General features: G+C 39.8%; 1 pseudogene; it reads left to right on the top strand.

Annotated features, from left to right (window-relative positions):
- Positions 1–40,155: 40,155 nt before the first annotated feature.
- On the top strand, positions 40,156–45,149 carry LOC131912403 (zinc finger protein 431-like; annotated as a pseudogene).
- Positions 45,150–72,089: the final 26,940 nt, after the last annotated feature.

Raw genomic sequence — 72,089 nt, 5'->3', positions numbered from 1 at the left:
GGAGAGATATAGACGGGACCTCAGAGAACCAGGCAGAATTATGGTGGCAGGCAAATAAATGAGTTGGACGAAAGAACTCTGTGTATCTAGATTCATTTCCTCGCCACTAGTTGTGTCTCTTCTAGGCCCCTGGGAAGGAAATTAAGAGGCTGGACCTCAAAATTTTCATTATGCAAGATCTTGGGTGAAGGAGAAAACATGTTCAGTAGGCATACTAGCATAATGTTGGGGGAAGGAATCTAATGACAATCTATCCTGTAGCGAGCACATACCCCAGTTACGGGGGAGGAATAATCACTCTTGATTCAGACTTGGTATAACACTCATTTATTCACACAGTAAGATTACAAGCAATATTCATCCTGTCTTCCAAATGGAAGCAGGAGTACCTCTCTGGATATACAGGTCCGGACTCGCCACGTCTTTTCCTCTGGATCTTGGGTCAGCCTTCCTCAGGTCAGCCACGTCTGCACTGGGCACAGGATCTCATGTCTCTGGCAGAGGAGAGTCGTCTCACGCGAGGGCCTGACGAGCTCTGTTGGTCGGGTCTGAGGCTTCATCTTTTATATTCTTTCCTGGCTAGGTTTCTAGTCTTATCCCTACTTTCACACATAGTCTATAGCTTATCACTACTCCATTTGTGGTTTACTTACATCATTCTATTGCTTATCACTCCTGACCAGGGTTGTTCACCCTAGGCCTTACATGTGTTCCTTACATATCCCTAGACAAAGTATTACAGGAAACTATTGACTGTTGAGAGAATAAGGATTATTCTTTTCCAGGCATGAGCCTCCTACTTGGTTATCCAAAATAAAGTGGTCTGCCCTGAAATCATATAAGTACATGAAATACCAGATGGACTCAGCAGCTTATATTTAAATACTTATGTGCATAGATATATAAATATAAATGCAATAATATTAACAACAACAAAAAAAAAACAAGAGACAATCAATTTGAGATGGAGTAAGTGGGGGGCATGAAGTGATTGGAATGAGGAAGGAAAAGAGAGTTGTAATGGGTTTATCTTTTAAATATTAATCATGAGACATAGAGCTAAATAGTGAATTCTCAAAAACTAATATACAAATTGCTAACAAAAAATTAAGAATGTTTAACATACTTAGCTACTGAGGAAATGCTAATTACACCTTCTTTTTAATTTCATATCACCCCAGCAGAATGCCTAAGGTGAAAAAACAAAAAACAAAAAAATGACACATGCTGTCATTGATAAGAAGAAAAGGAACTCCATTTCAAGTCTTGAGGGAATGCAAACTGGTACAACAATTTTATAAATCAGTATGGAGGTTATTCAAAAAGGTCACTCTAGATATGCCATATGACCCAGCTGTAGCTGGATTTTCTCCAGTCCCGCCTGGCCCACGGTCAGGACAAATCTCTCTCACCTGCCAGTCCCACAGCAGCTTAGACCCAATCGAGTAAACACACAGAGACTTACATTGCTTACAAACGGTATGGCCACAGCAGGCTCCTTGTTATCTAGTTCTTACATCTTAAATTAACCTATATCTATTAGTCTATTAGTTGCCACGTGGCTCGTGGTTTACCGGTACCTTACATCTTGCTTTTCATGGTGGGGTCTGGTGGGGTCTCTCTGACACAGCCTTCCACTTTGCAGAATTCTCCTCTCTCCTTGTCACTCTTATACTTTCTACCTGGTACTGGCCAATCAGTGTTTTATTTACTAACCAATCAGAGCAACACATTTAACATAGAACATCCCACAGCACCAGCACTACCACTTCCATATATATACAAAAGGGAGTCCACATCCTATTCTAGAGACATCTGCTAGTCCATGTTGATTGTGATTATATTTACAATAGCCAGGAAATGGAAGCACCCTAGATTTGCATCAACTGATAAATGAATAATGAAACTTGTTAGTCATACAGGGTAATGTTATTCAGCTATGGAGAAAAGTGAAACTATGGAATTTACAACTAAACAGATGGAGCTGGAAACAATTATTTTGAGAAAAGTGACCCAGACCAAGGGAGATAAAACCTTTAAATAAAGCCAAGAAAATGGAAACAAACAGTTGAAGGAAATTGACAAAACTGTTCAAGGAAATGGACAAAACTGTTCAAGACCTGAAAATGAAAATAGAAACAATAAAGAAAATATGAACTGAGGGAATTCTGGAAATGAAAAGTTTAGGAATGCAAGCAGATATTACAGATGCAAACTTCACCAACAGAGGACAAGAGATAGAAATGAGAATCTCAGACACTGAAAATAAGACAGAAGAAATGGAAACATCAGCAAAGAAAGTGTTAAATCTGAAGGAAATTCCTGACACAAAACATCCAGGAAATCTAGGATATTACAAAAGACTAAATATAAGAATAATAAAGAATAGAGAAAAAAGAAACTCAGGTTAAAGACACAGAGAATATGTTCAACAAAATTATAGAAGAAAACATCCTATCCTAAAAAAGAGGCCTATCAACGTAAAAGAACCATACAGAACACCAGATAGATTGAACCAGAAAAGAAGTCTCCTCACCACAGGATAATCAAAACACTAAACATACAGAACAAAGAAAGAATATTAAAAACTTCAAGGGAAAACCACCAAGTAACAGATAAAGGCAGACCTATTAGAATTACACTTGATTTTTCAATGGAGACTCTAAAAGCCAGAAGGGCCTGGGCACAGACTCTAAGAGACCACAGATGCCAACCCAAACTACTATACCCAACAAAACTTTCAATTATCAGACATGGAGAAAATAAGGTATTCCATGATAAATCAAATTTAAATAGTATCTATCTGCAACTCCAGCCCTAAAGAAGGTGATTCTTATTCTTAGAAGGAACACTCCAACCCACAAAAGGTAACTACAACCATGAAAACACAGGAAATAGACAGTCTCATACCTGCAAAGCCAAAAGAAGGGATCTCTCTCTGTCTCTCTTTCTCTCTCTGTCTCTCTCTGTCTCTCTCTGTCTCTGTCTCTCTCTCTCTCTGTCTCTCTCTCTCTCTGTCTCTCTCCCTCTCTTATACACACACACACACACACACACACACACACACACACACACACAAGCAATAATAATAATAATAATATAACAGCAAAGAACAATCATTGGTCATTGATACTTCTCAGTATAAGTGGTCCCAATTACCAAATGAGAAGAAACAGACTAACAGAATGGATGTGAAAACAGGCATTCTTCTGCTCCATACAAGAATACATTTCAATACCAAGGATAGACATTCTCTCAGGGAAAAAGGTTGGAAAAAGTATTCCAAGCAAATGGACCTATGAAGCATGCTAGTATATCTATTTTAATATCTGTCAATATGCTATCATCCACTCAAGTCCCCTAAATAGCCCCAAAGTCAGACTAAAATCCAGAATTGTATTTTATTCTTAGTTCTGGGAGTCTGTTTTCACCATGATGGTCTAGGTATTTACCTTGATATAAATATATAAATAAAAGTACAAAGGTATATACTTTGATAAAAATGTCACTGCATTATCACTACCTTTTATAATTTGCTTACATTTTTGTCAAAAAATACAGAGTAACAATATGTACCTCTAAAAATAGTAGCTCAAAAGTCTTATAAAGTAAAAATAAAAAATGCTATTTTCGTATTATATGCACATGTTCTGTAATTGCTCTACAGATGCCTAGATGCCAGCATAAGAACAGGGTCCTATGGCCACACATGCATTGTCAGTATTCAGGCACATGCTTAGTCAGCTCTGGGTCCTGTGGCCATAAGTCACTATGCAATGTGTGGCTACATAAGTCTCTACAGGCATGAACTAAGCCTCCTTTAAAAGGTGGGCCCCTCCTGCCTCCAGTCTCTTCTTCCTCTTCATCTCTCCTCAGCCCCTGTCTGTTTTCTCTTTCTCTCTTACCACCAATTCTCTTCCTATGAAGCCATGTCTTCACTCCCTCTTCCCCCTTCCCATCTCTTCCTCTCTTATTCCTTGTACCTCCAGAGATGCACTCTGCAATGGTAGAATGAATCTCTTCACATCTATAAAAGGGTATTTATTAGAATGTCTCAGAGGCTGCGGTCCAGCCAGTCCAATAATGACTGTCTACCAAGGGGAAATTGAAGAACCCAGTAGATGTTCAGATCATGAGGCTATATGTCTCAACTGATCTTCAGTATACATCAGAATTCTGAGGAAGTAGGCCGTAATGCTAGTAAAGGAATGAATATGGTAGCCAGAGGTAGGGCAAGCAGGCAAAGAGAGGGAGCTTCCTTCTTCAATATCCTTTATATATGTAGGCTGCCACCTGAAGGTGCTATCCACATTAAAGGTGGATCTTAAATTCTTTCTTCCTCTTTTTTATTAATAAGAAATTTTCCATTCATTTCACACACCAACCACTCATCCTCCCTCCTCCCTCCTCGTGCCCCCAGCCTTCTCCCACAACCCATTCCCCCATTCCTATCTCCTCCAAGGCAAGGCCTTCCATGGGTAATCAGCAGAGCCTGGTACATTCAGCTGAGGCAGGTCCAAGCCCTTCCCCCTGCACTAAGGCTGTGCAATGTGTCTCAGCATAGGCCCTGGGCACCAAAAAGCCTTCTCATGCACCAATGAGGGATCCCAAACCCACTGCCAGAGGGACTCCTAAACAGTTCAAGCTAAACTTTCTTGCCTATGCAGAGGGTCTAGTCCAGTCTCATGGGGGCTCCACAGCTATTGACCCACAGTTCATGAGTTCCCACTAATTTGGCCTGGCTGATCTCAATGTCCCTTGCTAATAGAATCCCTCCTCTGTCTCATTGACTGGACCACTGGAACTCGGCTAGGCACCCAGCCATGGAACAGGGACAGAGTGGGAAAGCAAGGAAAGAGACACCATGATAGATAGGAATAGGGAAAGACAGGGTCCTAGGGAAGATCCCAGGATTCCACAGGTATGACCCTAACTTAGACTATTAGCAATAGTGAAGAGGGTGCCTGAACTGGCCTACTCTGGTAATCAGATTGGAGAATACCCTGTCATCATAGAGCCTTCATCCAGTAACTGATGAAAACAGATGCAGAGATCTTATTCTTTGTTTGATTGTTTTGTGGTATTTTCCAGACAGGGTTTATCTATGTAGGTTTGGAATTCATTGTCTAGACCAGGCTGGCCTCAAACTCAGAAATTCCAACTGCCTGTGTCTCCTGAGTGCTGGAGTTAAAGGTGTGCACTTGTACCAGGCTGCTGATCACCTCAAATGATCCAGATTAAATATGGGTCTTTAATTTCAAAACCTTTAATAAAAATCCCTCACAGGTGTACCCAACTCTCTGGGTTTTAGTTAATTCCAGAGGTAGTCAGTTTGACTACCAAGAATAGCCATCACAACAACCAAGACAGAAGAAATAAGAAATATTTATTACCTGCATAAGGCAAGGAGAGCATGGGAGTTATTTCCAAAGCAATGCTTTTCCTAAACAAGGGAAGCATGGGGATTTTATTTATGGAGTCTGGACATGTTCATGTAGAGTTCTCTCTATTCCTAAGCATGTTCAGTTAACAAATCTCCTTCTGAACATGATCACAATGTAAAAGCAGAGACATTTAGGGGCAATATTGCCTCAAAGTCATTTGGGATATATATAAATTATAAAAATGATGGAAAGAAATGCCTCTGGCATGTTCATCTTATACCACACGGTCTTAGCTGAAAAATCATGTAAATGACACTGTGAGAGTTGATTGCTTTGGAGCCTATGCTACCTGTCAATCTTGATGTTTAATCTAAAGGATAGATGTACCAATGACACAATTCTCACAAATCCAAAAGAGAGACAACACAAATACAGAAAACATCAAGGAGAAGTCACCTAACATCACCATATACTCTGCTCTTAGATGAATGGTTATGCTGAGCTCTATTAATCTCAGAAGAAAGCTGCTTTTGCCTTTGAGCAGGCTAGGGCAGTGGAAGGCCACAGCTGCTTCCGGGCAAGACTAGAAGAGTTCATTTTAACTACCCCTAGCTGCTGTCTTTCTCAGGGTTGTGACATCACTATAGAGAATTCCAGTTTTCTTTTTCCAGTAAGCAGCATTCTTCCATGGCTTCTGCTTCAGAGCCTGCCTCTAGGTTCCTGCCCTCCTTCAAATTGGCCCCTGACATTTCACAGTAACTGATTGCTTACTGGAAGTTTAACATGATGTGAATTCTTTCTTTTATAAGCTGCTTTTTCTCCACGTTTTTTTCATAACAATAGTCCAAACTAAGTCACTTGCTAAGTTGAAAACACTGCTAATATTTTTTTTTCTGAGATGGTCAGGGTTCTCAGAGGAACAGAAGGTATAGAATGAATCTCTTTCTCCCTGTCTCTTTCTGTCTCTTTGTCTCTGTCTCTCTCCCTCTCCCTCTCTTTCTCTCTCTATATATGCATGTGTGTGTACATATATATGTACACATATGTATGTATGTATGTATAGATAGAAAGATAGATAGATAATAGATAGATAGACAGATAAATAGATAAAAGATTTATTAGAATAGCTTACATAGTGAGTTGGTTGTGGTTCTCAAGATCCCTAGCCATCCTAGAATCCATTGAATGTAATTGTGGCATGTTAAAGGAAGGAACTGTGGAAATCTCATTAATGGTTTTTCTAACCTTTCCTAGCAAGTCATCTTTATGTTCATTATTCTATAGAGTTCATGAGTCAAAATCATGCCTCTCTCTGTTTGAGTGTTAGGCTGGAGAACTTGGACATGTTTACCTGTCCTGAGAAATGAGCTGTAACTCTAGTAGCATTAAATATAGCCAGACAACCAGGTTCTGCAGAATAAAAAGCAGAGTCTAAAGTATCCATGGTGATGTTATAGATGTCAACTGTGAGGTTCAAGGCCTTCATGGTGCATGCAATAAAGACTCCATTGCCAAGGTCTGTGAGTTGGTTTATAAATACATAAGGGGCCAGTTCTCACATTTGGAGCTCACTGGACACGAGTGGTGGCCACAAAGATGTTGGCCCCAAGTGAGATGGTATGTTCCTCTGTGTTGCACGAATCCTAATTGGTCTTATAATAAAAACCTGGAGCCATATATTGGGGTAAATGCAGAAAGATCAGAGAAACAAGCCATAGTCACTTCTCACCTCAACAACTCATCAGCTGAAAGGGGAAGCTCCTGTCTCCACGAATCCTCAGACTGAAGACCCTGAGTCCTCAGCCAAAAGGGGTTGAACTCTTGCCTCCTCCAGCCTTATATTTCTGTCTTCACCCAGCCATGTCACTTCCTGTCTCAAGCTTCCTAGTGCTGGGATTAATGGCGTGTGCAACTACTGCCTGGATGCTTCTCTTTCTTCAGACTGGATTACTCTCCTGTAGTCCTGGGTGGACTTGAATTCAGAGATCCATCTGCCTCTGCCTCCTGAGTACTAGGATTAAAGGTGACCTCTATGGCTAACTCTGGCTCTTCCCTCTGATCTTCATGCAAGCTTTATTTGTCAGAGTATACAGAAAATATTCTTGCATAGCACCTTCCAGCAGTCTGAAAGCAAGTCAGGAGGGATAAATCTGCTTCTTTACAGTGCTATATGACTCAAGCATATGGAGTCTTTAGCAGTAGGGTCTTATCATTAACTTCCTGAGAATAGTCAAGAACAATAGCAATACAATGTAATGTTTCAGTGGTCTTTGGAACCTAATTGGCATGAACTCCAAAAGCAGTAACTTTTACATGGCACAGAGTTTTTATATGTTATCCAATGTTGTCTAGTAACTGCATTTTAATTCTGTCTTTATCCTCTCTCATTTACTTTTGTGTATGTGTTTGTATCTGTCTGTGTGTGAGTGTATATTAGTGATATTGAAGTATAGTCAATTTCCATGTCTTTTTAAAAGTTCTTTGGTTTTATTTATCTCTTTCCCTTCTCCCTTTGGTTGCCCACCTCCACTCCCCCATCTCAGCTTAATTCCACTTGGTCCATGTTTCCTTTTTTATATGTGCATTCTATCTCTGCTCTATTCATAGCAGTTCCCATGGCACTTCATTAGTTTCATGAACATTATGAGTCTTACAATTGAAACACATATCTGAAGATTTAACACCAACTTCCACAGAGACAGAAAATGTGTGATGTTTATCTTTCTTGGTCTGGGTTTCTCAAAATAATTGTTTTCAGCTCTAACTGCTTAGTTGTGAATTCCATAGTTTCTCAGTGTCTGAATAATATTACACTGTATGACTCTAACAATTTTCATTATTCATTCATCAGTTGATATAAATCTAGAGTGCTTCCATTTCCTGGCTATTGTAAATATAATCACAATGAACATGAACTAGCAGATGTCTCTAGAATAGGATGTGGACTCCCTTTTATATATATACACGGAAGTGGTACTGCTGGGTCATATGGCATATCTCCAGTGACCATTCTTTTTTTTTTTTTTCAGTTTTAGTTTTTAGAGCTTTATTAGGAGGAAAAGGCAGGAGGAAGAAAGAGAGGAGCCAGGGTTGGTGGGGGAGGGAAGCGGGGGAGGGAGCAGAGCAGAGAGCAGAGAAAGAACACAGAGAGAGTAGAGTTACCTTTCTAAGTAAACCCCATACTGATTTTTAAAATGGTTGCACCAGTTTGTATTCCCTCAAGATTTGAAACTGAGTTTCTTTTACTCATATCAATGACAGCATGTGTCATTTTTTTTTCTTTTTTCATCATAGACATTCTGACTGGGGTGAGATGACATTAGAGAAAAGTTGTAATTTGCATTTCCTCAATAGCTAAGTATGTTAAACACTTGAATTGTTTGTCAGACATTTGTATTTTATTTTCTGATAATTCACTATTTAGCTCTATGTCCCATGATTAATATTTAAGATGTAAATACATTGAACTCCCTCCTCTTTCTTCTTTCTAATCATTTTATGTTCTTCACTTACTCCATCTCAAATTGGTTGTCTCTTTTTTATTATTATTTCATTTATATTTATATGTCTATGCACATAAATATTTAAATATAAGCTGAGTCCATTTGGTATTTCATAATTTATGATTATAGGGCAGAGCACTCTTTTGCATAACCAACTTGGAGGTTCATGCCTGGGAAGGAATAATACTTCTTCTCTCAACAGTCAATAGTTTCCTGTAGTACTTTGTCTAGAAATAGATTCTCATTAAGTTCCTTCCCCCCATCTTACATTAGTACATCTACTGACCATGTTTTCCCCATCACCTGAGATCTGGCAGATCTTGCAGGTCTCAGGGTCTGTCTACCCTGCCAGCTGTGGCTTTGGATTCCCAGCTCCTGTATGACACCTTCTCTGGAGGGCCAGGTCTTCTTTTCCAGCACTCTGTGGTTGCAGTTGATGGCTGTCCTGGTGTCTCCCCTGTGCCTTGGATCTAAGAGCAGCTCTCCAGTTTAGCAGACAGGCACTCCTCATTCTGCCTATTTCTGAAGGGCTGAGGTCACCACAGGATTCTCAGGTCCTCAGGTCCTCTGAGTCAGGCTAAAAGAATGTCTGGAAAGGCATTTTCTAGGTGGAGGGTGGTGTGTCTGTGAGCTTATTGTGTGGGTGTGTCTGTGAGAGACTTGCCTCTGGATGCACCTGAAGACTGCTGTGCTTGAGGGATGATTTTTCTGGATTTGCCTCAGGGAGAGAGGATGTTTAGTATGTGATTGGCAGGCTTGGTTCAGCAAGGTGGGAAGGTGGGGCTGCACAAGCTCACAGGCCCTGCTCACCAACCCAGCTCTTGTCTTGCCTATCTGTGAATATCTGTGGAGATGAAGAAAGTCTTCCAGGAGCATAATCCCTTGCATCCCTGGAACTAGTTCCTGGAGATCCCCAGGACCTGAGTCTTGCTGAGCAAGGAGTCAACCAAGTCTGATGGTGAAATCCAGAGAGGTGGAGGTCATACTTCTTCCACTGTAGCTGTCAGGAGTGGTGGGATGCTGGGAAGAGTCCAGGAACAGCTCACCCTGGGGATACAGTGAAAGGTTTTCTGCACCCGATAAGCCTCTCCACTGATGCAGCCATCTTAATGAGACCAAATTAGAAAAAGCACCAGTTTAATGGGTAAAGCATTCCTGAGTGATCCTCCAGCCATAAAACCATGTGTCTGTTTTCTGGGATGCAGTTTAAATAGCCTATGGCAGTGGTCTTGAGCATATCTGGGGGAGGAGCCATGTTTGGTGGGCTTTGAGAGGGCAGGTTTGGGGAAAGAGATGGTGGGAAGGAGTTGAGGTGGACCTTCCACCAGAACATACAAGTGAATCTCTGATGCAGAGAAAGTGAGGCTTTCCTTTTTAAGGACCTTCTCACCACAAGGTTGCCTTCTGATTCTTTAGCCTGTAAGCTACCCTCTATGTCCTTCTTTGAGCCCAAGTGCCTTCCAAAAACTTCCTGGTGCCCAGCTGCTTTACAAAGCTTTCCATGGGGCCACTATTGCCTTCTGAGCCCTTAGAAATTGCTAGTCAGGCCTGAGAGATGGTTCTGCCATTAAAGGCCAGGCTCACAACTGAAAGTATAAGAAGTTGCTAGAGTTTTAAGTGTTCCTGGGCAACCTGGCTAATCTTCATAGGTGAGCTCCTCAGTAAAATGGAAATTGTATGAGGCAGATAAACTCTTAACTGTTGTTTTGAGGCATTACCTATTTTGTATTTAAAAAGCTAGTTATATTGGCTATTATTAGAATTATGGAGGTTGTTGATACTATAAATTGTTCTTGTTTCTACTAGAAAGGTTTTGGTCTCTTGGTAAGAATTGTAATTGCAGTCAGAATGGTAAAGACCCACTAAACAACTGACAACAAATGCTGGAGAGGAAGTGGGGAAAAGAAAAATGTCATGAACAAGAAGGTGGATGTGCAAAGTTAGTATAACAAATGTTATACTTTATTGTGCTGATGGCCATCACACAATGTAGCTAGAGTTTTCCTGCCTGGCCCACAGTCAGGACAAATCTCTATCACCTGCCAGTCCCACAGCCATCAGACCCAACCAAGTAAACATAGAGACTTATATTGGTTACAAACTGTATGGCCGTGGCAGGCTTCTTGCTAACTGTTCTTACAGCTTAAATTAATCCATTTCCATTAATCTATACCTTGCCACATGGCTCATGGCTTACCGGCATCTTCACATGCTGTTTCTCATCATGGCGGCTGGCAGTGTCTCTCTGCCTCAGCCTTCCACTTCCCAGCTCTATTCTCCTTCTTGTTCCGCCTACACTTCCTGCCTAGGCAATGGCCAATCAGTGTTTTATTTATTGACTAATCAGCAACACATTTGCCATAGAGAACATCCCACAGCAACACAAGATTCACAGTCTGAATTCCTAACTATGGTCATTTCCCCAGGGCTGCTCACTTGTGCAATGTATCTTAGCTGAAGGTTAGGTCCAGTGACAGAAGTCTCTGATTGGAGGTCAGGATCCTGGGTGAGACTCTCCAGACACAGTGAAGATCAAGGTGGCATATCTCTAGATGTGGAGAGCAGAGCATTACTCTTGGTGTCTGCTTATAAACTGTCCAGTGGACGTCATGGGTTTCTAAGACTGTCCCGTTATCTTGAGTGAGTGAAGTCATTGAATTCTGGTTATCAGGTGCAGCCTTGGGTGTAGTGGGGTTCCTGACTAAGCTATTTTTACATGTCTAAAAGACATGTATGTTTTTACTATGCTCATTACAATAAGGCTTCTGATTCACAAATGTTTGGCCATGAATAACAAATAATACACCAGGATGCCTTGGAATTAATAATGGTATGGCTTTTTCTTGGGCAATGAAAAAATGGGAACAATAACAGTTTACCCTGTACAAGTTATTGGAAGCAGAGGTATTAAAACAGGCATCTCAGCATAACCAGTACTAAAGAAGTGCTTTATTTCCTCCATGTGCAGTTGGAGGACAAGGAGCAACCTCGTCATTATTCCTACATTGGGTTACATGTAAGCCGAATACTTCATATAATTTATCAAGGGGCCTTGGGTGACCCCACTGAAAATTTCATGGTCTTATAAGTTATGGTATAGAAACAAACATTCTTTTAGTCTTTCTCAATAGTATGTTTTCATTGTTTCCTCACACATGAGAACCTATCACACTTCCTTGTGAACATTAATACTTAGTACCTGTGGTAGTCTGAATGTAATTGGCCCTCATAAGCTCAAAGGGGGTGGCACTATTAGGAAATGTGTCTTTGTTGCTGTAGGTATGGCCTTGTTGGAGGAAATGTATCACTGTGGGAGTGGGTTTTGAGGTCTCATATATGCTCAAGCCACACCTAGTGTCCCAGACCACTTCCTTTTGCCTGTGTGTCAAGTTGTACAATGCCCAGCTTCTTCTCCAGCACTATGTCTGCCTGCACACCACTATGTTGCTCAATGATGATAATGGACTAAATCTCTAAAAATGTAAGTCACTCCAATGAAATGTTTTTCCTTTATAAGAGTTGCCATGTCTTGTATAATATTAGAGGGACCAGCCTTAACATCATACATCCCAGGGGCTCAGGAGAGAAATTATGAATGGTGAGGACTATTTTTGGGAAAATAGAATCTCAGCACACTGAGCTCTTTAGTCCATTTACTTTAATTTATCCTTCAGTCTCTAGCTTTACAGTTATATACCCAAACAATCACAATCCTCCCCTCCAGCCAGGTCACCAGGCCTGAATTCCTGTGTGGTCATAAAAGCAGGAAAGCATTTCCTCAGGCAGTGATTGCCAGGCTTCCAGGGTCAAACTGAGGGGTGATAAGAGTCACATAGAGAAGCAGTAATTGCTAATTATCATTTGCAACCCAAAAGGGAAGTGACTAATGAATTAACTAAAGGCTAAATTTGGGTAATATCTAAGAAGGGGGATCTTATGTACTCAACTATAATCTTAAATGTGATTGGTAGAAAATGTTAAGAATCTATAAATTGCTAAGTCAATGGGAGAAAATAAAACTGCCTTCTTTTTTCCTGTGGCTCCTATCTGTTCAGGCTATCTGCCATTTTTCTGCAGGGTAGGGGAAAGTGTGCTCAGTTGCTAGGCAACGTCTACAGCTAGATGCCTCTGGTGATAGTTAAAGTGAGATCTGGAACTAGAGGAAAGATTTGGGAAAGGAGATAGTTAAGCTTAATTGGCACATCTGCCAGGCCTTCTCAAATGGGTAGTCTGAATGCTTAAGTCTGTTCTTAGAGAGTACAGAGGTATCTGTGATAAGATAGTTTCCTCCCTCTGGGGATGGTTCTGGTCAGATGCTGCCAATGACAATAATTACAGGGAGGCTTGAACTGAGCATAGTTATCAGCGGAGAGGGTTATCTGATATATAACAAGCCAAGTAACACCAAAAGCTCCTTGGAATTTGGCTTCCTCTGAAGGAATTCCTTGATCCCTTCAGGTAATGACTTTGCCATAAGCAGCTGAATTCTTAGGATATATCCTTGCAGCCCATAGCAGCCATGGTCATGGTGTCTCTTAACAGCAGTAGAAACCCTAACTAAGGCAGTACATGATTCAATCATTACCCATTAGGGAGAAAGTATTATGAGAACACTGCTAATTTTACTTGTTTTTTTACGTATGGAAGATCACATTTTTATTTTGTATTTCAGCTTTGCAAGCATGGCACAGGTACAGTACAGCAGTCTCATCTACATATCCTGTTCCTCCACTTATAGCTTTGACATGTGCATTTTAAAATTATTATTTACTTTAAAATTAACATATAGGTTGATTTTTTCATTGCATATAGTAACTAATGTTATATTTTTCATAAAAATCATAAAAAGACACGAGCATTATAAAGTAATTATGGATTGAGTCCTGTATTTCAGTTAGTATAGGAGTTGCATAAAATGCACAAAGCCCTGTGTTCAGTATCCAAAACCACATCAACTGCACATGTTAGTGCTTACACTTAATATGGAAGACCCTAACCCTTCAGGCTTACACCTCCCAGGCCCCAGGAGAAGGAGGAACTAAAAAAAAAAAAACTAATTCCAAGGGCAAGCTGACTCAATCATTACTCAACTACCCCCCTGCAACAATGTAACAATGTAAAAAGATTTCTGTTAAGAGATGTGCTCAACTGTGACTGAGATAGTTGCAAGTGTTCCAGGAAGGACCACTGTGACCTTTGTGTAAACTCCACTCCCGTCCTGATATCCCCCTTGAGGTTTCAGGAAAAATGTACACACTGACATAACTGTACCCCCTCTGTGATCACTCTGTGACCAGACCATGATCTTATGAAATTAGCCTCTAGACATAAATCAATCAAAACGAAATTGTATGGGAATTGTAATCTTATGGCTTTTGTGGGTTTTTCCTTTAAAAGCACCTATGTGACTATGGTGCGATGCGACTCTTGCTCTTTGGAGCAGAGTTTGCCCACCTGTACAGTCGCTTTAGTAAAAACCTCGTGCTGTTGCATCAACTGGACTCTGGGTTCTTGGGGTGCCCACTCGAGACCCTAAACTTTGGGGTCCAACAATATTAGCACTTAGGACTTGAAGTAAATCTATTTTAGCATCAACTCATTAACATTTTTCTTCTAATTATTATAGAAAATTAAATTTATGGCATTTATATTTCCTTCTTATATTTTTAAAATCTCAGCTAATTTTACTTTTGATATAAACATATGACACATAAGGTTGTGTTGTTGATTCTCATGTGTTATTAATAGAAAATGTAGTAATCCAGTATAGTCATTCTTTATTTCATGTAACATACAATAACAGCTATTTAACTCAATATGTTGATAGCACAACAAATAATGCCATAATTGTGAATCATCAACATCCTTTTAGTTTTTTATAGCAGTAAAGTTAAAACAAAGAGTGGTATCACAAAAATTTCAATACAATACTTGGAAAATTTCTAACTTTTTTAGAAAAACATTCTTAAAAATTTATTGGGTTACTGGCAGCTGGAATATTTACTTTAGTAGTTATTATTTCAGCCTCCACAGTTAGAGTCTTAGCATAAAACAAAATGTGAACATAAAACAAAATGTGAAAACAACTCAATTTACAAACTATGAAAATGTTTCTAAACTAGAAAAAGTTCAAGAAAAATTGAAATTGATTTTATAGTGATAGACCCCAAAGTCTAGGGTCTCAAGTGGGCACCTCAAGAACCCAGACTCCGGTCCAGTTGATGCAACAGCATGAGGTTTATTGAAGAAGCGACTGTACAGACAGGCTAACTCAGCTCCAAAGAGCAAGAGTCACATCGCACTACAGTCACAAAGGTACTTTTAAAGGAAAAACCCACAAAAGCCATAAGATTACAATTCCCATGCAATTTCGTTTCGATTGATTTATGTCTAGAGGCTAATTTCATAAGATCATGGCCTGATCACAGGGTGGGTACAGTCATATCTGCATGCACATTCTTCCTGAAACCTCAAGGCAGGGTATCAGGGCGGGAGTGGAGTTTACACAAAGGTTACAGTGGTCCTTTCTGGAACACTTGCAATTATCCCAATCACAGTTGAGCGCATCTCTTAACAGAAATCTCTTTACATTGTTACATTGTTGCAGGGGTGGTTGAGTAATGGCTGAGTCAGGTTGCCCTTGGAACTAGTTTTCTTTTTAGTTCCTCATTCTCCTGGGGCTTGGGGGTTGTAAGCCTGAAGGGTTAGGGTCTTTCAATAGAATGCCTGGATGGAGGAAAACAACCTAGGAATGTAAACAGTGTAAAATTTCTCCCACTTCCAGTTCTCTTGAAATATAAGTAAATATACAGAAAATTCCTTGAAAGCTCCCTCTTGTATAGAAAATTGCTGTATTTTGAATAATGAGCCAATGGTATATAATGAAAGCTTGCTGGAACTTGATTTAAAATATTCAATATATATTATTTATTAAGCTGTTTATGGATAGTGAGATCTAGGTCAGCTGGAACTTTCTAATCAGATCCTGTAACAAACAAAAAGCAAAATTATATTCAACTATATTTGTGAGTGTGTGTGTGTATGTGTGTGTTAAGACATGTCTAACTATCATACTCACTATGTAGACCAATCTGTCTCAAATTCAAGGAAATCTGCCTGGCTCTGCTATGTACCGTGCTTGGCTACATTCATTTCTGAGAATAATTTGATAGGAACTAGTGGTGACACCTGAAATGACTTCAAGAGATATTGTCCTGAATCTGCTGTGCTCTTCGTTATTTAGTTTTGTTTTTCTTTTACATTGCATGTGTGTGCATGTGTGTGTGTGTGTGTGTGTGTGTGTGTGTGTGTCTATATAGGACAAGCTTTCCTAAAACTGCCAGTGGTCTTCCTGCCTCTGTACTCCCATTTATGGCTCAAGTAGGCTCGCCTAAAATTATTTAGTGAGAATGGTCAGACAAAACTATTGGTTCTGTGAAAGGATGAAAGACTCAGAGACACAGCCTCATGCTGTGTTGCTGCAAACTGAGTGTTTATAGGGACCTCTGCTCAGATCAAGCTGGGGCACCTCAGTGCACTTTGGAAAAGGATTTCAGGATGAGTCAATGCAAATCAGAATGTGAATTTTATTTCAAGACAGGTTCTCTCTGTGTTAGTGGCTGTCATTGAACTCAGAATGTAGACTAGGTTATCCCCAAACTCCCAGAATTCTACCAGCCTCTGCCTCCAAGTATTGGAATAAAAGTTGTGTCCCCATCATTCAACTTGTAATTTTATTATATATTTTCTTCTGACTGTTTGTATGGGTTGGTTCATTTGTGTGTGGAAAGGTGTGCATGTGTGTTATGGGATGGGTGGAAAATTCAGAGAATAAATTTAATAACTTTAATTGTTCCCATTAGCATGCTAGAGACAAGGTCTCTGTTTTGCTATCTATTTTGTTCATAGCTGGCAGGATTTCTTCTCTCTGCCTTTTATCTTGCCTTAAACCACTGGACTATAGGCATGTACTGTTGCAACTGACTTTATAAACAGATAGTTGCAAGGTGAGTACTTTATCTGTTAACCCCTTTTTCTCAGCCCTAAGGTTTATTGAGTAGAGAGTTTTGGAGTGGGTCTGTTTTGAGGCACAGTCTCACTTTCTAACCCTGTCTGACCTAGGAACCATCATGTAGTCGATAGGCTAGGCCTGGAACTCACAGACATATACCTGTCTCTGCCTCATGTGACCACATCTGGCTAAAAAGAGATGTTTATCTTGGATTTAACACAGACATTAGTGGAAAGAAAGAACTTTTGGATAGTGTGGTCTTGTGAGGGAGCACCACACTTAAGAACTGACACAAAGCCATGTTTACAGTTCTGTTGACTTTGTAAGTTCCATTTCAATGGGTCCTTAGGGAGTCTCTCTCTATCACTCTTTCTCATTATGTCTTTGTCTCTCTATCTCTGTCTCTCTATCTCTGTGTCTCTCCTTCCCTTTGGTAAGAAGATCATAGGTCAGTTGCTGAGGTGGGGAGGGGACTTTGTAAGGCTGGGAATAGGAGCACTTCATCAGGCTCCACCTAGTGCCCCAGAAGGTCACATGTCATTAGGTCTGAATTGCATGGGAAAGAGGTTCTATACTCCAAAGGAGAGAATATCTTCTTCTATGATGGAATATCAACAGCCAGCAAATCTGATGGTGGTCATCCCTTATAAGCAGGCACAGCTGATCATAGGATGGTGCCAATTGTTTGTCCTTAGATAGTGCTGAGGAACAAGAATCAAACAAAAGAAAGCTGAATAGAAACTGTGTATAAGATAATGTAATAATTTAGTCCTTAGAGAAAACACAAGGCAGTCTTCATATATAATACATGGCATCACTGCTTTTTTTTGTTGTTGTTGTTGTTGTTTTAGATAGGGTTTCTCTGTGTAGCTTTGCGCCTTTCCTGGAACATGCTTTGTAGACCAGGCGGGCCTCGAACACACAGAGATTCGCCTGCCTCTGCCTCCTGAGTTCTGGGATTAAAGGCGTGCACTGGCAGCACCCAGTGCTTTTGGTTTTTAATGGGTGTATGTAGGAAACACGAAGAACCAGCAAACACATGACAAAACATCATTGAATAGATGTGTACAGCCAGCACAACTATGAAATCCCTCTTAAAACTATGATGTTCCAGCTTAGTACAGAGAGATCTTTACCCATAGGGTTCGCTCTATCCTCTCTCCATAGATGCACATCCCATTAGCACATGTATAGACATGTGACCACTATACTCAAAAGCTGAACAAACAATTACATCCTAGCATCTTATTCTGTAACAGGCCTGGTTTACATACTACTTGTCTTTGGGTGTTTTAGAGGCAGACACCCACACACACACACACACCACCATTTAATTCCACTTTGTATGATTTACTATGACCAAAGCATTGCCAAATCCTTTATATCACCAGTTCTACTCTTCTACATCACAGCTCAGTAGAGGAGTGCTACCCAGTACATGAGATGCCATTTGTAATCTCCACAAAATTAACTCCAAATGGATCTTACACATAAATGTCAAATTCAAAGTGCAGAACTCCTAGAAGATACTTGAGAAACTATGCCTCTCTCAGTTTTGCAACCTGTCTAAGCCTTGGGAGGTTTCTCTAAGGCCCTGATGTATAGGGGAAGGGCGGGGGCGGGGGCAGGGGAGGGGGGAGAGGAGATTTCCTTCTCTAAAACTAGGAGTATGCTCGGGAGAGCTGGTAAAAGTCTGGGACCAAGGCCTTTGGGAAGGGTTTGTTTCAGATCCTGAGAACCATCTCTTTCCACACCTGGGGCTGTGGTAATCAGTCCCAGCCACTGTGGACTTTGTTTATAATGATGTTCTAGAGATACCTTGTGTTCCTCTTGTGCAATAGTGTCTGAGTAGCCTCCTTCTGAAAATGTATACTTTCTTTTAAAACTGAACCCATTAGTTTACATTAACTAGAGACTTGCTGTGGAATTTGGCTCAAATCTCCAGCCAGTCTGGGATAGGTTTGAGCTTCAGGTGGAAGCCAGGGCTGGGAACCACTGTATTGTTTTCCTTCAGCTTACCCAGTCCTGTCACTCAGGCCTCACTAGCCAATCAGGGAGTCGAGCGGACTCACCAGTCAGATGGGAGTGTTCTTCCTCCTGGTGCTAGGCTTCTGGTTCAGCTCTTATGATGAGGAAGTAGGAAGTTGGCCTCTTGTGCTGTGCCCCGTGGGCTCTGCTGTGGGTTGAGTACTTGGCAGCTGCGCCATGGTGAGCAGGGGGCTTCTGTTCCCAGAGCAGGAGGAGTGGCCGGCCATGGTGAGCGAGGGGATGCTTCCCCCAGACTGGGAGGAGCGGCCGGCTGAGCCGGAGCCGGGTGGTGGGTCCTCCCGAGGAAGGGTGGGAGCTAGTGGCCAGACGCAGAATTCAGCGTGGTCCTGCCTGGTCCTGTGTGGCCCTGCGAGTCCCACATGTTCCTTCCTGGTCCTGTGTGTCACGCGTGTATTCCTTTTTGATCCTGCGTGTCCTACGTGGCCCTTGCAACTCCTTGGGCTGGGGCTGAAGCCTCTGAATAACTTCTCTCCGTGTTGTGGGCTGTGTTTGTGCGGAGCATTGGGAACAAGACTTACTAATATCCTTGTTGTTGATGTCCCTGTGAAATGTTGGGGCCTGTAATGCTTGTATTGTCACTATGGAAGGCAGATTTGCCAAACTCAGAAAGCCCTGGTCTCTGTAGAATTTTTAAGCACTTCTGCATTTTCAACATTTAGGTTTAGGATCTATTTGTAGTTAATTTTGTGGAGCTGGTAGAGGACATCTCCTGTGTAGAGTAGCACTCCACTGCTAAACTGTGATGTAGAAGAGTAGAATTGATGGTAAAACGATTTACCCATTCTTAGGAGACATTAAGTCACAAAGTAGAATTAAGCTAAGGGAGGGCTGTCTCTCAGATATCCCTAAGATATGTAGTATGCTAACCGTGCCTTACAGAGATTACTATGATAAGATGTAAATACTTGTTCCCCAGGACTAACCAGCCATTGAGGAACATTCCCATAACAAAGGAGAAAATGCTAATTTACAACCAGCCAAAAGGGTCCCCCCATTCCCTGCCCCCTGTCAAAGAACTGGCCTCTAACAGGATGCTCACAGGGTCACAACCAATGTTAAGTCCTGGCGTGCTGCCATCATAGTCTAGAACAGCTGCATTTCCAGTCTTTTTGAAAAGTGTTTTTGAGTCAAATTCTCTGATGTAGATTGAGGAGGACTTGAATCCTGTCTGTATCCCCACAGGGCATTCCCCTTGCTATTGTCCTGACCAAGCACCAAAAATTCATTTTTTTTTTTTTTGGTTTCTCAAGACAGAGTTTCTCTGTGTAGCTTTGTGCCTTTCCTAGAACTCCCTCTGTAGTCCAGGCAGGCCTCGAACTCACAGAGATCCGCCTGCTTCTGTCTCCTGAGTGCTGGGATTAAAGGCATGCGCCACCACTGCCCAGTCAGCACCATGAATTCTTGTATTGCAGGTCTGTAGCACCATAGAGTTCTAAAGTAACCACTTTGAGTCACATAGTGGACTGCCCATTGCAGTAACAGGAAAATATTTGTGTGTGGATCATGGCATCTCCCTTCAGACCAGAAGAGGAGGAGGAAGAGTGTCCTGTGTACACTGCAGGGGAAAACAGACTAGGCAATAGCTAGATCATGGGCTGGAGTTTAAGGCAGTGAGCTGCAGAGGTCTTCATCATAAAAAAGGACCCGCTGGGCAGGGGGAGTGACTTTCTGTGTAATTTAACTCCTGGTATTATTCCTTCCATGTGGATGAAGATAGGCAGAATTGGTGGGTGTACATTTAGGGAGGGTAACTTGAAGTACTGAGTCTTCAGTTTCCAGTTAGGGAACTCTCCTATGCAGATATGAGCATTCCTGGTTGACACAGTTAAGTCAGCTCAGAAGTCTGAGACACAGGCCATTGGCTTTAACTCCATGTGTCAGCTTATAGCACCCAGCAGCTGACACTTAACATGGGAAAGTCATGCAGTGTCTTATGAATGCCATTCTCTCTAACAGGGAAGTGCCTACTCTGTTGCAAAATCAGTACTGCTAAGTGTTCTTCCAGTTATTTCTATCATTTTAAAAAGTCAATTAGTGTTATCATTTTGTAAATTTCACTTTCTTTAAATGTATTATAGCTCTAATCTCCATTTGTTTCTGTTTTCCAATGTTTCCTAGCCATTAAGAATTTCTTTCCAATTTTTCTTAGGTGCTGTTTATTTATTTATATACCTTTATAGAGCAATGGTTCTCAGCATGAAGGGTAGAGGCTCCCTTTAACAGCAGTGGCCTTAGACCATTGGAATAAACAGACATTTTTATTATAATTTATAACAGTAGCAAAATTTTAGTTATGAAGTAGCAGTGAAAATAATTTTATAGTTGGGTTCACCACCTCATAAAAGACTGTATTAAAGTATGACAGAATTAGGAAGGTTGAGAACCACTGGTTTGGACCAATGTCTCCTGTAGCTCAAGTTTGTCTCATACTACATAAGTGAGAATTGTTTTGAACACCAAATCCTGCCTCTGCTGCCCAGTGCTGGGAAGACAGTCCTGCAAATCCTTCCAGGAAGGGCTTTGACTGGTCAGTGAGATGGAAAATAGACCAGTGAATGAGTACCCTCAACCTCTCTAGATTTCATTGTGAAATTAAACATGAAGTGGGACCTGTGTAAGAGTTGAGTTCACTGACCCACAGTAAAGCAGATGTACTCACAGCACAGAAAGGATTGGCAAGAAGGAGGTGAAAGCTTTCCTGCTGTGAGAGGAGTTGACAGAGGCAATGAGTAGTGAGGTCATTGATTTTAGACATTCCATAAATGTCCTGACTGACCATTTCTCTATTTCACAGACCAGTCAATCAAGAATCTGGATAAAGAACTGAAGTTTTGTGAAACAAAATTACATTAGTTACACCAGTTCAACCTAAATAGAAGAACTGGATAAAATGGTGTGATCCTGCCTAACGTGACTCTTTTCCAGGTTTAAGATGTACAGCCTGGGAGAAATGTATGAGTAGTACTTAGTGTGCTCTAATACACCTCCCTAGTCTCTGGAGCACATGGCCATAAAGCCTGTTTCAACTTTCCAACATAATTTTATGGGATTATTATTTCCTCATTCCACTATCTCTTTCCTGGCTCCAAGCCCTCCCATAGACCCTTCATTGTGTTCTAATCCATGACCCTTTTCTGCTTTAACACCAGTTACTGTTTGAATGTGACCTGTGTTTGGCTTCAGGACCCCGCAGCCCTGAAGCAAAAGGTTGGCTTCACTGGACATTGAGTGTGTAATGGAATGTGCATGCAAAGGACCCAGTACCTTGAAAGAGGAATAGAAAGTGCTCTAGAGAATGGAATATTCTCTAAACTACAAGTTTCTCAGACTAGATACCTGTCCAACCCTAGTGTGGAAGGGCAGAGAGCTGGGAAGGCTTGTGTTGTTTGAGTCATTGGATCTCTGCTCACCCAGTAGGGTAACTGCTAATGTCCTCAGGTCCAACTGGGTGGTCCTAACTAATGAAGAGTTTTGGGAATACTTAGCCATCAGTAGCACCAGTGGGAGGTAACTTCCAAGTTCTCTTTGGGATTCTCCTCTGCTTCTGCTATAGGGAGCTCTAAGGAATACCATAGCTATGCCATGGTGAGTGTGGGGGGCCACTGTCCAGGAAGAGCAGGTTGGCTGAGCTGTCAGAGTCTGAACTGCTGGGACTGGGATAGACCATGAGCCAGACTGTGTTTCTGTTGGTCCCTGTGGTGACCTGGGCAGTGGCCCTTGGCCTCTGATCCTTACTGATCCAGGGAGTGTGGATTCCCTGGGGATGAGAAGGCTCTGCCACCCTGGTGTGTGAGGTTATGATGCTTGTAATATCACTGTCCAGTGTGTACACATAGGCTTTGCTTCTGTGACAGTGGGAATCTGGGAAGACAGATTGGAAATCTGAAGGTCTGGTTTTTAAAAGTTCTAGACGTTACATCTCCCTTTCATGTTTGTCTTGTAAATGTTACAGACAGTTTAGAAAATAGTAGAAAGGGAGTGATGGGGATCATCCTTCAGTAATACATTATTAGAATGCTTTTAGCTTTCTGTTACTGCCAGCCACTGTGATGTGATTCAGTGAAGGTCAGTTCCAGCGGACAAAAGGAAGTTCTGAGCTGCAGAGGTATCTCAGGTTTGCATGGTTTTGGGCAGGTGGATAGGGCAGATGCCATATCTTGTGACATTATGTGGGAGGAATCAGACATTAAATTACTCTTCTACAGTGTTTTCTGTGTGGGCATCATTGGGGCTGGGTTTGCCTGAAAACACAAGGGAGCATGAAGGCTGCAGAGCCATAGCAGGATCTGCAGGAGATCACCTCCCTTTGCAGAGAGAACTCTAGAATGTGAAGCCTCTCTTAGAGAAATATCAGTAGCTAGAGGGTGAGAAACAACAGTTTAAGGGTCACTTTGAGTTGAAAGTCGTGAAATCTGTGTTTATTTAATTTCTATACACATAGAGTCATAGGTAGCTGCCTGCCTTTTATCTTGCCTTAAAAGCATTGGACTATAGGCATGCACTGTTGCAACTGACTTTATAGTGCAGAAGTAAAGGGATAATTGCAAGGTGAGTACTTTATCTGTTAACCCACTTTCTTAGTCCTGATGTTTACTAAGAAGACTTTTTGGAGTGATCTTTTGGATAGTGTAGTCTTGTGAGGGACAGCCACACTTAAGAATTGACACAAAGCCATGTATACAGTTCTGTTGATTTTGTAAATTCCATTTCAGTAGGTCCTTAGGGAGTCTCTCTCTCTCTCTCTCTCTCTCTCTCTCTCTCTCTCTCTCTCTCTCTCTCTCTCTCTCCTCTCTGTCTCTCAGTCTCTCTGCTTCTGTCTCTCCTCTTTGATAACAAGATCATTTGGAGAGACACAGTCTCATGTTCTAACCCTGTCTGACCTGGAACTCACTATGTAGTAGATAGGCTAGACCTGGAACTCACAGACATCCACCTGCCTCTCCCTCATATGACTATACCTTGCTAAAAAGAGATGTTTATCATGGATTTAGCGCAGATATTATTAGAAAGAAAGGACTTTTGGATAGTGTAGTCTTATGAGGGAGAGCCACACTTAAGAATTGACACAAAGCCGTGTTTACAGTTCGTTGACTTTGTAAGTTCCATTTTAATGGGTCCTTAGGGAGTCAGTCTCTCTCTCTCTCTCTCTCTCTCTCTCTCTCTCTCTCTCTCTCTCTCTCTCTGTCCTTCTCTCTGGCTGGCTGTCTCTCTGTCTCCCTCTTTCCTTCTCTTTGGTAAAAAAGATCATCTGTCAGTTGCTGATGTGGCATGGGTAGGATTCTGATTTAATAAAGTAAAAATATGGGTCAGAAGGGTTCTGCACCATGCCTTGCTCTACATGGAGTTCATAATCCTGTCCTGGAGATTCTCAGCAAATTGCTGCTTACATCTGGGAAAGGAGTAAGTCCATACTCCTATGTTTTATGTACTTTGTCTTCAAACATGGCTCATTGGTATTTGAGATATCATTAAAAAAAAGGAATAGTGTCACTCTCTACACAGACAGTTACACAGCAAATTTTATTAATTTTGTGTGATGGCTAATATTGATTTTCAACTTGATAAGAGTCAGTCAAGGGACACTCCTCCAGTCACTCCTCTGAGGGCTTATCTAGATCATGTTATTCTCTGAGGTGTGCCTATGAGAGATTATCTTATATATTAAGTTCATTGAGATGAGAAGACTTCTGCCTTCTAGAAATGATAGCACCATTCCATTCCATGGATTTGGTCCTGAATTATGTAATAATGACCAACATTCATCACTATCTGCTTCCTGACTATGGATACAGTGTGATCAACTACCATGGTTACTTCTTTTTATTGACTTTTAAAATTTTATATTTTGAATGTCTACATATTCACTCCATGACACCCAGTAAAGTGGAATAAGAAGTCACCAAAGCCAGATATGGTGTCCCAACCCTGTCATCCCAAAACTTAGGAGGCAGAGGCTGGAGTTTGAGGGTTTCAACATCATCCAAGGACTGAGTGTACAGTGGGGTATGGAGGCAGGCCCCCAGGAACAGACAAGGACTGAGTGTACAGTGGGGTATGGAGGCAGGCCCCCAGGAACAGACAAGGACTGAGTGTACAGTGGGGTATGGAGGCAGGCCCCCAGGAACAGACAAGGACTGAGTGTACAGTGGGGTATGGAGGCAGGCCCCCAGGAACAGACAAGGACTGAGTGTACAGTGGGGTATGGAGTCAGGCCCCCAGGAACAGATGAGTCTATGGTGGGCTCAGGAAACTGTCCCTTGCTATCTTCTACAGACTAGAACAAGACTGTGGGCCTCTGGATAATCTCACCTCCAAAGCTTAAGGTGTCTTTCCATGAGGCATGTGAACCCCAAGGTCGAAGCTGTGGAAGATGTAAGTTCTAATTGCCTTAAAATTCAGGCTCACAACATTTCTAGGGTGACAGGGTCTCAGGATGTGAGTGTAGAGGATGGGGAGAAGACTTTGCCAGGCTTCTGATTGGATAGGGTTAATATCTTTCTGTTCTTCCCCTGCTCACATTTCTGTGTTCTTGTCACTTGACTGAGGACAAGCCAAGTTGGTTTGAAGTACAAACAGTAACTGCAAGGCTGGGAATAGGAGCATTTCCCAGGCTCCTTCAGTGCACCATCTCCAGGTCAGGACTAGATGGACCAGACAGTAGAGACTCCAGGGAGCTGATACTGGGACTCAGAGAACTGAAGCACCTCCAGTGCCCTGGGGACACTCAGGTCCTTCCTGACTCCTCCTGTCCTTTCCTATCTCCTTCATGTGTCCTCCTGTCTGCTGTGTTTATTCTTTACCCCTTTGTGTCCCCTCAAATTCAGTAAGCTGTCAGGTAAAAAGTAGAATCCACATACAGTAGACCGAAGGAATAGATACTACCTTTGCTTGATATCTGGGCAGAGCCCAGACAGTTTGGTAATTTGCTGGGATTCTACTGCCTTGGTATCTTGCCTGCCAATCCAAGACTGAAGGGCTCATGAAGAGCTGATGACACTGGAACAGATTTGAAACACCTGCGGAGAGGCCCTGAGAGGTCAGTGAGTACAGTGGACAGCTGAAAGGGTGGTAGGTTCCTGGACTGTAGGATGACCAATGAGAGCTGCAGTTGTGGAGTAGAACTGGGATGGTAGGCAAGCTGTGTGTGCTAGGGATGGCAGAGCCTGAAACATGGAGCTTCCTCAGTCTCTGAGAGCCCAGGATATCATTAGAGTCTCAGAACTTGTACAGTGTGATACAGGAAGCTGTTAGGTTTTGGTTTCCTTAAATGTGATTGATTATTTGCTATTCTCCTGTTCTCTCCTGATTGCTGCATCTGTCACATACATTTATGTGTCTGTAGACTTAATAAATGTTGAAATTTTTCAACACTTTGGGATTTAAGAAGGTGAGAGTGTTTTACATTATTAGTATCATGATACTTTGGTGACCATGGCAGGAAAGGTCCTGTTTGATAGGGATGTACCATAAAATTATGAATCAAGTGAATGTTTTCCCCCAAAGTTACTTTGAGTCAGGTTATTTTATCAGTTTAATAGAAATGAGACTACTTCACCACCCTGTTTGGTGTTCAAAATGAAAAGAACCTGGATATGAATTCATGGACATCTACAAGGCCTTTTACTGAAACACACTTTCAACATCCACGTTTGATTCCTCTTCTGTGTCACTAATGTACATTCCCTTACTGCTCTCTATTACACTGTCGTCAGCCCTGCAACCATATACAACCAACAAAAACAGACTCAGCAGGTTACCTTCATGTATTTCAGCATACTTACTCATACATACTTGACAAGGAAGAAGTTGGAAGGGAAACATTAGAAAAGGGATGGAGTGAAGAGAGAACGAGGGGAAAGTGATGCTGTATCTTTTAATTAAAATGTATAGGAATAAAATTTAAATAATAGAAGGGCTAGAGAGCTTACCCAGTAGATAAAATCACTGGATGTTGTTTCAGAGGATCCAAATTCCATCCCCAGAACCCACATGGTAGCTAACTATTTGCTGTAACTCCAGGCCCAGGGATATCTTGCTCCCTTCTGGCCTCTGTAGGTTCTGTGCAAAGACACATGCAGGCAAAATACCCATATAATTAACATTTTTAAAAAAATTATAAAAAGGAAATAGTGGAATTCTCTACAGCAGTGTCACAGTCCTGAGACAGACAGCAGCCAGGGCTTGTTAAAATGAACTCCTAGTCAAAATGATCCTGTGTGGAAGCAGCTGTGGCCTTCTGACCCTGCCTGCTCAGAGGCAAAAGAAGCCTTGTTCTTAGGTTACAGTAGCTCAGCAGAGCCATCCAACTAAGAGCAGTGACCACAGTGCTGATAGGTGGCTTTTCCTTTGTGTTTTCTGTATTTATATTCCCTCTCCATTGTCAGTGTGAGAATAGCAGAACTCTACATGAATGTTTACAGACTCCCCACGTAAAATCCCCATGCTTCTGTTGCTTAGGCAAAGCATTGCTTTGGAAATGACTGCCACATTCTCCTTGCCTCCTTCAGGTAAGAAATCTTTCTCAGATCTTCTGTCTTGCCTCTTGTGATGACTGTTTTTGGTACCTAAAACTGAGTAACTCTGGAATTAACTAATGCACAAAGAATTGGGTAAGGATAACAAAAGTTTTTAGGGGCGTGCCTTAAAGACTTTCTCTCTGAGTCGAAAGGAAATTCTACAACCAGTGGAGGAAAACTAGATGTGAGAGGAGAGGAATGAATCTACTCACACTGTGCTCTTTCAGTCCATCTTTTTATTGTTCCAAGTAAGCGTCATCTCTACAGCGAGGGTACCGGCCTATATACATTTAAAAACAATAATTCTTTGGCAATGCAAGGAGAGGCTTGAAATTCATACACAGAGCAATAACTATCAGGTTTCACTTACGACACAAGGTGGGAGTGGCTAGTGAAAGTTTTCAACTAAGAATTAAATCCACAAAAGAAATCTGAGGGAGAAATTCCTGGGCTCAAACTACATTCCTAAATGTGGCTACATATAAGTTAAAAAAAATCTATTAATCAGTGAAAATGATGAATAAGTTAAAACTGTCTTTTCCACCTTCTCTGCTTCCAAAGGGCTCTGATGAGTCATTTTTCCAACAGGCAGGGTAAGCATCCTTGGTTACTAGGCAACCTGCCTAAGCAGTAGAGGATGATGTGCAGCTTTTGGTCTGCTGTAGCACTTCAGCTATAATCAGTTGCTTAAAAGGAACTACTTAGATCTAAAGATTGCACCTATTGCTTAAAGATGTAGAATCAAGATAGAATTAAGCTTAATTTGTACAAGAAACAGAACCTGGCACCTTCCAGCCCCTCTGGCCATGGAGGGACAGGTCCTCAAAGGGTTCTTGGGAAAGTTTACTCATCTCCAGGTACTAGCAAATGGCTGATTACCTTTTCCACTATATCTCAGTATTTACAAGCAATAAATCTCTAAGCTAAAGTCTTGTGTTAATAAACTGAGGTGAAAGTAAGTATAAGGAGTTAAGAGTTTAGGGTTAGTGAGGTTAGTTCAGGATAGTTTTTCTTATCTGCAGGTGAGGTAAAGCCAGAGTACATTTCTATCTATCTAAGGGTTGCAAATCAACGATATGCTCATACTTTGTCCTTGAATGTCTGAGAATGTCTCAGAATTTTGCCTGTGTAACTGTTTTCACACATGACTGTGGGAAGTTATCAATATACCCCAAATGCATAGGGGAAATTGTGCCCAATAATGATCAATTACACTGCTAGAAGCTCTTGTGAAATGAATCCCATGGTAGTAACAGATGAGAAAGCTACAATTTCACACAAGAAATTCACTGCAGGAAACAGCCAATACATCGAAAAGGCAATAACTCCAAAACACCTTGCTTTTAGGCTTTTAACTCCTCTACCAGAACCCCCAGTTCTAATGGGTTGGACTTGTCAATGATGGCTGAATCCCCACTTCATATCTTTGTGGCTGACAGCACTTGGGTATACCTGTGAGAGATTATTCTTAATTAAAATTTTGAAATGAGAAGACCCTTCTGGATCTTCAAGGAAATTTGATCCACCTTTAATCTTGGCCAGACCTTCTGGTGGCAGCCTATATATATATATATATATATATATATATATATATATATATATATATATATATATATATATAAAGAATATTGAAGAAGGAAGCTCATTCTCTTTGCCTAGGAAGGTCATTCATTTACTCTCTTTAGAGCCCAATTTTTAGGAATTCTGGTGTATACTGAAGACCGTTCGAGACATCCAGCTTCATGGATTGAAGAAGTACTGAATTCTTCAGGTTTTCATTGGTTGACAGCCAATGTTGGACTAGCTGGACCACAGACTGTGAGATATTCTAATAAATTCACTTTCTGCCTACATAGGGAGACTGATTCTATCAGTTCTGTTCAATCAGAGAACGTTACTAATACTGTTATTTTGTTTTCTTTTGTTTTCACTTGCCCAGAGGAAGATGTTGTACCTAACAGTAGTGCTCATAAAGGAACTTGTTCTATTTCTCTTTAAGTATTCAACTTATTGTAAAGACTACACTTCATATTGTTGTTAAATTGTCAAGAGATTGAAATGAATTACAGGAATAAAACTCCTAAAGCAATGGAACCATCATGCAGCCTTCTGATGGAACAAAGATCTATCTTGTCTGTGATCTGGTTCCAGCTTTTCTCTCCTGGTTGTCTAAAGTCCCTGTGACAACCAGGTAAAAAGTACCTGAGTTCATCAGACTTCAGTGGGAATCCATAAAACAGACATCTCATTTTGTGTCCTAAAATCTCTCTTTAATGTTAATATTCTGGGCATTCTTCAACCTGGTGGAGAGGGGAATCACTCCACTCCACATTGTGTAATGGGCTGTGCAAGCTAGCCACATGGTGTCCAGGAGGAAGAAGAGGAAGTGCCTGTGGAGTGCAGGAATATACCAAGGTCAGCTATTTGAGCCAGGGGCAAGTGCTGTTGTAATGGAAATCTCTGCAGATCTAGAAAAGGTCTGTGTCTTGGGTGGAAGGCAGGGCCAGGAACCACTCACTGTACAGAGTCTTTAAGCACACAGTTATCCTAAGGAAGGTGCTCTTGTCACTCAGGCCTCACTAGCCAATCAGGCCCTCCAGGCTTACCTGCCAGTCAGAGGAGAGTGTTGGGGGTGGGCTTTCCAGGGCCAGGCTGCAGGCTTGTCTTTGTAGCAGAGTATACACCAGTGGTTTTGTGTGCTGCCTGTGCTGTTGGAAGGAGCAGAGGAGAGAGCATGGGTGAGCTGGGAAGCCACGGCATGGTGAGCAAGAGGCCGTCGTCCCTAGGTCAGGAGGAGCAAATGGTGAGCCTCAGAAGCCAGTGTGGCAGTCCTCTCTGGGGTTGATTGGGAACCTGTAGCCAGCTTCCCCATCCTGTGAGGTACCATGTTGTCCTTGCAACTCCCTGGACCCAGGTGTAGGACTCTGAATAACATTGCTCTGTGGGCTGCCTCTGCTCAGAGCATTGGGAACAGGGAGCTATGTGTAGAAACATCTTTGTAGTCAAGGTCAACATGCTTTTCATGCAGTCATGGAAGGCAGCTCTTAAATTTGTTTAAGAGGCCTAGTTTCTCTAATGATGAATTTGCAAATAATTTTATAGGGATTATAAATGGTATCTCTTGTGTTGAGTAGCACTCCACTATTAAGCTGTGATATAGAGGAGTAGAATTGGCGATATAAAGGATTTATCAATGCTTAGGAGATAGTAAGTCATAGAGAGTAGAATTTAGCTAAGGGAAGCTGCCTCTAAAATACCACAAAGATAAGTGTATGCTAACCAGGCCTGTTAGAGATTAAGATGCTAGGATACACATTTGTTCACCAGGATTGTCCAGGCATTTGGCTCCAAACTATGACAAAGGAGACACCCCTGATTTTCAAGCACTAGGCCCATCCTTATATCAAAGAACAGGCCTCTAACAAGCTGCTCTAGGGGGCACTACAGGGTCACAACCAACCTTAAGGCCTGGTGTGCAATTAAGGTCTTAATTTTTTTTCTTCAGAAAAGCATGGTTCTGACAGATGGACAAGGTGACACCTATTTGAAAAGGAAAACACTATTGTGTTGAATGATGGCCTGATCAACAAGACTTTTCCTCTAGGCCCTCACACAGAGAGAAGGAAGGTGCTTCAGAGGGCCAGTAAAGGCCTGGAGTCTAAGACTTGGGAGCTTTCTCTAAGGACCTCATATATTGAGAATAAAATAGAGCTCCTTCTTTAAAACCAGGAATATGCTAGGGAGAGCTGGTAATGATCTGGGGCCAGGACCTTTGTGAAGGGGTTGCTTCAGATCCTGGGAATACAACTCTTATTACCACAGGGCAGTATGGTTATCAATCCCAAGGCCACTATGTGCTTAGCCAGTAATGTTTTTGAGATACTCTGTGTTCTTCTTCTGCAGCAGTGTGTGAATTGCCTCCTCCCGAGTTTGTCCCATTGTATGGTAGCTTCTGTTGACTTTATAGAAGTCTTTTATTTTCTTCCATTTCCCACTGGAAGATGCTATTCTCCTTAAGAAGTTTACTTGGCATGAGGCATAACTTGTACAAGACCTCCCTATTCCAGCCTTTATTTTTTCTGACTTCTACTTTTCCTACCCTTCTCACCCCCTGGATGAGGAAGTGCCTTCTCATCTCCTGGCACCTCTACCTCAGGACCCTGTCACTGAAGAATGACCTGCTGTTTCATGTTAGTGGGGTACTTAAGAAATAAATCTGGAATTATCTTTGCTGTGTGAATTTCCCATCCGCCTAAGTGTCTAGACTTGCAATCTCCTAATCCTATTTAAATTGTTCAAAGTGTAACTGGAGCCTAAACCTAAAAGAAATTTAAGGATGACAGAACATGTGGAATGCAAAATCTGTTCCAGGCTGGCTTCTCATTGAGCATTAGTCAGAAATAGATGCATGCTATCATTAATAAAATTTTTCTTTTTTAATCTCAAGTGTATAGAGTGATTTCTCCTTTGGAAGGCATATTAATTCTTGAATAGCTGCACCTCCAGCTATTTAGAAATTTTTTTCTGAGAGAAACTCTTCTGTATTGATTCAAGTGGCCTTGATTCCAGTACGTTGGTCCCCACAGTAATAACCTTGGTTTCCATGATCAAATATTATAAATTCTTAAATTAAATGACTCTACAACCTCAGAGTTTTAAAATTTCCCATTTGTGTCATGTAGTTGACTCTCCATTGCAGTCATAGGATGTAGCTAGAGTTTTCCTGCTTGCCCACAGTCAGGACAAATCTTTGTCACCTGCCAGTCCCACAGCCGCTCAGACCCAACCAAGTAAACACAGAGACTTATATTGGTTACAAACTGTATGGCCATGGCAGGCTTCTTGCTAACTGTTCATACAACTTAAATTAATCCATTTCTATAAATCTATACCTTGCCACGTGGGTCGTGGCTTACCGGCATCTTCACATGCTGCTTGTCCTGGTGGCGGCTGGCAGTGTCTCTCTCTCAGCCTTCCACTTCCCAGCTTTATTCTCCTCCTTATCCCGTCTATACTTCCTGCCTGGCCACTGGCCAATCAGTGATTTATTTATTGACCAATCAGCAACACACTTGACATACAGACCATCCCACAGCAACAGGAAAAAGATTTGCATGTGGAGTATGGCTTATGCCTTCAGAGGAGAATAGGAGGAATAGTTTATTGTGTGTACTTCAGGGGGAAACAGGGTTGGCAATCAGCTGCTGGAGTCACCATTATGAAAGAGAACCTTATTGTTTCAGGGTGAGTGATTTTGTATTTTTCCAGCATATTTTAATTCATATCATGAATATAGACCAGATTGTTGGGTGTACAATTTGAGAAAGTTAGTTTGAGCCAATGAATATTGAATTTCCAACTAGACAACTCTCCTTTGCAGATATGTTCAGTCCTGCTTGCCTGAATTATGTCAGTTTAGAAGACTGAGAAATAGACCATTGCCTATAACTCTGTGTGTCAAGTTACAGATCTCAGTAGCCAACATGTGCACATGGGCAAGATCAGTCAGTTGCTTATAAATTGCATTTCCTCAACTAGGGAAGATTCTACTGTTTTTAAAAGTCAATATAGCTAATATAGCTAATTTTTTTTATCTTAAAAATAAAGTACTTTTATCATGCTAAAGACAATTGTTATTATTTTTTAAATTTCATTTTCTTTAAATGCATTTCTTCTGTCAGATGTAACATTGGTGAAGATCTTTTCCCATTCTGTAGGCTGTTGTTTTGTCTTATTGACTGTGTCCTTTGCCCTACAAAAGCTTTCTGGAGGTCCTGTTTATTAATTGTAGAGGGCTGATCTCCAAAATATGTAAAGAATTCAAAAAACTAGACCTCAAAATATCAAACAATACAATTAAAAATGGGCTACAGAGCTAAACAGAGAATTCTCAATAGAACAATCTCAAATGGTTGTAAGACTTTCAAGGAATTGCTCAACATCTTTAGTCATCAGGGAAATTCAAATCAAAATGACTCTGAGATACCATATTACACCTGACAGAATGGCTATGATCAAAAATATTGAAGACAGCTTATGTTGGAGAGGATGTAGAACAAGGGGAACACTCCTCCACTGTTGATGTGAATGCAAACTTGTTCAGCCACTTTGGAAATCAGTATGGTGGCTTCTCAGAAAATTGGGAATCAGTCTACCTCAAGACCCAGCTATACACTCTTAGGCATATACCCAAGGATTATTCAATCATACCACAAGGACACATGCTCAGCTATGTTCATAGCAACATTATTCATAATAACCAGAACCTGGAAACAGCTTAGATGCCACTCAACCAAACAATGGATAAAGAAAATGTGGCACATATACACAATGGAGTACTACACAGGAGTTAAAAAAAATGATATCATAAAGTATGCAGGCAAGTGGATGGAACTAGAAAAATATCATCCTGAGTGAGGTAGCCCAGACCCAGAAGAATAAACATAGTGTGTACTCATTCATTAGTGGATACTAGATGTATAAAGCAAAGGATAACCAGATTACAACCCACAGCTCCAGGGAAACTAGCTAACAAAGAGGACCCTAAGAGGGACACATAGGTAGCCCAGAGATGGAGAAATAGAGGAGATCTGCATGAGCAAACTCAGGGTGAGGGGGGGTTAATGGAGGGCAAGGAATGGGGTATGAGAACATAAGGAAATGGGAGGTTTGAGCTGGAACAGGGACAGAGTGGGAGAGCAAGGAAAGACATACCCTGATAAGTGAAGACATCATGGGAATAGGGAGAAACAGGGTGCTAGGGAAGTTCCCAGGAATCCACAAAGAGGACCTCACCTTGGACTACTAGCAATAGTTGAGAGGGTGCCTAAACTGGTCTATTCCAGTAACTAGTGAATACTCTAACTGTCATCATAGAGCCTTCATCCAGTTACTGATGGAATCAGATGCACAGATACATGCCCAGGTCCCAGGCCGAGCTCCAGGAGTCCAATTGATGAGAGAGAGAAGGGATTCTATAAGCAAGGGACATTGAGATCATGATGGGAAAACATGCAGAGATGCCCGCCAAACTAGTGGACACACCTGAACTGTGAACCAATATCTGAGGAGCCCCTATGGGACTAGACTGGGCCCTCTGCATATGGAGGACAGTTATTTAGCTTGAACTGTTTGGTGGGCCCCCAGGCAGGTATCCTTCCCTGGTGCATGAGCAGGCTTTTTGGAGCTCAATGCCTAAGGTGTGACACCTTGGGCAGCCTTTTGCAGAAGGGAGGGCTTTGGACCTGCCTCAACTGAATGTACCAGGCTCTGCTGACTCCCCATTGGAAACCTTGATTTGGAGGAGGTAGGAATGGGGGGCTAGTGGGGGGAATGCTGAGGGATGGCAGGAAGGAGGAGGGGGTATCTATGGTTGGTATGTAAAATGAATAGAAATTTTCTTAATAAAAATTTGAAAAATAGTACTGTGTAGTTTCAGATGACAGTCTGCTGGTGAAGCCAGCAGGAACTTTCAAGAAGACTGTTACTATTAAAGAGAACTCCCTTGCTTTACAGTAGATGCCTATCAGCCCTATGTGTAAGAACCCATCAGCTAAACCTTTAATTTATAGATGGATTGAGCAAAGTGATTTCTAGTGCCAGGTTGCAACTTCATACAGAGTCTGCTGCAAATCAGTTTGAAGAGTGGCAGGGTCCATCACAAGTTAGAAGCCAAATTTGGGAGGAATCACCCATGTTGTGCTGGTTCTGGAAACAGGAAAGATGCACAATTTAGTGGTCATGATTTCTTCCATGGAATCAGTTTAGCACTGTTGTACACTTTTGTTTTTGGCAGAGTCAGAAACTCTGTGTGGAGGATATGAGTGTTCATTGCATAAAGTTGTGAAGATGAAGTTGGATTGCATTTTGAGACCATCAGATGTTGAAATACCCAAGCTGTGGGACCTCTGCCATGAAAAGCTGAATACATGGAGTAGAAGTAGCAAAGGAGAGACATGTATGAAAAGTTGCAGTGTTAAAACTATCTAAGTCCTTTGAGAATGAAACCCCATGTATCTGAGACAGAGCATCAGTATTTGGTGTTTGCCCTGCTGAGTTTTAGTCTTGCCTTGGTCCAAACTTGCCTCACTGTGTCCATATTCCTCTACTTCCTTTCTTTATCAAAATTTATTTTCTCTCACACAATACACCCCAAAATACAGTTTCCCCTCCTTCCACTCCTTCTCTGTACCTCTCTTCCCTAAATCCACTCCTCCTTCATTTCTGTTCACTAGAGGGCAGATATCCCAGGCATATTAAAAAAAAAATGACACAACAAGTTATAGCATGATTAGGCACAGATTCTCATATCAAGGCTGGATTAGGCAACCCAGGAGGAGGAAAAGGTTCTAAGAGTAGGGAAAATAGTCAGAGATACCCTTACTCCCACAAACACATCAAGGTTAAAAAAAACCACAGCATGTGTGCAGAGGACCTGGCACAGACCCATGCAGGACCCATGATTGCTGCATCTGTCTCTTTGAGCCCCTTTGGTCCCTGCCTAGTTGATTCTGTGGACATGTTCTCCTGGTGTTCTTGACCCCTCTGGGGTCAAGACCTCGCTGTGTTCCTACAGTCCACCCTTATGCAGGGTTCCCAGAGCTCCAGCTAATATGTGGATGAGGATCTCTGCATCTGCTCCCATCCGCTGCAGGAGGAGGCCTCTCTGATGACAATTGGACTGGGTACTAATCTATGATAATAGAATATTGTTAGATATCAATTCATTGACTTTTTTTTTGGTCAGTTGTATTTGGTTCTACCCTAGTTCTCTGAGCCTTCCAACTTCTGGTTCCTGTTCATCCAAGCAGTATTGGGCATGGGCTCCCTCTCTGATCTTGGGCCTCAAGTTAGTTCAGTAATTGGTTGATTACTTCACAAATTCCAAGACACCATTACCCCAGAATATTTTGCAGACAAGGTAAGTGTGGGTTGAACATTTTTGTGGCTAGGCTGGTGTCCCATTCCTACCACTGGGAGCCTTATATGGCTAGTTCAGGCTCCATATTCTCAAATACTTGGAGTCCTCATTAGAGTCACCCTGATAGCTTCCAGGAAGTTTCTACCATACTAGGTTTCCACATCACCCCCTAATAGCTCCCCATTGCACTCACTTGTTCCTATATTCTCTCCTTCTGTCCCTCTCTTACTTGATATTTTCTGTTCCTGCCCCCAGTCCATCCATAAAATCTATTCTGTCTCCTCTTCCCAGGGAGATCCATGCATTCCCCTGCCTCCACAACCATCCTGGTTACTTATCCTCTCTGGGTCTGTGGATTATATTGTTAGTATTGTTTACTTGACAGCTAATGTCTAATTATAAGTGAATAACATATCACGTTTTGTCTATGTGGTTCTGGGTTGCCTCGCTCAGAATAATAAACAACTTAAGAAACTAGACATCAAATAAAATGGTTCAATTAAAAAATATGGTACATATCTAAACAGAATTCTTAATAGTGGAATCTAAAATGGCTATAAAACACTTAAGGAAATGTTAAACATCCTTGGCAATCAATGAAATGTAAATCAAAATTACTTTGGTATTTCATCTTACACCTGTCAGAATGGCTAAGATGAATGACAAAAATGACAGCTCATGCTGGCCAGGATGTGGAACAAGGGGAACACTCATCCATTGCTGGTGGGATTGAAAACTTGTTCAGCCATTATGGAAATCAATATACCAGTTCCTCAGATAATTGGGAATCTATCTACCTCAAAAACCAGCTATTACCACTCTTGGGCATATATCCCCCAAATGTTTCTCCATCCTGACACAAATATACTTGCTTAACTATGTTCAAAGCTGGTTTATTCATAATTGTCAGGAACGGCTATGTCTGTAAGAGATTGTGTTGATGATTGATGTGGGAAGGCTCCTCCAGTGAGTTGGCAATATCTCTAAGCAAGTGGACCTGGGATGGATAGGAGAGCTGGCTGAGCATAAGACAGTGACAAAGCAAGTGAGAAGGCCAGTAAACAGTGTTTGCCTATTGTTTTAATCTTCATTTTCTATACCACAATGATGGATTGTGACCTGGCAGAATCAGCTAAATAAACTTACCTGAGATGATTTTGATTAGAGGATTTAATCACAACAGCACAGAAGCAAGTTAGAACAAAAAATGGAACACCAAAAGTGATTGTGTTGCTGGGAAGAATCTGGGAATGTTATCCTTTAGAGGAAATTAGAAGATATCATGACTTAAATGACAAAAGTCATAGAAAACTATACACAGAGCTCAATAGGCTGTTCTTGTAGGATGAGGAAGATGAGACTCTTGAGAGTAATGCACAAAGAGGAGGTCAAGGTCATAGATTTTAGTGAGAAGTAGACTCTATGAAACATTAAACTAGAGGTCATTTGTGTCTTACTTGGCCTAGAATCTTCCTTATTCTGCCCTTGCCCTGAGAAATTGAGTAAGGCCAAATTAAAAAGTAATAGGCTGATTTCTTAGATGGAATATTGAATCCGTTGCTTGCTTATTACTGATGACTCATTCAGGTCTACAGTGAAAAAAGCAATAATTTTTTCAGAAACCAGTGACAATGAAAAGGTAGTTTTAGATGGCAGTCATGTGCTGAAACAGATAGGAATTTTCAAGGAGATCACCATTAAAGAGAAGAAAGCCTATCTAGGTACCCTAAGGGCTTCATGTTAAGCCTTCAATTAATGAGAGGATTAGGCAAATTGATTCCTATTCCCAGGAAGCAGCTTCATACAAAACCTGCTGCAAGTGTTGTCCAAACTCTGCAAGGTCCATCTCAATTAAGAAGCCAAACTTGTGCTGGTTCTGGAAATAAGAAAGAATCAAAATTTCTGGTCATGGATTCCTGATCTGTGGTTTCGGTTTAGGACTTTTGCAGTCATCTATGTTTGGCAGAGTCAGAGCCCCAGTGAGGATCCTGTGAAAGTTCATTGCTTGAAGCTTTGAGCATGAAGCCCAGGTTGCATTTTGAGACCACAAAATGTTGAGATACCGAAGCTGTGAGACATCTGCCATGGAGAGCTGCATATAGGGAATGGAAGTAACCAAAGAGATATATGAGAAATTTCTGGAAAATGAGACACCTAAGCTTTGAAACTGAAGCCCCATATGTCTGAGACACAGCTGCTGGATTTGGTGTTTACTATGCTGGGTTTCAGTCTTGCCTTGGTCCAGTCTTTACTCACTGTGTTCCACTTCCTCTTTGGGAATGGTAATGGGTATTCTGTGCCAGTGTATGTTGGAAAGATGTAACTTCTTTTCTGATTTTACAAGATGTCAGAGTCAAGGAATCACCTGAGTGTTCAAAGAGACCTTGAACATTTGAAACTGTAGGTGCTGCTGAAGACTATGAGGATCATTGAAGATAGACTAAATGCGTTTTGATCATGGGGTGACCAGAAGCCTATGTTCAGGATGTTTTCAATTGAATGAAAACCCAGCCAGATAGGATAATGTATTTGAATACTTCTCTCTCCTTGGTGGCTTTCCTTTGGGTGTTTGGGGAAACTTTAGTAGAAAGAGTCTTTCTGGATGAAATTCCTCACTAGGGAAGGAATTTGAGTGTCTTTAGCCTCAATCCATTTCCTATGCAGATGTACCCCCAACCACAGCAACAACCCCTACAATGAGCAAGTCACCAGACATACACAACAGCATAATCACACAGACACCTTTTCAGTCAGTACAGACAATTTCTAATGTTATCATGCCTGTAGGTACAACTCTATTATCACCAAAGTCCACCAACACTGGAATAGGATCATCAGTGTCTCTAGGCCTCAGAAAAACAAACAGGACCATGACAATACCTTCAACAGCATCAAGCATACCAGAGGATACCATCCTGTCATCTGGAACTGGGACACTCACTCTTCCTGAGAAGTCAGCTTTAACTCCACTCTCATTAACACTAGACAAAGTCACTGACACAAACAAACCTTTACCCATGACAAGTCTGGCAGTTACAAACACCTCTTCACCAACCACAGCCACCCTGAGGAAAACTGTTCACAGCAAAGTCCTGTCTGAGACTCAGGAAAATGACACTGCAACTGTTTCCCCAACCCCAGCAACAATGTCCACAATTAGCAAGCCACCAGACCCATACCACAGCACAGTCACACAGACATTTTCCCAGCCAGCACAGATGGGCTCAAGCACAGGTACTGGAACAGCCCAGTCACCTGAGCATTCCACAGCCCTTGTCCTTAGCTCATGTTCTTTGTGTCTGGCTGTCATGTCTTATACCACTGCTATACATGGTATCACTAAATCCCGTAAGATATAGTTGAAGCAATTGATATTCAGTGCTAAGCCATTTTGTAACCTGAGTTTTTGTCCATTTTATTGTTTTTATTTTTGTTTTTGAAGAAAAGGTTTCTCTGTGTAACCCTGGCTGTCCTGAAAGTACCTCTGTATGCCAGACTGGCCTAAACTCAGAAATCCAAATTATTCTGGCTCTTATGTCCTATGATTAAATGTTGGCCATCATGCCTGGGCTTTTTTGTTTTTATATTATTGGGTGATGGGCTTGTTGTATAGGTATTTCTACATGTCCAGTATATGCTGTTTTGCTGAGTTTCACCCACATCTTAAACTTTGAATTATGGCAGAATGTATCATTCTCTTTCCCAGGATGGCATACTCATGACATTAAAACTGTGTGAGCCTTCTGAGTCATTCAATTGCAGCTGTGTGACATTCTTCCTACCTATTATGTTGTCTTTCAATTCTTTTGAGGAATGTGCATCTTTTGCTTGTATGCATGGATATATACCACATGTGTGCCTGCTCCTCACAGCAATCAGAAGATAGTTTCACAACCCCTGAACTTGTAGTAATGGATAGTTGTAAGCCCCCATTTATGATGAGCCCAACTGTCTGTAAGACCAGCAAGAGCTCTTAAATATTGAGCCATTTCTACTGTCCTATGTTATTTTTTATGATCAACATTTATATTGCTAATGTTTTCATCTGTTCACTTGTAACTTTAAACATGCATTCCCTTTTAGTAAGATCTTATTATTGTTATAACTTAAACTGGTTTCTGGAAGATCAAAACAGAACTGGAGTGTATGCATAATTTTTTGTAGAAACTTCCATAGAAACCTGTGAGTTCTTTCTACCTTTCTTGTACAATTTATTTTTATGGGGGAGAAAGGGTTTTACTAATTTGTAAGTGGCTAACCTGAAATTCATTGCACAGGCAGGCTGGCAGCAAACTCAATTAAATTCTCCTGCCTTTTCCTTGTGAGTGCTGGGATTAAAGACTTGAGCCAGTACACCCAACTTGCCCATCTTTTTTGTAGTTAGTAATTGTTCATTCAATTTCTCTAATGTGTACTTTGATCTGTTTGCTTGCCTCTCTTATATCTCTCTTTTTTAAAAAAAAAGATTTTTGGTTGTGAGCCTAGCCGGGCATTGGTGGCACATGCCTTAAATCCCAGCACTTGGGAGCCAGAGCCAGGCGGATCTTTGTGAGTTTGAGGCCAGCCTGGTCTGCAGAGCGAGATTCAGGAAAGGCACAAAGCTACACAGAGAAACCCTGTCTAGAAAAACCAAAAGAAAAAAAAAGATTCATTTATTTATTTATTATGTATACAGTGTGCTGTCTGCATGTCTGCCTGCAGGCCAGAAGAGGGCACCAGATCTGATTACAGATGGTTGTGTGCCATGTGGTTGCTGGGAATTGAACTCAGGACCTCTGGAAGAACATCCAGTGCTCTTAACCACTGAGCCATCCCTCCAGTCCCTCTTTGTATCTCTTAATAGGCATTTCTCCTGCAAGGCTATATCCTAGACAAAATGTTTAGAAATGACAGATGTGAACCTCATTGTTCAGTTTTTGTTTTCTAAAATGAGTTGATGATTAACTTTTGTGTCATGGAATAACTGTGGGGAGCCCCAGAATTATATGAATATACTGCCAAAGAAGTATACATCACCATGCTGTCAGTATCACACTTTCTGTTGTATACATGTATGGGATATTTTAGACTGCAGTGACCTATGATGATGTGCATATCGACTTCACTTGGGAGGAGTGGACTTTGATGGATCCTTCCCAGAAGAATCTCTACAAAGATGTAATGTGCGAGACCTACAGAAACCTTACTGCTATAGGTAAGACTGAATTTTTTTTTATCACATTTTAAAATAAGGGGACAACTCTTCCTTAGTTATCAATACACTTTTGTAATTTCAATTGAGATAGAAGAAGAATGAGGTGAATAAATCTGGCATTGTTCTAAGGTTCACTGAAGATAATAACTTTTGCACAGTTTCCCATAATATATGATATATTTTCTGGTACTGTATTTTAGGCTACAGTTGGGAAGACCATGATATTGAAGAACATTGTCAAAGTTCTGGAAGACTTAGAAGGTACTTCTCATGTGTTGGCTGATACAAATGTGCCTATGGAGAAATTTTATTGTGTCCCAGAAGTTTTAAATAAAAGTGACAATGTAAATAAGCACAGTTTAAAGTATACTGATGATTGTTAAATTCTCACAAAACCAAATACCTCAATGTCAGGTAGCTGATATGTGTTTGCAAGGCATTCGTCTAAGAAAAAACACAGTGAAACAATGCCTTCACTGATATTCCCATTTGAATTACAGCTCCATGATAGCTCTGCTGTTGAACAGCCAATCTGTTTAATTTCATGCCATTCAGATACTGTAAAAGGAATATGTGTTGAATAGGTGATAAGTATATATCCAAGAATATATCTATGAGGAACAGAAAGTCAAGTTGTGTGAATGCAGTGTGGAAACATTTTATTTGTTTGTTTTCCTTTATCAGTATATCATATACTACTCTGGATACAAGCCATGTGAGCATAGGAAGAATGCAGCATAACTCTCTATTACACACACAGAATAATTAGAAGATAAGTAATAGTCTCCACTTTGAGTAGAATTTTTGAGCATGATACAAGTTTAAATTTAATTGATTTTCCAACTTTATTGGGAATACATCAAGATACCCAGACTGGAGAAAAGCTCTATGAGTATTGGAATATATAAATATATCTATTGTCCTGGTTCACTTTGCAAGTGGAGGGTGACTCTCAGTATTGGAAAACTTATGAGTGCAATAAGTATGTTAAAGCTTTGAGTTCTTCCCGTTCTCTTCAAATATGTGAAGAATCTCATATAGACAAAAGATTCTATAAATGTGGACCTTATAATAAAAGCTCTTACACTATGAGTGTAAACTTTAAGATCTTATTTGTCTTAAAAATTAGACAAAATTATAAAATTAATTCATACTGATATAAATATTCATCAGCGTACTGAATGTGATAAAGCTTTTACATGTGCCAATTATCTTTACAGGTACAAAGAACATCAAATTGGGGAGAAACCCTCTGAATATACTCAATGTGCAAAAGCATTTTTATATTATGGTCATCTTCAGAATAATGGAAGTATTCATACTGGAGAGAAACTCTATAGTTGTATTCAATACGATGAAGCCTTTTCACACAACATTAGTCTCCAAATTCATAAAGAAACACATACTGGAAAGAAAATCAGTGAGAGTAATCAATGTGTTAAAGCCTTCACAAATCATGACCATTTTCAAATACATAAAGGAACACATACTGGAGAGAAACCCTATGAATGTAATCAATGTGGTAAAGCCTTTGCATGTACCAGTAGACTCCGAAGACTTGAAAGAAGACATACTGGAGAGAAACCCTATGAATGTAATCAATGTGGTAAAGCCTTTGCATGTACCAGTAATCTCCAAAGACATGAAAGAACACATACTGGAGAGAAACCCTACAAATGTAATCAATGTGATAAAGCCTTTTCACAAAATAATACTCTCCAAATACATAAAAGAACACATTCTGGAGAGAAACCCTACAAATGCAATCAATGTGATAAAGCCTTTTCACAATACAGTAATTTTCACATGCATAAAAGTACACATTCTGTAGAGAAACCCTACAAGTGTAATCAATGTGGTAAAGCCTTTGCATGTGGCACTAGTCTCCAAATACATGAAAGAACACATTCTGTACAAAAACCCTACAAATGTAATCAATGTGATAAAGCCTTTTTACAACACAGTCTTCTCCAAAGACATAAAAGAACACATACTGGAGAGAAACCCTACAAATGTCATCAATGTGATAAAGCTTTTTCACAACACAGTCTTCTCCAAAGACATAAAAGAACACATACTGGAGAGAAACCCTACAAATGTCATCAATGTGATAAAGCCTTTTCACAACACAGTTATCTCCAAATGCATGAAAGAACACATACTGGAGAGAAACCCTACAAATGTAATCAATGTGATAAAGCCTTTTTACGACCCAGTCGTCTCCAAATACATGAAAGAATGCATTCTGGAGAGAAACCCTACAAATGCAATCAATGTGATAAAGCTTTTGCATGTGCCAGTACTCTCCAAATGCATGAAAGAACACATACTGGAGAGAAACCCTACAAATGTAATCAATGTGATAAAGCCTTTTTACAATACAGTCAGCTCCAAATACATGAAAGAATACATTCTGGAGAGAAACCCTTCAAATGTAATCAATGTGATCAAGCCTTTGCATGTTCTAGTAGTCTCCGAAAACATGAAAGAACACATTCTATAGAAAAACCTTACAAATGTAATCAATGTGATAAAGCCTTTTCACAACACAGTCATCTCCAAAGACATGAAAGGACACATTCCGGAGAGAAACCCTACAAATGTAGTCAATGTCATAAAAACTTTTCACAACACAGTCAGCTCCAAATACATGAAAGAACACATTCTGGAGAGAAACCCTACAAATGTAATCAATGTGATAAAGCCTTTGCATGTTCCAGTAGTCTCCTAAAACATGAAAATGTACATTCTGGAGTGAAACTCTACAAATGTAATCAATGTGGTAAAGCCTTTTCACAACACAGTCATCTCCAAAGACATGAAAGAACACATTCCGGAGAGAAAACCTACAAATGTAGTCAATGTCATAAAAACTTTTCACAACACAGTCTTCTCCAAATGTATGAAAGAACACATTCTGGAGAGAAACCCTACAAATGTAATCAATGTGATAAAAGCTTTGCATGTGTTGGTAGCTTCCAAATACATGAAAGAACACATACTGGAGAGAAACCCTACAAATGTAATCAATGTGATAAAGCCTTTTTACAACACTGTCATCTCTAAATACATGAAAGAACACATTCTGGAGAGAAACTCTACAAATGTAATCAATGTGATAAAGCCTTTTCATGACACAGTTATCTCCAAAGACATGAAAGAACACATACTGGATAGAAACCCTATGAATGTAATCAATATAGTAAAGCCTTTGCATGTACCAATAGTTTCTGAAGACATGGAAGAACACATACTGTAGAGAACCCCTACAGATGTAGTCAATGTAATAAAGGCTTTTCACAACACTCTTATCTCCAAATATGTAAAAGAACACAATCTAGAGAGGAAACCCAATGATTGTAGTCAATGTGATAAAGCCTTTGCATGTGCTGGTAATCTGCATACATAAAGGAACTCATACTGGAGAGGAACCTTACAAATGCAATCAATGTAATAAAGCCTTTATATGACACAGTCATGTCCAAGTACAAAAGGAATGCATTCTGGACAGAAACTGAATTTAATGAATGTGGCAAAACCTTTTTTTATGTCTCAACAGTCTCGGAATACATAAAGGAATACATACTGGAGAGAAATCCTAAGACTGTTCAATCAGTGTGGTAAAGCCTTTGCTATTCAAGGTCATCTTTAAATACATAAAATAACATATACTGGAGAGAAACCCTGCTGTGGGGTGGTCTGTATGTCAAATGTGTTGCTCTGATTGGTTAAAAAAATAAAACACTGATTGGCCAGTTGCCAGACAGGAGGAAGTATAGGTGGGACAAGGAGGAGAAAAATTCTAGAAAGGGGAAGGCTGAGTCAGAGAGACACTGCCAGCCACCGCCATGACAAGCAGCATGTGAAGATGCCGGTAAGCCACGAGCCACGTGGCAAGGTATAGATTTATAGAATTGGATTAATTTAAGATATAAGAACAGTTAGCAGGAAGCCTGCCATGGCCATACAGTTTGTAACCAATATAAGTCTCTGTGTTTACTTGGTTGGGTCTGAGCAGCTGTGGATCAGGCAAGAAAACTCTAGCTACAAATGGTGCCCAACGTGTTGGCAAGACTTTCTACCTAAAACCTGAGAAGAAAGATTCGAAAATGGAGGCAAAAACAGCTTCTCAGTTGTCTCTCTCAAGTTAGCAGCAGCCTGCCGGTTTGAGCTACTATGTCAGGTTCCTGATGTGTGCATTTGACCTGCAGTATGGTGGGAATGAGGCCTCTGCAAGTGGCACATAAAACATATCAACATATACTCATTTATGCTTCTTACAAGCTAATATTCTTAAAGAAACTCCTTAGCAAATATACTTATATAGTTACTTCTTACATTCTTAATTAAACTTGCATTTACTTATATATTTACTCCTTATATTCTTATTTAAACTTATATTTGCAACTAGCATCTTTACTTTTTACAAGCTTATTACAGGACTACCTTAGCAAATATACTACATGTCTTTACTTTTTATTACTTATTACTACATGTCTTAAAGACATTCTGTACATCTATTAGCATATATCTAAATTAGCAAACACCCTAAAGATTTCTACCAAACTCATTCTATAGAACTATTAATTAGAAAGACTCTTTTAACACAACAGGAAGTACACAAATCATTTCTAAAGTTCAGAGTTTATAGTCAGCTTTGATATACAACACTGGGATTTAGTGAGTGTTGTTGTTATGGAGTTGTAACACTTGTTGCTAGGGGACTGTAACATTCTTGGGATGAAGCCACACCCCAAAGTTGTTGAGTTCTTTCAGCTACTCTGGAGCTGGCAGAGATGCGCTCTCAGTGGTAAATGGTTTTTAACTAGAGGCTGTCCCTCTACCCCAATTCATAATAGCTCCCCAAGTGCTTCAATGTAGACAAATGTTTCTGTTACAATAGTACTTTTGGTTTGCTCTACTGAAAAGCTTTGCTTCAGGCTGAGGGTGAAATTACCATATTGAACAACTGTAAATCTCTTAGCATAAATCTTACACAGCTATTAGGTGATAAAAAGTATTTCCCCAAAGGAGCCACAAAGCCAAAAAGTGGCATAGCTCCAAACTCCATTTCCTTACATTTTGCATTTACCAGTGACAAAACCTCTGAAACACTAATTCAGCCACTTTCATTCTAGTTCCTCTATGGGAATGTCATTGGAGCTGACCTTCCTTAGCCCATGCTCCTTACCAAATTCTCCAGTAACCACCAAGCTTCATTCTCCCCTTGTGAAGAAACAAAAACATGTCCTCGACCCTATATTAACATAGGATTGGGACCCTTCCATAATCCTGAGCAGGGATCCTTCCATTTCACTTGAGCAAAAGTCACTTGGGTAGCACTGTGCCAAAATCTATCCATGGCAGACTGCTCATAGACATCCATATTCAAAAAATTCAGAATGAAAAGAGCATGATTTCATGCATTATGTGGTGATTGAGGGTAAATTTCTTCCTTTTTTATTTTTCGTTTTTGAAGCTGTATTTTAAGACTGCTATGAGCCCTTTCTACAATACCTTGTCCCTGAGGATTATAAGGAATACCTGTTTTATGTTCAATTTCCCATTGAATACAAAAGTGTTGAAATGCCTTACTACTATATGCAGAACCATTATCAGTTTTAATAATTTTTGTTATACCCATATACAAAAAACACTTCAAGCAGTGTGTAATTACATGCTTTGTAGGTTCCCCAGATTGTGCACTAGTCATTAAAAATCCTAAGTAAGTGTCAATGGTCACATATACATATTTTAATTTGCCAAATTCTGCAATATGAGTGACATCCATTTGCCATAGATGATTAGGAAGAAGACCTCGATGGTTTACCCCTAAGTGAGGGACAAGAAAATATTTTGGACATACCCCACATTATTTAACTAGTTTTTGAGCTGCTTCCTTGATAAGATCGAGTTGTTTTCTTAAGGTTTTGCTATTTTGATGATGAAGAGTATGTGACTCTTGAGCCAATTTCACTTGGGATAATGCTTCTATCTTTGTTAACTTATCAGCCATTGCATTACCCTCAGCTAAAGGACCAAGAAGATTGGAGTGAGCTCTAATATGGCCCACAAAGCATGGCAGCTTTCTTTTATAAAAAGCATCTTGAATTTGTTGAAATAACATTTTAACTTGATTGTTGTTAGTCCCAATATAGGAAACAGTTTCTATGATTTGAAGAGCTCTATAAATATATTGACTGCCTATATATAAGTTAAATGACCTGTCTACAAGAACCTGAAAAGTCATGTTCACTGCCTGTAATTCCACTATCTGTGCAGAAGCTGGAGTTGTTTGTACTACATAACTTTTTCCATTAATAACATAAGCAGCCTTTCCATTAGAAGATCCATCAGTAAAAACTAGCATAGCATCTTCTACAGGGTCTTTCATAGTGATTTTAGGAAATACAAAGGAATGCATTTGAATAAATTGCAACAATGGATCAGATGGGAACTGATTATCAATTTGGCCTGAAAACAGAAAAAGCAATTGTCCAAGAATCACTGTTTTGAAAAAGCCAATCAACTTGCTGCTTTGTAAAAGGAACACTAATTACCATAGGTTCTTTACCAAAATAACGTCTAAATTCAATTCTGCTTTTTTGTACCAAACAAGCTACAGACTCATAGTAGGGATTCAATGCTTTGATTGGTGAAACAGGAGGATGTAACCATAAGAGAGGATTGTTTTGTCATAATACTTCTATAGGAGCATGTCTTGTGGGTAAAATATATGTATACCAAGGTAGGGCATAATTAATGTAATGTACTTGCTGGTTTTGAATAGCCTTTTCAACTTGCAAGAGAGCTTGTCTACCTGCTTCAGTTAACTCTCTGGGTGAATTAGGATCATTATCTCCTTTAAAACACCTCTTAAAGGTTTCAAATCACCAGCAAATAGTTTTAAATAAGGGTGTAACTATTAAATATCCCCCAATAATTTCTGAAAATCATTTAAAGTTTTTAACTCATCCTTTCTTATTTCCAATTTTTGAAGGGTTATTTCCTTAGGGTATAATGCATGTCCTAGATATTGAAAGGGTGACTGTCTTTGCACTTTCTCTGGAGTGACAATTAACCCTGCATGAGTAAGTCAGTGCTGAAGCTGTCCTAAGGCATCAAGCAAAATTTCTTTGTCTTTATGCACAAGCAAAATATCATCCGTGTAATGAATAACATAACCCAGCTGAACTTGCTCTCTAACTTTTTGGATAGCTTGAGCTACAAATTTCTGACACAGTGTTGGGCTATTAACCATTCCCAGGGGCAAAAACTTCCAATGGAATCTTTTCATGGGTTCTTTAAAGTTGACTGAGGGAACACTAAATGCAAATCTTTGACAGTCCTAGAGAACAAAAGGAATGGTGTAAAAACAGTCCTTTAAATCCAAAATAGTTTTATCTGTATTTTCTGGTATGGCAGTAGGGATAGGCAATCCAGGCTGCAAAGCTCTCATTGGTTGTATGGTCTCATTAATCTTCCTCAAATCCTGTAATAATCTCCATTTCCCTAACTTCTTTTTTTGATCAGGAAAATAGAAGAATTCCAGAGAGAATTAGAAGGTTCAATACAACCACCATCCAGCTGTTTCTGTACTAACTGCTGGACAACCTGTATGTTTTTTTCTGTTAGAGGCCAGTGATCTATCCACACTGGCTGATTAGATTTCCAAGTTATAGGATCTGCACGGAGTACAGGCTGCTCACTGACCCTTCTTAAAAATGCTCCATACTTTCCTTATTCATTTTTTCTTTAGGGGTTAAAGATGACATTTCTGCTAACTTTGGGTCAGGAACTGTTTGTTCATAGACAGTTGTATCAGGACAATACAAATATATCCCATATGGCTCCAAGCATTTCGACCCCACAAATTTACAGGCGAGTGAGGGACAATGTATGGCAGAAAATTCCCTTCATGACTCTCTTCATCTCTCCCGGAGAGCTCATTACTGCTCTTCTCAGGACACTGAGTTTGGCCAATCCCTTGCAGCTGTGTAACAATCTCCATTTTTTTTTGTGACAGAGCAGGCCATTGACTAGCAGATATAACAGAGAAATCTGCACCTGTATCTAAAAGACCTGAGAAACTTTTACCATTTATGACTAACATAAGTTCTGCACATTGTGGTTTTATGGCTTGTAGCCAATAGGCATCTGAAGAACTGAATCCAGCCTCTCCTCTCTTATCTCTTTTGATTGGATTTTTTGTTTGTATTTGAGGAAGTAAGATTAACTGTGCAAGTCCCTGACTGATCTTTATTACTGAAATTCTTGTGGGTGAATGAGTCATCACCTTTATTTCTCCCATATAATCAGCATCAATCACTCCAGGGGCAACTAGAATTCCTTGCAGGGTAGTACTACTTCTGCCCAACAATAACCCCACAGAGCCCTGTGGCAAAGGTCCCTAAACACCTATAAGGAGAACTTGCATTCCCATTTCAGGGGTCAAAACTGTATAGATGGAAGAACTGAGATCTAATCCAGTACTACCTGGTGTTGTTCTATAGAGGTCTTGAATATATTTCTTTGCCAGAGGATTAACTGCTGAATTACCCCAAGATCTATCTTGTTGGGGTCTGGGGTGGGCCCCTCTGTCCATTTCCTTGAAATGGACTCTTCTGGGTATCTGCCCTTGACATACATTCACTAGCCCAATGTTTCCCTCTTTTACATCTTGGGCATAACCCAGGCTCTCTATTTGATCCCAAGCCCCTACTGTTGCCAGGGCACCTTCTAATATAATGTCCTATCTGTCCACACTCAAAACAACTTCCAGGAGGTCCAGTATCTTTCCCTTGTCTGGAATTAGGATGTCTTTGCTGGTACAGAACTTCTCTAACCATTTTTCCTTGTAATGCTGCAGCTATGACTATCCCTTGATTGTAGGATGGCCCTATTACAGAACAAAGTTGGATATAGTCAGAAATGTTTCCCTTCTTTCTAAGAGGGCATACGTATTGTGGCCTGGCATGCTACATTGGTGTTTTCATATGCAAGTTGTTTTACAAGTAAAAGCCCAGCTTCTGATTAACTGGTAATTAACCTGCTTGCCATTTGCATTAATCTGGAAACAAAATCTTGAAATAACTCATCAGGCCTCAGGTTGTCTTCCTGATGATGGATATGTATTCCAAGCTCTTTTAGCAGCAGGATTAACCTGAGCATACATCATTATGTCAAAATTTAACTGTTGCCCCATCTCTGGATAAGGGCCTTCCCCAGCAAGCATATCAAAGGTGATGGCCAATTTATTTCAGCTATAGCTTGACACTATTCTACAAACTCACTTTTCCACAGCAGAGAGTTACTGCCAGATAGACATGCTTGAGCCATTTGTTTTCAATCACCTGGGGACAAAACTTCTAAAGCAAGGCTTTCTAACAATGCTGCTGTGAAAAGAACAGCTGGGCCATATTGACTACATGCTGTTTTTAACTTCTTAAACTATTTGAAAGGAATTGGAACATGCCTTCTTATAATATTACCCTGGCTATCCTGCTCTTCCAAGACAGGGAACATTTGAAAGCCTTGAATTTCTTCCCCCTTACTAGCAGCTTCATGAAGGCTAGCTTGAAGAGGAGATGTAGTGTTGACAGAGAGGGTTCAAATTGCTTTAGAGGATCTCTGCATTATGTGAATTACAGGTTGCTTTTCCATTCTAAAAGATGCCTCCCCAGGTGAGTCTAATTCCACCCATACAGAGGGAAGAGGAGAGACTTGGAGAGTTTCTATTTTTTTGAGTGAGAGAAGTTACTAGGCTTTTCAAGCTTTTCAGGTCCTCCTTTGTCTTCTCCCAAGACTTCTGTTCCTTAAACTTAGCTTTATGGCCAAGAGAAACCAGACCCTGTTTAAATGGTGTTGTACAAGGGTTTTTGGGTTCTGCTGGCAGAGCAGAGGGTTTTGTCTTTGCCTCAGAGCCTTAGGAAAAGATTCCTCTTACTTTTCAGGGTTTGGATCTAAATTATCCCAAATTAATGCCCACAGGCCAAGGGCTTTCATGGGAATCTTTTTTGGGCCATGTTCTCCATAATACTTTTGCATTTCAACTCCAATTTACTCCCAGGAATCTTCATTCAGTTTTTTATAATCAGAAAGCCAAGGACACAATTCCTCTACAAACTTTATGAACCTCTGTGCTTGTAGTTCCACCTTAACCCCTTTATTTTTCAGTCTTTCTACAAGTGATTCTTCGAAGACTTGCTTAGTATTTTCATGACCCATTTTTCTCAAGTGGTCTTTGTTTTTTCTTAGAGCTAATCACAGGTGAATTACTAATATCTCCAGGTGATTTTATTTTTTGTCCTTTACTAAAAGAAAACTCAGAATGTTCTGAAAGGCTTTTTAGAGAGAGATTAACAGAGCTTTTAGTTTCAGAGAGAAAGATTAAGGCTTTTAAGAGAGATTTTATGAAGATTTTTCCCAAGAGATAGAAAGACTATCAAGTTCATTCCCAAAACTTCTAACTTTTGCTTGTTCCCCCATATTTTGCTTCAGGGAGAATTACTTTCTCCTGCTACTTGAACTTAGTATTTTAGCTGTCCCCAGGCCAAAACCTTCTGTAGGATTCTTTTTTCTGCCCGATAAACTCAAAGAAGAGCTTTTCTCTGCTGGTAAAGCTCAAAGAAGATAATTTTTCCCCAGTTTGCATTCATGGCCCCCAAAGTTAGGAGATTGAAGACTTAGTTTCTCTGTCTAGTTGCCTAACTTATCTTAAGTAAATTTTTTCTACACTACTTTACACTTCTAAGTTTTTCCTGCACTGTATTAGTATACTCTACCCTCCTTAATTTTCACAGATAGAAATTGAGAAAGAGATAGAAAAATAGAAATATTGATAAAGGAGATTTTGCGCTGCAGCATCAGACATTCTTCCAGTCTGTTTCTCTTTTATCTTGAGGATAAAACCCCTTGCCCTATTTAATTTTTCTTTTTTATTTCAATGCTAGACTGTCACTATTCAACTGGCAGGACCTAACTCCTGAATTTCACCAAGAACTCTGAAATCTATCTATCTATCTATCTATCTATCTATCTATCTATCATCTATCTATCATCTATCTATCTATCATCTATCTATTACTACTATTATTATTTTTCCTTTGTCTTCAGTCCCTGTTCATGGTGTCATTCTGTAGGAGGGCTACCCACCACCCCTGCATTTCCCCAGAGTGCTTTTGAGTAGGAGCAGCAGAAAATATTACATAGAAGGATTCAGAGTAGGGAGAAACAGATAGAAAATACAGGATAGCCTTGAGAGTGCCTGGAACCTATTCCAACGAGCCCTGACTGTCTCTGCCCTAGAGTATTTATAGAAATGCCAAGGGGTGGAGCAAAAGACCTCCACCCCAGCACAGCCCAGTGCAGACCATCTCAGACACCTGCACTCAGGCCCTTGGTCCAATCATTCTCTGTATTCAGACCTGCTGGGTAAAGCCACTAGGAAACCTGAAAATGGGATCCCACACCAAATGATACCACCAACTGAGAAAGAATGATTTCTCTGACTGTAAGCCTATATGCCTGCTTTCTGTTACATGAACCAGTTCATGATGAAGAAAAACTAAGTAAGCCTTGATGCTTCAACACCAAGGTTACAGAAATAAATGCTTTAAGAGAAAAACATTCTTGAGTGAAAAATCTGATTGTTTAAATATTTGTTTTAATTTTAATTATGTGATATCAGTGTGTCTTTTTGTGGGTATGTGCTTGCTGGTTTCCAAGAAGTTTAGCCTCTTTAGACTCTTGGATCTCCTTTTAGCAGAAATTACTGGAAGTTTTCAAAAACCTGACCTTCATCCTGGGAATGAACTTCTCTTAACTTCTTGGCTATGTCTCTCACTCTGTAAGTATTTTAATGCCTTCATATATCATCTTGATGTCAGAAAATAGGAAATAATTCATACAAGAGAAAAACCCTATTCAGGCAATTGATTTGGTAAAGACTTTAGACATCATAGTTGTCTTCAGTTTCAAGAAAAAATTCTTGTTTCATCTCCTTTTTATCATAGTCTTGAAGGAAGTAATTTATTTACCATGTAAGACAGATGGTGGAGATCACTGCATTGTAGTTTCTATTTTGCAACATTTGAGTTAGATACTAAAGTGTTCTATATGTGTGGCTAATTCATCTTGTGGTTCTTATATTCTTTTATTTTTTTTTTTACTTCTGTTCATCTTCTGTTGTGCTTTCACTTAGTAATAGGTATTTTTCTGCTACAATGTATAGAAAGGGATGCCCATCATCTATGTGGTACATTGTTTATTTAAATATCAGGCAGTGTGTGATCATACTTTTCAAGAAAGGGTATCTGTGAAAGGGTGGTGAGTTGTTTTTCCTGGTTCTGTTTTTTCATATTTTCACAAATTCCCTTGAGATGTTTATTTTCCAGCCTGGCTTCAATGTCAGTAATTAGTCAGGGATACATTTGAAGTCATGATCCTTATGTGTCATCCTCCTGAGTACAAGTCCAAGTATAGATAATGTATCTCTTACATATGCTATTCTATTAGCATGTTTTAATAATGTTAATGTTAAAACACTTAATAGAAGAAAATATTAAAAAAATGTTAAATGCCTCATTTGTTTCCAAAGCTGCATTTTCAAATATCTGGTAGAGATGTAATAATGTAGGATAATCAGCAATCAACTGTATATTTCACAACATAGCTCGTTGTGCTATGGATATATATATATATATATTATATATATATATATATATAATTTGAAGTTCTATGTGTGTTCATATCCCCATCAGTTATCCATTTGACACTTCATCTTGAAGTACTGCCTTCTAAGGTAATTATCCAGAGATACCAGATAACGTAATGTCAATGAGATTTGTTTAAAAAGTTCTGTTCTGTGTGTGTGCATTCACGTGTGTGTGTGTGTGTGTGTGTGTGTGTGTGTGTGTGTGATATGGTTATGGTTTTTTGATCCATGACACATAAGTGTAGCCTGAAAACAACTTTGCAGGGTCTCCTTTTTTTCCTCATTCATATGATGATCAAGAAGACATTGCCAGTCTCACATACCATAGACTTTTTCCACTGACACATATCACTGTTTCTCAAATAAGATTAGTTGAAATATTATATAACTAAAATATTGTTTTATTTTCATTTGATAAACATACTTTTATCCAAGAATAGCAGAAAACAGGACAGTTTGAATAATAAATATTATTTGCAAATGAAAATAACATACTGCTTTCACTTTCTTTTGGAATGTGTTAGTTTATTCTGAGGACTAAACATTTTTTATAACACTTTTTCAGAACCACAAATGAATACCAGAGATTTTTCTCAGTTGGTAAACTGAGTTGCTGCTTAGCATGATGATCTGAATTGAATCTCGAAGAAACCCAGAATACTCCTAGAAATTTTTCTCTCATTTCTTCACTTGGACTGTGGCATATGCACACTCCCACACCAGCACATATGTGAATAATATTTAAACCCAAATAAGTGCCATTGAATTTACTTTCAGCCAAACAACACCATGGATTTCATCTCTAAAACTCACATAGGAGAAGTAGATAATAGACACCTTTAAGTTATCCTCTCATTGCAACATAGACAACATGGCACAGGTAAAAACACAAACACAGTTAAGCATTTTTTGTTGGATTTTTTATTATTATTAAGAAATTTTTTATTCATTTTACATACCAACCAAAGATCCCCCCTCCTCTCTTTTCCCAGCTGCAGCTTTCCCCCACAACTCATCTCAGCTTCCCACCTCCTCCAAAGCAAGATTTCCCATGGGGAGTCAGCAGAGCCTGATACATTCAGTTGAAGCAGGTCTAAGCCCCTCCTTCCTGTACCAAGGCTCCAAAAGGTGTCCCAACATAGGCACTGGGCTCCAAAAAGCCAGCTCATGGACCAGGGATGGATCCTGATCCAACTATCTGGGGGCCCCACAGACAGTTTAAACTAAAAAACTGTCTTACCCATGCAGAGGACCTAGTCCAGTAGCATGGGAGCTCCACAGCTATTGGTCCACAGTTCATGCATTTGTACTAGTTTGGCTGGCCATCTCTGTACATTTTTCCATCATGATCTCATTGTCCCTTGCTCATAGAATCCCTCCTCTCTCTCATCAATTGAACTCCTGGAGCTCAGCCTGGTGCCCAGCCATGGATCTCTGTATCTGCTTCAGTCACTGGATGAAGGCTCATGGGGACTCCTCAGTTATTGGTCCAATAGGTCATGCATTTCCACTAGTTTGGCTGTGTCATCTCTGTACTTTTTCCAATCATGGTCTTGATATCTCTTGCTCATAGAATCCCTCCTCTCTCTCATCAACTAGATTCCTGGAGCTTGGCCTGGCACCTGGCCATGGATCTCTGCATCTGCTTCCATCAGTCACTGGATGAGGGCTCTATGATGACAGAGTATTCAGCCATCTGATCACCAGAGTAGGACAGTTCAGGCACCGTCTCCACTATTGCCAGTTGTCTAAGGTGGGGTCATCCTTGTGGATTCTTGGGAACTTCCCTAGCACTCTGTTTCTCCGCATTCCCATGATGTCTTCATTTATCATGGTATCTCTTTCCTTGCTCTCCCACTCTGTCCCTGTTCCAGCTCAAGCCTCCCATTTCCTTATGTTCTCATCCCTCATTCCTTCCCCGCCATTACCCCCCTGACCTCCAGTTTGCCTATGTAGACCTCATCCATTTCATCTTTGCTGGGCCATCCATGTGTCCTTCCTAGAGTTCTCCCTGCTAGTTAGCCTCCCTGGAGCTGTGGATTCCAGTCTGGTTATACTTTGTTTTATACATCTAATATCCACTTATGAGTGAGTACATCCCATGTTTGTCCTTCTGAGTCTGTGTTACCTCATTCAGGATGATATTTTCTAGTTCTATCCATTTGTCTGTAAATTTCATGATGCCATTATTTTTCTCTGCTAAGTAGTACTCCATTGTGTATATGTACCACATTTTCTTAATCCATTCTTCAGTTGAAGGGTATCTAGGTTGTTTATAGCTTCGGGATATTATGAATAATCCTGCTATAAACATAGTTGAGCATGTGTCCTTCTGGTATGATTGACCATTCCTTGGGTATATGCCCAAGAGTGGTATAGCTGGGTCTTGAGGAAGATTGATTCCCAGATTTCTGAGAAACCGCCATACTGATTTCCAAAGTGGCTGTACAAGTTTGTATTCCCACCAACAGTGGAGGAGTGAGTGTTCCCCTTGCTCTACATCCTCTCCAACATAAGCTGTCTTCAGTGTTTTTGATCTTAGCCATTCTGACAGGTGTAAGATGGTATCTCAGTATTGATGAAATTATTAAGGCCACTCCACGTAGTTAAAAGTAAGGTTTATTTTGTGGGGTAACTTACAAGTGGAAGGATAGGTAACAGGGTCTAGGAAAGGTGTAGCACAGTCCAGCAGTGTTCTCTAAAGAACTCTGCTTGGTCTACTTCCATCGTCCAGGGTCCAGGAACCAAGAGAGCTGGCACATCCAGATCTCAGGTCTTCAGGGTACTCTCTTGGCCCTGCCTTGTAGGCGTGACCGTTATCAAAGCCTCAATGGGGATTGGAATTTCCAGATCAAAGCTGGAATGGCTACCTACTATATCTTCCCCTTTTGTCTAAATAAGAAGGTTCTAACCTAATACAAGACTATATACAAGGGAATGGTTATCAAATATTGTCTAGAATTAATGAGCGATGATGACCTAGGTAAGATGGAACTACAACTAATGCAAACAATATTAAGCAAGAAACACATACTAAAATCCAGAGAGGTCTAGAGTGTAGGTAAATGGTATGTTACAAAGATCATTCCAAAAGGTGTCCTATCCTAAAGAACCTGAATCTAATACTTAATATGTTCTACTTAAGGTATTATATATATATAATATATATATATATATATATATATATAGTTGTAACTGTAACTGTTAGTCTTCAATCCCATCAAAGACCTGAGAAGGAATATAATGGTACCTGAGAAATAGAAGATGGATGCAAGCAACTTTTGGGAATCTTGTAAGAATAGATAGAGACAGCTGGCAGCATGGACAGTCACCTAATGTTTCTCAGCATTGTTGGTGCATTCAAATTGGCTATAGGCCTAGAGTATCTGACAGACCATTTTCAGAAGCAGAATTCTGAAATACCATTTACCCTGTCTTGACAGAGTTAAGAAGTCACTTTTCCTTGTTTCCCACTTGTCCAGAAGGACAGCACTTGTATTGTCAGCAGTTGAGGCAAGGGCTCAACTTTGCCCAACAGGCCATTTTGTGCCAAGAAGACAAACTTCCAAATGGAAATGTCTTAGAAGCCCAACGTTCTCTTGGGATCAAATTGGTGCTGCCAGGTGCAATTGTGTCTCACGTCGATAGAATTCTAAGTTATTTAAATGCCATATTCTCTAGGTCTATGAAGTGTTTGAAGATTACCTGTCCATCTGACCTATGTATCTGTAAATCTGGATAACCTAACAGAACTATAGAGATGACAAGACATAGGTGACTATAAATCTAGAAGTCTTATCTACCTAAATAACCTAAGGACTAAGGCTTCATGTAAACAAGGTAAACAGTCTATAAGCAAATGTATGGTAAAGGACAATGACTTCAAAATTTTGACAATACACAAGATATTTATAAGAGAGGTAGGAATGTATAGTGCAATATGCAATATGACAATAACCTTAAATATATATCAATATACAGAATATCCTAAACAGAAGTGGAACATACATACAGTATGACATATATAAATTTACATTTGTATCAATATACAAATATTTCAAATAAGAGTAGAAATATGTGTACATTATAACAAATATAGTTCTGTATTTGTATCAATATATAAATTATCTTAAACAGGAATATAAAAGTAGTTTACATTTGTATCAATATATAAGAATCCATAACAGTGCAAATTGTCTAAGGCTGCTATTTTACTAAATTTGTTTACTAGTATATACAATAATCTACCATAATATTTTATACCTATCCATTCCATTTCTTCTTTCCCCTCCTTTTTTGAGATACTTTCTCTTTTCTGAAGGAGAATACTGAGTTTAATTTTTTCTTCCACCCCCAACCCTATAACCGTCATCTATAACCCTGAGAAATATGAAACCTTAGGGAGAAGGGGCGTCGTTTTCTGAGAATTGCTTCCTGCTGTTTAGGGGGTGGTGGTATCTTTGTTGGGTACGGTAAGAAAGCTCAGATGTTAAATCTCAGTTAGACTAACTGTAGATTCCACAGCAAGTCTCAAAGTAATGGTTAAAATTATCTGAAATTCTCGCAAGAAGTGTAGTATGATGATGATTACCATGGCATCATTCTGGATTGGGTAGAGTTGTTGTTGTTGGGGCCCCATCTTCCTTCTGGAGACATCAGATATTGCTATTGGAAACACTTTTTTTTATCAAAATGGAAAGTTTGGATTTAAAGATGACATGACATGTAAGAAAGGATTCTGAGAAATCAAGAGTAAGCATGGAGAGAATTAGAATCTTGAAGACAATGGTCCCTTTTTATTGATTTCCTTCTGTCCCACACCAGAGGACTCTTCTGGTATGGGACTGAAGAATCTCTCAACCTTTTCTTTTAGCAATATGCTTGGGTTTAGAGAAGGAGTGAGCCAATTCCATCTACAAAGCCAGCTTGGTTTATAATTGAATTGGAACCACAACTTTTCTAGATTGATAGGGATATAGATGTTAGACAGTGAGATTTTACCCTGTGTAGATTGGTACCAATAGATTCTTCCTTTCTGCTGTAAACATCCAGATATCCAAGGCCTCATTATTTCTGGAAGATGGGTATTTCCATTATCCTGGAAAGACAAAAACAGAACCCTACCCCAACCTTTGATTGTTAAATTTTTCTTACAACTTGTAGAGATGTCACATTGGTGGATGAGCTTTTGCTTCTCTTCATCAAGGAGTTTCTCCTGTTCAAATCGAATTTTTATTAATTTTGTTGGTATCCATAGCTTTTCTTCTCCTGCAGAAACAAAAGCAAAACCAATGTAGGACATACCCAAGTTTCCATTCTGAGGACAACACATCTTTGAAGTAAACCAGTTGGTTTAGCTCAGGAGTTTTGTCTGTTGTCCAATGTCTCTCCGCAGCTATTGCTCCTTTCTCATCAGCATTGAGAAAATTCATAGTTAATAAAGCACAATGCAATCTATTTCATGGAATCATTGTTACCTGTTGCTGTTTATTTAGTTCGATTGGATCTTCCTATGACTGCTTGGCCTGTGGGATTGTGTGGTATACCTGTAACATGCTTTATATTGTAATAAGCAAAGAACTGTCTCATTTTGTTGGAGACATATGCTGGGGCATTGTCTTTCTTAATTTGTATAGGTGTTCCCATGATGGCCATAACTTCTAATAAGTGTGTAATCACAGAATCAGCCTTTTCAGGACATATAGGAGTTACCCACTGAAATCCTGAATAGGTGTCAATGGTATGGTGTACATACTTTAATCTTCCAAATTCTGCAAAATGTAACACATCCAGCTGCCAAATTTCATTTCTTTGTATACCTTTTGGATTGCTCCCTGCAGGTATTAGAGTTTGATTATAGAAGGAACAAGTAGGACATTTTTTTTTCACAATATCCTTAGCTTGTTGCCAAGTGATGGAAAAATCCTTCTTCAAACCTTTGTTATTTACATGGTGTTTCTTATGAAATTCTGAGGCTTCTAGCACATTACCTATTATTAACTGATCAATCTCATAATTACCTTGTGCTAGACGTCCTGGCAGACCTGTATGGGATCTGATATGTGTTATATATATAGGGTGTTCCCTTTTTCTGATGATTTCCTGCAATTGTATGAATAATGAAGTTAATTCTGTATTATCAGGAATAAATTCAGCAGTTTTAATATGTGAAACAACTCTCTCAGCATATTGAGAGTCAGTGACTATATTGAGGGGTTCTGTGAAGTCCATCAGTACCATAAGACTGGCATATAGTTCTGCCTTTTGTACAGAGTTGTACCACTTTGTACCACTTTACTTAAGTCTCCTGATTTGTATCCTGCTTTCCCTGATTTATTTGCATCTGTGTAGAATGTGAGGACTCTAGAAATTGGTTTTTGTTGTACAATGTGAGGAAGGACCCATTCAGTCTTCTTTACAAATTCTATTCTCTTGCTTTTGGGATAATGGTTATTAATCTCTCCCAAAAATTTACTGCAGGCTCTCTGCCAGTATTTATTATCTTTCCATAGTGATGAAATTTCCTCATTAGTTAAGGGTACTACAATTTCTGCTAGGCCCATTCCTGTCAACTGGTGAAGCGTTAATTTACCTTTTTAAATCAAATCAGAGATTTTTTTCTATATAAGTCTTTAATTTCTTTTTTGGTTTACATGATAGGAATATCCATTTCAATATAATATCTTCCCTTGCATCAAAATACTTGTGGGGGAATGTCTGAAGGGGATTATGACAAGAATGCATTTAAGCTCTGGATCTGCATGATCCACATGTGCTTCATGAATTGTCTTTTCTACTAGAGCCAATTCCTTCTCAGCTTCGGCTGATAATTCTCTTGGACTATTTAATTCTTTGTCCCTTTCTAGAGTAATATCCAAATTTTGTAGTCCATCTTTGGGTATTCCCATGATACCCGGTAAGTTAAAAATGCTTCCTAACAACTTTTGATAATCATTAAGAGTCTTCAATCGAGCTCTCCTTATTTGTACCTTTTTGGGTCTAATTTTTTGTAGCTCTATCTTATATCCTAAGTAATTAATAGAATCTCCTCTTTGTATTTTTTTAAAAAGATTTATTACTTTATTATATATACAGTATTCTACCTGCATGTATGTCTGCAGGCCAGAAGAGGGCACCAGATCTCATTATGTATAGTTGTGAGACACCATGTGGTTGCTGGGAATTGAACTCAGGACCTCGGGAAGAGCAGCCAGTGCTCTTAACCTCTGAGCCATCTCTCCAGCCCTCCTCTTTGTATTTTTTCAGGAGCAATTTGCAGTCCCCAGTGAGGCAAAACTTTTTTTGCTTCTTCAAACAGGCTTTCTAATGTGTCTAACTTTGCATCAGCTAATAGGATATCATCCATATAGAGATAAATTATGGATTGTGAAAACTTTACACGAATTATCTCCAATGGTTTTTGCACAAAGTATTGGTAAGGTAGGGCTGTTTAACGTTCTCTTTGGGAGGACCTTCCATTGATATCTCTTGACTGGCTGGGAATTGTTATAATTAGGTACTGTGAAGGCAAATTTTTCTCTATCATTTTCTTGTAAGGGTATGGTAAAGAAACAGTCTTTTAAGTCAATAACTTTTTTTTTCTGAGACAGGGTTTCTCTGTGTAGCTTTGTGCCTTTCCTGGAACTCACTCTGTAGCCCAGGCTGGCCTCAAACTCACAGAGATCCACCTGGCTCTGCCTCCTGAGTGTGTCACCACCACCCGGCAGAAGAGGTTCCTCTTAATATTCTTTTTTAAAAAAAGATTTATTTATTTATTATGTATACAGTATTCTGCCTGCATGTGTCCCTGCAGGACAGAAGAGGACACCAAATCTCACTACAAGTGGTTGTGAGCCACCATGTGGTTGCTGGGAATTGAACGCAGGACTTTTGGAAGAGCAGTCGGTGCCCTTAACCACTGAGCCATCTCTCTAGCCCTTAAGTCAATAACTATTATAGGCCATTCTTTGGGTAGCAGAGAGGGCAAGGGCATCCCAGTCTGTAGGAAGCCCATCAGCTGAATTACTTTATTAATAGCTTTCAGATCTGTCAGCATTCTCCAATTACCAGACTTTTTTTTTTGAAATAACAAATACAGGAGAATTCCAAGGGCTGGTAGATTCTTCATTGTGTAGAGCATTTAACTGCTCTTGAGCCAGCTGTTCTAAACCTTGTAGCTTCTCTTTTGTCAAGGGCCATTGTCCAACCCAGACAGGTTTACTAGTTAGCCATTTTAAAGGTAAGGCAGTTGGTACTTCTGAGAGTTCAACAGCAGTTGTGCTCTGTGTACAGCCTGAAAATGGTTGGTGACTGTTTTTTATAGTATGTTATGATATTATTCCTAGAAACATGTATTGATCTCTATTCCTTTTCTGAGAGTGTAGGAATTTTAATCTGAGTATTCCACTGTTGTAACAGATCTCGGCCCCAAATATTTACTGCTACATTTGCTACATATGGCTTCAGCCTTCCTCTCTGTCCTTCTGGCCCTATGCATTCAACCCATCTTGAACTCTGTTTTATCTGAGATAGGGTTCCAATCTGTAAAAGTTGGACATCTACCTCTTGAAGAGGCCAATTTGGATGCCATGATTTTGGTGTAAGTATGGTCACATCTGTACCTGTGTCTACCAGGCCCTCCAGAACCAGGCCATTAATTTGAATTCTAAGCTTTGGTCTTTGTTCATTTATGGAAGTCTGCCAAAATATTTGTTTTATTGTATTCTTTGGAAATTGTGATTCATCTATCAGAGCTGTTTTATCATCCATTGCAGTATCGGTTTTTACATTATGCAATGGTTTATTCAGTTGTCCTGGAGAAGAATTTCTTCCACAGTTGCTGGAAATGTTTGTACCACATTTGATTCTGAGGTGTTTCCTGCCATTAAAGGGTTGCCTCATATATCTATTTTTAATCTGCACTCACTGGTCCAATGTCGGCCTTTGCCACATCTTCTACATAATCCAGGAGTTTGGGGTCTCCTGTTTGGACTATTTCTAGAAGTAGTATTACCTCTAGGAGCACCCCATGTACATTTTTTACTTATATGACCTGGTGTACCACATTTAAAACATTTGGTACCACAGGGCCTTCTTTCACCTCTGGGATTTATCCAAGCCTCATTACTGTAGTTAAGAGACTCAACACCATTAGTATACTGAATCCATTCTTCTAAAGAAGCTGATCTGACCTTTAATGGTGTAAGTATTCTTTTACATTCTGCATTAGCATTGTCGAACGCCAAGGACTCAATTAATACTTTTCTTAACTCTTTATCTGACACAGCTTTTGCTATAGCTATGTTCAGCCTTTGTAAAAAATTAGTGAAGGGTTTGTGTGATCCCTGAAATATCTTTGTGTATACCTCAGTTTTCCAGGTTCTGGATTTTTCCCCCCAAGCATTTAGAGCTGCTATACGGCATAGGGATATTGTATGCTCATCATAAGTGGCTTGTACATTCCTGTCAGTGAAACATCCCTCACCAAGTATTTGATCTTGGGAGATCACAAAACCTCTAAGTTTACCTTGTTGTTCTAAATATCTTGCCTGTTCTCTCAACCAGCTTTTCCACTGTAACTGATGGCTATATTCCAGAACAGCTGAAATTTACTGATGCCAGTCATCTGGAATGATTCTATGTGAGGTAGATCATGAATTTAACATCTGTCTTACATATGTGGAGTGTATCCCATATGTAACAACTGCTTCCTATATATTTTTTAAGTCCCGTGTTGAAATTGGTTGTAATGTATATGTCACATATGGCCCAGAGTGTGTATCATCTGCTGGCTTTTCATGGATGATGACAGGATAAGCCATTGTATGAGAGCCACTTGTAGATGTTACAACCTGCATGGTCTTGTCCTTCTGCTTATTAGGTCCTTTGTCATGTTTACTGAGAGTTTCTTCCAGAACTTGCAGGTGAGTATCTAGGGGCTGTTCTAGGGAGTGAACCTCCTCTCTTGCAAGGGATTCCAGATTTCTCATGGAATCATGGAAGTTTTTATGTTCTTCAGAAACACATGATTCCATGGACCTTATCTTATCAATTAATGATAATCTTCCTTCCTTATATGGTGTCTGAGTAGTCACAACTTCACTCTGGAGAGTTAGTGTTCTATCCATTAAATATTCATATTTATTATCAATAAAATCAATTTTGAGTACAAGCCTGTTTTGTAAATCCTGATTAGCAGATTCCAGAGAGAGAATCTTTTTCTGTAATCTTTCATTGCTATCTTTTAAAGCCTGTAAATCCTGGTTAGCAGATTCCAGAGAAAGAATCTTTTTCTGTAAGCTTTCATTGCTATTTTTTAAAGCCTGTAAATCCTGGTTAGCAGATTCCAGAGAAAGAATTTTTATGTAAATTTTCAGTGCTATCTTTTAAAGCCTGTATCAGTCCCAATAATGACTCATTTTTGTTCTTATTAGTAAACCAGTGTTTGAACACTGTGTGAATTATTACGATGAATGCCAAAAAGGTACAGGCCAGATATGCCTCAGGAAGGTCATATATTTCCAGGAAAATGTCATTCATCATACAGGCAAAAAGGTTTTTAAATTCTTGTGAGGTAATGTTGTCAGCCATATTACAAGATTTATTCAAAATTTGTTAGTCAGTTTTAAGGTGTAAAATTATCAAGTACTTTTACTTGAAATAAGATGCTGGTTTGCCTATCTTATCTTTCCATGGTTTTGGGGGGTGTAGTAGCACTTTTCAGCCAGCAGGAGGCATTGGTATAGCTCCAAAGCAGGTCCTGTTGAATGCCTTGGTTGGCGGCAGAGAGAGCACAGGCAGTAGGCAGTTCTTCGGGTGACTCCCTGGAGCTTCAGGGCGAGGAGAGTTCCAGGCTGCTCTAAGCCCCTCTCTGCCTCTACAGACAGGAGATCTGCCAGCAGGCACTGCTCCAAGCCCTCTCTGTGCCTAAGTAGGGTGCTGCCAGGGACAGTGCCATATATATTTTAACTAGGTGAAACTGTGGAAGCCTCGGGCTAGGGCGGGGAGCTGGCACTCAAGGACGAGGGGGAATGCCTCACTCACAGTGGTTTTGCTGGTCTGGGGGCTAAACTTTCCATGGAACTGAGACCGGATTAGCTCCTTTTCAGGAATGGAACCCTGTAGGTTTTTTCTGGTTTTACGAAGCTCTGCAGGTGGTACCCTGCAGCTTCAAGTTCATGCCAGCTGGGGAGGAGGCTGAGGGTGTGAGCCACCCAGGCCTTTGGAATTTGCCCCATGTTGGGTGCCAGTTATGGGTGAAATTATTAAGGCCACTCCATGTAGTTAAAAGGGAGGTTTATTTTGTGGGGTAACTTATAAGTAAAGGGATAGGTAACAGGGTCTGTGAAAGGTGTAGCACAGTCCTGCAGTGTTCTCTGGAGAACTCTGCTTGGTCTATCTCCAGTGTCCAGGGTCCAGGAAACAAGAGAGCCAGCACATCCGGATCTCAAATTTTCAGGGTCCTCTCTCAGCCCTGCCTTGTAGACATGACAGTTACCAAAGCCTCAATGGGGGTTGGAACTTCCAGATCAAAGCTGGAATGGCTACCCACTACATCTTGGAGTCATTTTGATTTACATCTCCCTGATGACTCGGGATGTGGAGCAATTCCTTAAAAGTCTTTCAGACATTTGAAATTCTTTTGTTGAGAATTCTCTGTTTAGATAAGTAGCCCATTTTTTAATTGGATTGTTATTTATTTTGATGTCTAGTTTCTTGAGTTCTTTATATTCTGCAGATCAACCCTCTCTCTGATGTGGAGTTGGTGAAGATCTTTTCCCAATCTGTAGGCTGTCATTTTGTCTTATTGACCATGTCCTGTGCCCTACAAAGGCTTCACAGTTTCAAGAGGTCCAATTTATTAATTGTTGCTCTCAGTGTCTGTGCTACTGGTGTTATATTTAGGAAGTGATCGCTGTGCAAATGTGTTCAAGAATACTTCCTACTTTCTCTTCTATCAGGTTCTGTGTAACTGGATTTATGTTGAGGTCTTTGATCCACTTGGAATTGAGTTTTGTTTGTGCATGGTGACATACATGGATCTTTTTGCAATCTTCTACATGTTGACATCCAGTTATGCCAGCACCATTTGTTGAAGATGCTTTCTTTTATTCCATTGTACAGTTTTGGCTTCTTTGTCAAAAATCAAGTGTTCATATGTGTGCGGATTAATGTCAGGGTCTTCAATTCAATGCCATTGTTCCACATGTCAGTTTCTATGCCAGTACCAAGTTGTTTTTTATTACTATAGCTCTATAGTAGAGCTTGAAGTCAGGGGTCTTAATGCCTCCAGAGGTTGCTTTATTGTACAGTATTCTTTTAGCTATACTGGTTTTTTTTGTTTGTTTTTCCATGTGAAGCTGAGTATTGTTCTTTCCAAGTCTGAAGAATTCTGTTGGGATTTTGATGGAGATTGCACTGAATCTGTAGATTGCTTTTAGTAAGATTGCCATTTTTGCTATGTTAATCCTACCTATCCATGAGCATGGGACATCTATCCATTTTTCTGATATCTTCTTCAGTTTCTTTCTTCAGAGACTTAATGTTCTTATCATAAATGACCTTCACTTGCTTAGAGTTACCTCAAGGTATTTTATATTACTTGTGTCTATTGTAAAGGGTGATGTTTCTCTGATTTATTTCTTAGCCCTTTTATCATTTGTATACAGGAGGACTACTGATTTTTTGAGTAAATCTTGTATCCTGTAACATTACTGAAGGAGTTTATCAGCTGTAGGTGTTCCCTGGTAGAAATTTTGGAGTCACTTATATACACTATCATATTGTCTGCAAATAGTGAAAGTTTGACTTCTTCCTTTCCAATTTCTATCCCTTTGATCTCCTTTTGTTGTCTTATTGTTCTAGCTAAAACTTCAAGTACTATATTGAATAAATATGAGTAGAGTATACAGCCTTGTCTTGTTCCTGATTTTAGTGGAATTGCTTTGAGTTTTCTCCATTTAATATGATGTTGGCTGTTGGCTTGCTGTAAATTGCCTTTATTATGTTTAGGTATGTTCCTTTTATTCCTGATCTCTCTAGGACCTTTATCATGAAGGAGTGTTGGATTTTGTCAAAGGCTCTTTCAGCATCTAATGAAATGATCGTGTGGTACTTTTTCCTTTCAGTTTGTTTGTATGGTGTATTACAATGACAGATTTTTATATGTTGAACCATCCTTGCATCCCTGGGATGAAGCCTACTTGGTCATGGTGAATAATTTTTTTGAAGTGTTCTTGGAGTCGGTTTGCCAATATTTTATTGAGTATTTTTGCATCAATGTTCATGAAAGAGATTGGTTTGTAATTCTCTTTCTTTGTTTCATCTTTGTGTGGTTTGAATATCAGGTTAACTGTAGCCACATAGGAGGAGTTTGGTAATGTTCCTTCTGTTTCTATTGTGTGGAACAAGTTGAAGAATTATTGGAATTAGCTTTTCTTTGAAAATCTGGTAGAATTCTGCACTAAAACCATCTGGTCACAACCAAAAAAGGTTGGGAATCTTTTAATGACTGTCCCTATTTCCTTAGGGGTTATTGGTCTATTTAAATAGTTTATCTGTTCTTGATTTAACTTTGGTATGTGGTACCTATCCAGAAAATTGTCCACTTCCTTCAAATTTTCCAATTTTGTGGAGTATAGGTTTTTGAAGTATGATCTGAGGATTCTCTGGATTTACTTGTCTGTTGTTATGTCTCCCTTTTGATTTCTGATTTTGTTAATTTGGATGCTCTCTCTCTCTTCCTTTTGCTTAATTTGGATAAGGGTTTATCTATCTGATTGATTTTTTTTTCAAAGAACCAACTCTTTGTTTCATTGATTCCTTGTATTGTTCTCATTGTTTCTATTTCATTGATTTCAGCCCTAAATTTGATTATTTCCTGGCATCTATTCCTCCAGGAAGAGATTTCAGGTGTGCTGTTAAGTCACTAGTATGAGATTTCTCTATCTTCTTTATGTGGACATTTAGTGCTTTGAATTTTCCTCTTAGCACTGATTTCATAGTGTCCCATAAGTTTCATCATGTTGTACTTTCCTTTTCATTGATTTCTAGGAAATCATTAATTTTTTTCTTTATTTTTTCTTGACCCATTAGTTATTCATTTGGGCATTATTCAGTATCCATGAGACTGTAGGCTTTCTGTAATTTTTGTTGTTGTTGAAATCTAACTTTAATCCATGGTGGTCTGATAAATTATAGGAGATTATTCCAAGTTTTTTGTATTTGTTAAGATTTGCTTTGTGACCAATCATGTGTTCAGTTTTAGAGAAGGTTCCATGGGGTGCTGTGAAGAAGGTATATTCTTTTGTATTAGAATGGAATTTTCTGTAGATATCTATTAAGTCTATTTGAGTCATAACTTCTATTAGGTCCCTTATTTCTTTGTTAAGTTTCAGTCTGGCAGATCTGTCCAGTAGTGAGAGTGAGGTGTTAAAATCTCCCACTACTAGTGTGTGGCGTTTGATATGAGATTTAAGCTTTAGTAATGTTTCTTTTACAAATGTGGGTGCTCTTGTATTTGAGGTATAAATGTTCAGAATTGAGACATCATTTTGATGGATCTTCCCTGTGATAAATATGTAATGTCCTTCTCAATCTCTTTCTTAATTTTAGTTTGAAGTCTATTTTATTAGATATTAAAATAGTTACACCAGCTTAATTCTTAAGTCCATTTGATTGGAAAGTCTTTTCCCAGCCTTTCAATCTGAGGTAGTGTCTGTCTTTAAAGTTGAGGTGTGTTTATTGTATGCAGCAGAAGGATGGATCCATTCTCTCAGCCTGTGTCTTTTTATAGGCAAACTGAGACCATTGATATTAATAGATATTAATGACCACTGTTTGTTAATTCCTGTTATTTTTTGTTGGTAGTGTTGTGTGTTTCTCTTCTTTGATATTTGTTAGTGTGGGATTATCTATTGCCTGTGTTTTCATGGGTGAATCTAACTTCCTTAGGTTAGATTTTTCCTTCTAGTACTTTCTGTAGGGCTTGATTTGTGTATTATTTAAATCTGGTTTTATCATGGAAAATTTTGTTTACTCCGTCTATGGCAATTGAGACTTTTGCTGGATATAATAGTCTGGGTTCACATCCATGGTCTCTTAGTATCTACATAATATCTGTCCAGGACCTTCTGGCTTTCAGAGTCTCCATTGAGAAGTCAGATGTTATTCTTATGGGTCTGCCTTTATATGTTCCTTGACCTTTTTCCTTGGCAGCTCTTAATATTATTTCTTTATTCTGTATGTTTAGTGGTTTCATTGTTATGTAGCGAGGGCACTTTTTTTTTTGATCCAGTCTATTTGGTATTCTGTAAGCTTCTTGTACCTTCTTAGGCATTTCTTTCTTTAGGTTGGGAAAGTTTTCTTCTCCGATTTTTTGAATATATTTTCTGTGCCTTTGAGTTGGTATTTTTCTTGTGCTATCCTAATTATTCTTTTTTTCAATTTATTTATTTATTTATTATGTATGCAGTATTCTGCTTGCATGTGCTTAAAGATTTATTGATTTATTGATTTATTATGTATACAGTATTCTGCTTGCATGTGTCTCTGCAGACCAGAAGAGGGCACCAGATCTCATTACAAGTGGTTGTGAGCCACCATGTGGTTGCTGGGAATTGAACTCAGGACCTCTGGAAGAGCAGTCGGTGCTCTTAACCACTGAGCCATCTCTCCAGTCCCCCAATTATTCTTAGGTTTGGTCTTTTCTTGGTATCCCAAATTTCCTGGACATTTTGTTTTATGACTTCTTTTTGGCTTCTTGTTTTCTTTGACTGATGGATCTATTCCCTTTATTATATCTTCAATGCCAGAGTTTCTCCCTTCCATCTCTTTTATTCTGTTGTTTATGCTTGCATCTGTAGTTCCTGTTCATTTAGTCAGATTTTCCATTTCCAGCATTCCCTCAGTTTTTATCTTCTTTATTGCCTCTATTTCAGTTTTCAAATCTTGGACTATTTTCTTCACCTCTTTAATTGCTTTTTCTTTGCTTCCTTTAAGGGTTTTATTGATTTCTTCCAATTTTTTGTTTGTATTTTCTTCCATTTCTTTAAGGGAAATTTTCATTTCCTCTTTAAAGGCCTCTATCATCTTCTTAAAGTCATTTTTAAGGTCAGTTTCTTCTGTGTCTTCTGTGTTGGAATGTTCAGGTCTTGCTGATGTAGAACCACTAGGATCTGATGGTGCCATATTGGTCTTTATGTTGTTGACTGTATATATTTGCACTGGTGTCTACCCATCTCTTCCTCCACTCCATGCAAGTTTTGTCTATGTCTGAGGGAGCCTCTCTTGGTCTGATTGATATTCTTGATCTAATGGGAGCTCTTGATCCAATTGGTGCTGATGGATTCTGTGTCTAAGGCTCTGTCTCAGGGAACAGCTGTTTCCAATTCATGCATGCTAGGACCTGCTTACTTGGTGAGGGGGTGGGGGAAGAGGCAGCTTCCTGGCCCCTGCGGCTCCAGTGGTTTGGGGAAGGGGCACAGAATGTGCCCCCAGAGCCTAGGGGCTAAGGACCTGGTCTGCCCAGTCTGGAGATGGGGGTCTTATCTGTTCCCAGTTGGTGCAGGATAAGCTTATTACTGCAGTGGTTGCTGGTGTCACAGGGGGCTGTTTTCTTGGTGAGGGGTTTGGGGAAGAGGCATCTGCCTGGTCCCTGGGACTCCAATGGCTTGTAGGAGGGGCACACAAGGTGCCCCGTGGGCCTAGGGGCTAGGAACCAGGTCTGCCCAGTCTGGAGATGGGGTCTTACCTGTTCCCAGTTGGTGAAGGGTGGGCTTATCTAGTTAAACATTTTTAAATGAATGAAACTAGAAAAGCAAAGAAAATAACCCAATTATTGAAATCATATCAAATGATTTGCCAGTTTAAATTATTATTATACAATTTCACGAAGTATTACTGTTCACCAAAACATTCCTGGTTCCTTCTAAACTCTTATTTTGTCCTTTAATTCTCTGATTCAAAGATAGGCCATTTAAAAACATATCTCAGCTGGGCTTAAAAATATATGCCTATAACTCCAGCACTTGGGAGACAGTGGTAGGCCAACTTCATTAAGTTTGAGGTCAGGTTGGTCCACATAATGAGTTTCAGGATAACCATGGCTGTCTTAGAAGAGTCTAAAAAGAAAACGTTTATCTAAAATCATGGAAAATTTCCAATATACTCTCACTGGAATCCTTTGACAACCATCTAGCAGGGACTTTCATCATGTTCAAGTGATAGGAGACAGAAGGAGCAATGGAGTATTTTCATCTTCTGCATTATAATGACATATTTGAGAGCTGGCGAATTTTCTCAGTAGTATTGCTCCTAGTTGGGCACTCAGTTTGGTTCCTAGCACCCACATAAGGTAGTTCAGAAGTACCTGTAATTCCAGTTTCAGGAGATCTGATGCCACATCTGCCTCATGGGCACCAGATATGCAAATGGTGAAAAGACAGATATATTTGGGATCCCAGGTTGTTAAAAAGGTTTTTGTTAGTTATTTTGTGGCGATATGCTCTTACCCTACAAGAAAATGTCATGAAACATGACAGAATCCGCTAATAAGAGTTTTATTAAGATAAAAGGAACAGAGAGTGCTCAGGCCTGTGGGAGACATGTGTGTAAAGAAGAAGAAGCCGGGAATATGGCGCCGGCCTATAAAGGCTGGGCATGCACAGGTAACTACTCCACGCATGTGCATAGATCACATGGCTATGCTGCGCACTTACATAAACATGCAAAGTCACAGATCCTGGTCACGCAAGATGTCTTGTGGAAATGGCTATCTTGACCTGGAACTGGCTAGGTG

Source organism: Peromyscus eremicus, chromosome 6, assembly GCF_949786415.1.
Source record: "Peromyscus eremicus chromosome 6, PerEre_H2_v1, whole genome shotgun sequence".
NCBI classification, from domain to species: domain Eukaryota; kingdom Metazoa; phylum Chordata; class Mammalia; order Rodentia; family Cricetidae; genus Peromyscus; species Peromyscus eremicus.
Note: the sequence above shows the minus strand (reverse complement) of the source record. Positions and strands in the feature narration are given on the sequence as shown.